Here is a 72,089-nt window from a genome sequence, read left to right as displayed (position 1 = left end):
TACCACAGATACCATCAGATGTCAAGATTGTGTTATTGGGCCCAAAGGCAACACATGCCGTACTGGAATAAAGACATGCAACGATGTGGGCTGCTTGACTATAAACTATATTACCCGTAAGAACCTTTGCCTTGATGTGCTTATTATAGGGCTCAATCTAGGATGACCAGATGCAAAGGAGAAGATGGCTCCTGTATCTCCAGGGATGGTACCTGAGAGAATATTTTGGCAGGAGCTTGTGTTATGGTCTATGAGTTAGTTCTAATAGTGTCACAGTTTTCTTTGTTCTTCTCCTACAGAAGACTCAATCCCCCCTTTATAACACCACTGAAGGATGAAGCACCAATCCTCCTTTGCATCTGGCCACCTCAGTGATGTCTCTCTTCTCTTTCTTTTTTACCACCCCATTTGGATTGTGTTGTCATCATTTCTGCTTTTAGAATGGAAGATTGGTATTAAGAACTGTGATGGACTTGCCATTTGGATCTCAGGTCTAGCATACAATAATGCTTTTAGTAATGGCGAAAATTCATCAGATCTTCCAATTCGTATTTGGACGCAAGACTTGTGGTCCATGTCCAAACATAACTTGGCTGAGCAAGCAACACAGCAGTTGTAGATATGCACCACACAGAACTAGAACATTGTTTAGAAGTCATTATCAAAGCAACAATGAGCATTGCAGAAAGGCATTTCAAGGAGAAGCAGCCTAATTTACTAGATGGGCCAAGTCCAAACCCTGAGGAGGCTTCTCTGCCAGAATGTAGCCATAAAACCCCTTCATGGTTCCCTTTGGTTTCCCCACTCCTACACATGAAGGCAGCTGGGTGACCTTGGGCTAGTCACAACTCTGTTAGAGCTCTCTCAGCCCCACCTACTTCACAGGGTGTCTGTTGTGGGGAGGGGAAGGGAAGGAGATTGTAAGTCGATTTGATTCTCCCTTAAACGGTAGAGAAAGTCGGCATATAAAAACCAACTCTTCTTTTTCTTCTTCGAGAACCGCCACATATCGAGTAGGAGCATAATGCAGAACAGGTGCTTTCAGATCTCAAGGGTGTCCTTTCCTGTTTCATTTGCATTGATGGCCCTGCATGTTCCACTGGAAACCAGAAATGTCAAGGCAGTTTTAGTCAGTCCGCGCCATTTCGGGCTCAGTTTTATTGGACACTGCAGGCCTTTATCTTTATTGGAGATGAGCAGTGGCCCTGCTGAAAGCCGCACAGAAAACAAGCTTCCACACTGCTTCCAACACCCCATACAACTTGTGTCTGTTTATCTGAAGTTATCTGGTCACTAACAGTTGCATCCTAGGCAGAGTTACACTCTTCTAAGCCCATTAACTTCAAATGACTTCGACAAACATAACTCTGCTTAAAAAGGCACTCTTAGGCTAGTATCATTCTGTGCATGTAAGCCTCGTATGTGTGTTCCTAATTCTGGACAAGGCATTTTGCTATCTCTGTGTCTCAAAGTGATGAACATCCAGGACTGAAGGGTGCAGTAGGCCTTGCAGTTTGCAGTGACTCTTCTAAACAAGACAGACGCCTCAATTCAAATGTGCTATACATGTGACCGCTCTATGTACAGGCCAGCTTTCAACACCCTGTCACACACTCATCCCCAAGAGTTTAAACCCCTAATGGGACTAGGCAGTGAATACGAATGGGCTTGATAGTCAATTGCTGGAGTGACTTGGGCTAGAAAACATGTTTACAGCCCATTCCTGAGAATGGGGCTGAAAGTCTTTAGGAGGCGGCGTGACCTCACCACCGACAGCCGAGCTTCACAGGACTGCACCTCCCCCCTCCGCCGGCACAGCCTCTTCGTGGCGCTGGCCATGACGTGGAGAGGCTGAGCCGGTGCAGGGTGGCATTCTGGGGGTGGGCCAGGGAGAGGAGCCTCCGCTTAGGCGGCTTCCTACCCACTTTTGGCCATTTGCACCGGCAGCCGGAATAGCGTTGCTGTGCCTGTTATTTAGCCTCGCTGTTTTCAATGGGGCGAAAAGCCCCAATTAAACAAAAAAAGCCGCGAAATGGGTTTTTTTTTTTTTTTGGTTTAACGGTGTCAGGGAAATGGCTTAGGAAGAGGCGCCACTGCACCTCTTCCCTGTTGTCCCTGTACGCCTCACCTCAGAAATGGGCTGTTAGCCTGCCATCCAAATGATATCATTTTTCTCCCAGATTGCTTCCTTATGAGGGATAGCATAACATGGGTCCTAAATTGTCTTACTGAGGATCTTCCCTTCTTAAACTGGGTGGCCCATCCCTTGCTGATCAGGATCCTACATTTCCTTCCTCTGCCATATGCTTTTTGCTTAATATAAATTCAAAGATGTCTTCTTCTCTCTCTACTCACAGCATCAGGTGTGATGAAAGTCAGGACGTGCTACACTAAGGAACCAAGATGTGGGACTGTACTTAGAGATCCAATGACTGGAGTACGATTGCAATACAAATGTTGTTCTAACAAAGACTTCTGTAATAATAATATGTAGTCCAATTGAAAGTGTGTGAGAAGGCAAAAGTAATACTAAGAGAACTATCACCCCTGAAATTTAAGTATATATCTGACTTTTTCACTTTGTCATAATTCAAATGATAGATGGACATGCAGAATGTCAAAAACTGGCTCAGCCTTTCACTTGACCCCTTCCCCCATGCTTCTGTGTCTACTTTTCATTTTATTTACTCTTTTTACTTTATAAGAATGCCCTCTGGAACTATTCCATTGTACACATCCTGTGGAATCTCTGACCTTCTCGGGCAGGCCATTCCACAAAGTGGGAGCCACAGCAGAGAATGCTCAAGTGTGGACAGATGTTGATCTTACCCAATTGTGAGGTAGGACCTTCAGTAGACTTTGTTAAGCTGAGCACAGCTGTCCTGATGCAGCCTATTGGGAGAGGAAGTCATTTATACTTGCGAGTCCTAGATCATGAAGGGCTTTGCAGGTGATAGTCAATACCCTGAATTGGACCTGGGAACTAATTGGTCACCAAGGGAGTAGCTGCAGAGCAGATGGAATATGCCTACTTTGTCTTGTTCCCCACAAGAATCAAGCTGCAGTGTTCTGTAGCAGTTGGAGTTACTGGGTTACCTTTGAGGGAAGACATATGCAAAATGCATTGTGAATTTGTAGCCTCAAGGTTCAAGGCTGGATCTACATTTTTTTGAAGGAGAGCAAAAGTACAAAATGATGTCCCCCGTATATTATATACATGTTTTCTTTATATATACATATATAATCACTGTATACAATCAACAACTCTTTCAAATGATAGAATAAATTAAGTTGACCTCTATGAACACTGCGAAATAACATAATACTATTGTTGGTTTTTTAAAAAACATTTTTGAAAGCATTTTTGTTTTCCAACGTTGCACAGTGGGGGAAGAGAGGGAGTTGGAGGGTGGCAGAGAGGGATGGGAAGGCGGGGCTTGTCGGACGTACAGGTCAACCTCAAAAATGGGAGGCACCAAAAAGCCACAAATGGAAAAAACAATTCCCCACTAACAATGCTGCAAAGGTCTTTCGCCAAAACATAAATTTTGTGGGGAAAGAGCAGCCAGAAAAAGCGGAGAAATAAATCAAAATTGCCAGACCTGCAGCGAAAACAGCCAAGATGCGTGGATAACCGAAGAAACCCCAAAGTTTAAAAGAACTGGACTCGACAGAAATAGCTTGTGGGGAAAAGCTATGGGTGTGTGTTGTTTGACCAACATGAAACACTCCATGCAAACCTCTCTAAGAACCCCATTTGCCTCGTGTCTCATCCAGAGAATGGACACTACTCTACTAGGTTGATACCTGCACACATAGTATATGAGAGACGTGTGTGTGTGTGTGTGTGTGTGTGTGTGTGTGTTAAGTGCCGTCAAGTCGCTTCCTACTCATGGCGACCCTATGAATGAAAGTCCTCCAAAATGTCCTATCTTTGACAGCCTTGCTCAGATCTTGCAAATTGAAGGCTGTGGCTTCCTTTATGGAGTCAATCCATCTCTTGTTGGGTCTTCCTCTTTTCCTGCTGCCCTCCACTTTTCCTAGCATGATTGTCTTTTCCAGTGACTCTTGTCTCATGACGTGACCAAACTACAACAGCCTCAGTTTAGTCATTTTAGCTTCCAGGGTCAGTTCAGGCTTGATTTGATCCATATCCCACTGATTTGTTTTTTTGGCAGTTCACGGAATCCGTAACACTCTCCTCCAACACCACATTTCAAAGGAATCTATTTTCTTCCTATCAGCTTTCTTCACGGTCCAGCTTTCACACCCATACATAGTAATAGGGAACACGATGGCATGAATTAATCTAGTCTTGGTGGCCAGTGACACATCCTTACACTTCAAAATATTTTCTAGCTCCTTCATGGCTGCCCTTCCCAGTCTCAATCTCCTTCTGATTTCTTGGCTGCAGCCTCCCTTTTGGTTGATGGTGGAGGCAAGGAATAGAAAGTCTTGAACAATTTAAATTTCCTCATTGTCAACCTTAAAGTTGTGTAATTCCCCTGTAGTCATTCCTTCTGTTTTGTTGATGTTCAGCTGTAGTCCTGCTTTGGCACTTTCTCTTTTAACTTTTAGCAGTAGTCGTTTCAAATCTTCACTATTTTCTGCCAATAAAGGGCAGCCCGAGCCTCTCCAGCGGAGCCCGCTGAAGGGGGGCGGGCTGCCCTTTAAACTGATCTGCGCCTCCCAGCTGGGAGGCTCAGATCAGTTTAAAGGGCCCCCGCGCGCCTTCAGGGAATCCCTCTGAAGGCGTGCTGGGGCCGAATTTTCCCCCGAACTCCGGATCCCCCCGAATTACCGGGGATCCGAAGCGGGGGAGTTCGGACTTCGGCACGTACCGAACCCACAAGGGTCAAATTCGGCCGAATCCGAACTGTACCGAATTTTTTTTTTGACAGCCCTACTGTCAATCTCGATGTAGTTTTGGTTTTTCATGGGAACAAAGCACGCTGTATTTGACAATGGTTTAGTCTGTCCCTTTTGCAGGAGGCCTCCCCTTCCAACAGGCTCATTGTTTATGCCTGCCCCCAGCTCCACCCCAACTCCACCCAGCAGATTACTTCGTGCAGTTCACCAGCCCCAGCGCAAAAAACAAGCACCAGTCCCTCTGGTCTCCTCCATTTTTCTTCCACCCTCGCTCTGTTCTGCTTTTGGAACAGTCAGATTCCAAATTGTGGGGGGGGGGGAAGGCAGCGCTTTCCTCAAAGCTTCCCTCTATTTTCTATAGGTGTGGAACCCATTGCCCTTTAAAGATAGACAGGATTGGGGGGTAGGAATCCATGTGCCCAGAGAAGTGTTTAGCTGAAAGTGGGAAGAGCGGGGGGGGGGGGAAGAGGAAAGAAGGCCCCTGGATTGTGCGCCGGCCATGATCCGGCCACAGTGCATCGAGAGAGAGGAGGGAGATAAGATCAGGCTGGCCGCCCCTCTTCAGAAGAGTGATAGGAGGGAGTTTTGCCTTGGGTTTTCCGCTCTCAGGATGCACATTTTTCCCATCCGAATTCTCAAAAATCCCCCCTCCCCTCTGGGGTAGAGGGGCCAACAGTCCCTTCCCTTGAACATTCCCCCCCCACTGGTCCAGCTGTCCTAGACCGAGCTGCCACCACCACCACCCCCAGCGCGCGAGGAGCACATGGCATGGCCCTGCCGGTCTCCCCCTGGAGCCGTCCGTCCGACGTCCCCCTGGGCTTGGAGGTGTGGGCCCAGCTCCAAGGCCCATCCCGGGCGAGGGGCGGGGAAGGCATTTTTAGCAGCGTTGGACTTCCAACAGATATCCGGGTTATTAAAATCTCCCATGACCACCATGTCCTGTCCCTTTGAGAACTTTGTGATCTGGTCTTCTTAAGTAGGAAGTAATCATCATGTTACTGTATGATCAGAACTTACTGGATCAAACCACAGTTTCCAGGTCCCATCATGAGAATACCCTAAACCCAACTGTACTTTTGGTAAGATAGTTATCAAGAATGCTTATTCTCTCTTAAACTGAGCTATTACAACTTGAGACACTTATTTTCCACTTTAAGGGATTCAAATTGTTTTAAAGAAATTCATTGTGTTCTTTTTGTTCTTTTGTGAAATTATCTTACAGCTATTTAAACAGTCACTGTGTCTACTTGTAATTGTCATAAATATTATTGGTTTGTATTCTTTGAAAGTTAAAAGCCATCGACCTAGGGTTCCCCCTCCCTTCAACCCAGCATCAGCTTATATCCTGCTCACCAATCATGATCAGAGAGCTGATTTTTTGGACTGTTCATCTGTTTGTCAACCTGTTTGCAGCTGTTCAACAGTCTACTTTTAATATTCCTTCCTATCAGTTCAGTGCAATCAGATTTTTGTTTGAAAACACCTGTATAGATAACCAGCAAGACCCTGAATCTATCAGTTCTAGTTCAGACCAACATGGATACCCTCTGAAACCATTCCTAAGTTACATGTGTGAGTGTAAAGTGCCATAAGTTGGCAGCAAACTTATGGCGACCCCTTATGGGGTTTTCAAGACAACAGACTAGAAGAGCTGGTTTGCCTTTGCCTTCTTCTGCATGGCAACCTTGGTATTCCTTGGTGGTCTCCCATCCAAATACTACCAGGGCTGACCCTGCTTAACTTCTGAGATCTGACAAGATTGGGCTAGACCATGCTGCCTTCCCTCACCCCTAGGTTAAATACAATGTTTGAAATCACAAAGGAATGAGATGCAGCAGTAGCACTAGGAAACAGCAGTGTTAAAATAAAAAATATTCACAAAACCCCAAAGAGTTGACCACCCATGCAGACATTTTCTCCCGGGAACTGATCTCTGTAATCTGGAGATCTGGTGTTGTAATGTCAGGGATCAGGAGGTTGGCAAACCTAAAGAGAGATCAGTGTTGGGACCAGGTGAACATGGCTGTAGACAGTGGTATTCCATAAACAGGCTGCCACTACAGAAGATGCCAGAAAGTTCAGGGTTATCACTCTTCACTCTTTCTACTTAAGAAGAGTGCATCCACCACCACATTCATCAGGATTCCAGGATGTTGGAAATGATAGGGGGGGGGAACCTCTTACCCCTATGCCTTTGCCAGTTCTGCAATGGAGAACTTTCATACAATAAAACAAAACCGTAAAATGGAAAAGATTTTAGCGGATGGAAAAGATTTTAGCAGACAGTCAAAATGCTTTTAACAGTAGTCAAATGAGATTTATAAAAAATGTCATAGGCTATTTATGCAAGTTCGGTTTTGATGCTCACTCAAAGCTGCTTTTTTAAATCAGCCCTTTAAAATGACTACTCACAGTCAGGATGCAAGAGGAGAAAGTCAAACAAATTCCACCCCCCCCATTTGTCTGCTCCTTCATTCCTTAGTTTGCATAGCTATTAGCAATGGTCGTTTGCATAGCTAAGCCGCCGCTGGGATTTCTCATGGTTCCTTCAGTAAATGCTTCAATGCGGGGGGTGGAGCAAACACAAAAGGGGCTCTTAAGAAATGTGAAGCAGGTATGCGCCAGCTTCGCAGTGACGGCTGGAGTGACGGTTCAGTGTGAAGAAATAAAAAATATATATGTGGGGTGCTTCAGCCTGAGGAGACTAGTCTGCACATCAGGAACAATGGCAGAGAAGTCAGAAGGGGAACCCCTGGGCGCTCACAGATGGTGCAATGAGTTTTTAAGGTCTCCTTGTGCTGTTTTCCACATGGTCAATTGGGCTCACGTTCTGCTTTGCTTGTCACAAGGAAGGAGCCAATATTTCAGTGGTCTTGAAGCCGGAGCTTAGTCAAAGCACATTTTACCTCCGAATTTTTTTGCTCCACATTTCCACTACTTTGGGGGGTGATAAACACTACTGCATTCCAAGGTTACGCCCAAGGCGTTTGTCCAATCCTTGAACTGACCTGCAGTAAAAGACAGGCCCTGATCCATGTGTGAAGTTTTTGGGATTGCAGTAGAGACAAAGGGGGTGAGTGCTTTGATGGTAGCTTAAATTGTTTGTGTCCTAGTGGGAAGTAACCAAGTAAACCCTGCACAACTGTCAACTAATACCAAAATATTAACCATTCCTTCTGAAAAGAAAGGTCCAATATAATCCATAAATATTTTTTCAAAAAGCTTACTAGGACTTTGTTCTATATAAGGGACTTGTATAGTATTACTACTACTAACCACTTCTTATTCAGCTTAATCACTCTAGGCAGAGACTCAACTTTAATTACCTATTAAAGGCTCTTTTTATTGAAAAGCTTCAGCAAAATAAATGAATAGTAAGAAAATATGTAGATTACCATATAAAACAATATAAAATAAGCTAGTTCTTATTACATGAAAAATTCTACGTTAAGATAGTACAGATCTGAATCAATATGCCTTTTACAAAAATACATACCACCCAAGAGCAATTGGAGCAATTGGAGCACTTCTCTCCAAGAAAGAAAGAAGCCTCCCATCTGTTTATCTTAGTATTTATAGGTATGGAAAGCCTAGCTTTCCATGGCAACATCAGATGATTCCTTAGGCTTTATCTGCAAGAGATGATCAAAAAATGCAAGAGGTGCAAGATGCAAGAGACGAGCACATCTCTTATCTACAAAAGGTGAACATCTCTTCCCCCCAAAGTGGATATTCTTGATACAAGATCTTTTGCATCCTTTACAAAAGATAAAGAGATTTCTTATGCAATGCTGTTTTATCTTCTTTCAGTGTTGGTTTGCTGTGTCGCTCTTATTAGGAGATTCTGTTATTTGAAAAATACAAAATACCAATTTCCTTAGCAACCATTAATTCATTTTTACATGGTAAGAAATCGTGTCTCTAAATATGTACTACGTCTTCTTTGAGAAAAAATTCATTTTTCACTTGTCTATTGTCCGTCTTCTTATAAGGAACATCTGACCAAGGCCTTTAACTAGGTTGACACAAAGAAGTGAAAACAGTCTGACTCTGGCTGTCTGCCCATATCCTTGGCAAAGCTACCAAAGCTACTGAAAAGATGTAGCTACTGAACATTGAAAGATGTAAACAATCAGTGACGAGGATTGCCAACCTCCAGGACAGGTTTAGCCTGAAGAAATGCTAAAGGTTGCAAATTGTAGCTTATTAAAGATATATAAGGAGCTTGATATGGCTGAGACCATAACAGTCTATTAGGCAGTTCACAAGTTGTTTGAACCTGTTTCTTGGGTCTATTCAAACAGTACAATTCAGTTCAATGCATACAACAGACCTTGAGTTTTGATCTGCTCTCTAAAACATATGAACAGTGGGATAGGCAAAATATTTGGAGAAATTTAGATGAAAAGTTTTCTCCAGACTGTTTTTTAATACTTATAGTCACATGATCTGTAGAGGGGTGACTCTGCCCATTGGCCTGTCTTTCTGACTTCCAGGTGTTGAGGAGAACATCTGCACATGCAGCCCTATTCATGAATGCGTGAAGGCATTTCCACACAATTAAGAATGTTGTTAAAAGCATGCACCTATGGGGCAGCCTCTGCACAGCTTTTCCCCTGCTTGTGAGGGAGCAGGACTGACAAAACATGATCCTGTCACCTTCTATGTGTGTTCCACCACATGGCTACAATTTGGGGATATCACCAGCCAAGAGATCAGCCACCAGGGTGGGAGAGAGGGCCACGAAGGCTTGGAAACCATGTCAGTCTTTTTTTCCCTTAGAGAGCTTAATGTGGTATGAATACAACTACAACTGGTCATGGTGTCCATAGTCAACCAACTGTGGGGAGGGGCTCTACTGAGATCCTTAATCCATAGAATGAATGATATCTGAACAAAGATTCCCAACCCCAGTTGTCTGAAAAGAGTTGAAAAGAGAAAATATTTTCATGCATTTTATTAACTAATATTGTGGTCCATAAGTTACATTCTTCGACCTCTTCCTATGGAGAAGGCTGTTTGTGAAAGGTCAGCGTCTTTTATGCCAGCAATACAAAATACCAGAAATCTTGAACAACAGATATCTGACTACAGCATATGAGTGTTTTTCTTTCTCTTTGCTCCAAGAGAGCAACCTGTAAGCAACCAAAACTGCCGATCTAATCTCTGTTACTGTATGCTCCACTTCAGCATATCGCCATGAGGTTCATGCAGCTTTCAAGGCCAAAAATACCATGTGACCCAAAGAACCAATAAGGTCTCACCTGGCCTGATATAAATGCTGTTGTTGGCGTCCTTCTGTTTGGGGGTCAGTTGTGCTGCTACAGGTTGCCAAGGAGATCTGATTTAGCCTACTGAACTTATAGTGTGTCTCTCAACAACCAGCCCTGAATAAGAATAGAAAGTAAATTTCCCACTGAAGACGGGTCAGGTTCTCTACATAACCAAACGGCATCCAATGGGGCAGGGAATCTTCCAGTGGAATCGAGGGCTTTGCATGGCACTTGCAGCCTGCCTTGTCCTCTGCCTTGGACCAGGAGGTAAGTCCCATTGTTGCCCTAAAGGGGCAGTCTCCACTATTGTTTGGGGGAATTAGCTGAGGAGGATGAGCTAGTGAAAGGGGATAACTGGAATCTACAATCTGTGTATACCAGGATCAATCCTTGGGAAAACTCTCAAATAAACAGGCAGTTGTACAATTTAAAAGCATTTTTATTAAAGAATAAAATAATAAAGAATATATTGTCGAAGGCTTTCACGGTCAGAGTTCATTGGTTCTTGTAGGTCCTGTGAAGGACAGGGATGGACAGTGTCCTTCAGTGTTACTCCTCTGAAGATGCCTGCCACAGCTGCTGGCGAAATGTCAGGAAAGAAAATACCAAGACCACAGTTACACAGCCCGGATAACCTACAAGAACCAATAAAGAATATGTTTTCAAGCAATGGATATACTCACAGAAATCATACAAGAGCTAAGAGGGAAAGGGTAGAAGTTGGGTAGGGTTTCAGGGATGGACAATATTTACCAGTCCAGGGCCGTGTCCGCACTTACCATTTGCGGCGCCAGCTTCCGCAGGCTTTCCTTGCATGTTCCCACTGCAACTCACCCGAAGGATTCCCAGGACGTCTCCAGAGCGCAGTTTCTCTGCGGTAAGGGGATCCGCTGATAAGGCGAGTTAATAAAATAAAACGTCCTCCACACTCGGTGCCTTAAAGTGGGAACATCCAATGCGTCCTCAATCCTGCTGCCAGCCAACCCCTGCACTCCCCTCGCCTCCCTTACTAAAGCTGAACCAATCGCTGTCCTTGCTTGGAGCGCCAACTGGGCATGCCTGGAAGCTTGCCGGTCTGGGGATTTTCAAGTGCAGCGGGGAAAGGAGGCGCGGTGGGAACAGGAATTTAAAAGCGGTCTGGATTCTTGTGTACTGGATGCGTGCAATTTGCGAGGTAAGTTGCTAGTGCGTCAACGGGCCAGGGAAAACAGTGCTAAAGAGGGAAATGGCCAGCTCTCTGGGAGAAAAGAGAAGAACTCACATGCAAGTGAGTGTTTATGCATGAATCCAAGACACACACACACCCACTATGAATGGCCAAAGAACCAATATTTATAGCCTCAAATGGGTCCTAAGGCGATATGAAGTAAGCTGTCAGGAAAGCCAGAGACAAAGAATTTATTGCTCTCTGGGGAGTAAGTGAAACATAGGTTTGATGAGTCGACAGGATCCAAGAGAATGCCTGGAGTATTTTCCTTAATACTGGTTGACTGCCCAGGAAGGGTTCAACTAGGATAATTCATGGTTATCTCATACTGCTGATTAAACCATTCAGGGTGATTCAGTGGAGACTAGCCAGCCACATTGTCCAGCCAGGCACACCTTTGGGCAGTGGGTAAAAGCACAGCTGCCTACCCCCTTCCTGCCCAAGTTATACACATAAGATGGATCCCAAAACTCTCTGAGAGGCATCTATTTTGTGAAGAGCAGTGTCTTGCTTTGCTGTCAGTCCTTGGTCCCCATGCCATCATGGTGCCTCTTAGAGGTAGGAAGGGTCTGACAACTTACACCATATTAGTCCTTAGGTAAAAGAGTCTACTGATGCACAGATGCAGATCACTAATGCTTATCGAACTGGTAAAAAGAAGTGGCTCTTTGGAAGGGAGTTCTGCTGGGATGTCTTCTGAAAGACAAAGGCAAAGAATTTGTTTGGTTCATAAATTCACGTATGTACACACAAATACAAATGCTCATACAGAATTCAGTATTGTGGCCACTTTTATGAAGGTCCGGTCTCATCGCCAGTCCGATATCCCTTCCAGCTTCAGCCTCATCCCTCCCCCAAGTTTATTTGCCAAGAATAGTCGGAATGCACAATGCTTGTCTTTTACAGGAGAAGCCATAAAATGCAGACTGTGCAGTGCTAAAAACAATGGGATAATATGCCGTGCACGTAAAAAGACCTGTGAAGACCCGCGTCGTAATGCAGTATGCCTGGTGCAGAGGAAATACATGAGTACGGAATCTGTTTGAAGTGCATAATTTCCTTTTCTTCCACACCCTCATCAAGGTCATGTAAAGGACCAGAAACCAAGGAGTGGTCTAGTTATAATTAATTCCGCACAGACTTGCTTATAACTCTGTTAGATTATCATTTATTTGGGGGCAAAAAATATTGTTGTTTCCTTGGGAGGAGTAAAGTTGTTACCAATCAATTTCATCTTGGGACATAATGTCCCTCCTAATGGCAAAATATCCAGCAAGGGTTTTCCAATGGTGCTGAAAGGAATGTTGCAGATGAGTCATAGTTCAGCGGGGCCAGATCTACATCTTGCTTCCTGAAGCAAGTCTTGTTCCTTCCAATGGGATTGAAGTCCTAGGACAGGGATGGGGAATGTCTGGCCCGGGGGCCGCATACATTTTCAGTGGCCCTGGGGAGCTCCAGGGCCCAGCCGCAGAGGAGCAGCACAGCGCGTCCCTCCCCAAGGGTGTTCCTGGGGCCACGGCGCCCTTGGGACCTCCTCTCTTCGACTGTTGGTCAGTGAGAGGAAGGGGGAGGGGGAGGGACGCTTCCCCCAAGGCTGCCCCCTGCACCCGCGGCATGCAGGAACGCCACAGCACACTCTAAGCCCCTCTCACCGCCTGTCAAGCGGCGAGGGGTGGGGGAGAGGCCGGTGGCTCCTGGTGGCGGAACATGAGCGCGGGAGCCGATCGGGCTTGGAGGACCTTTTGTGGACTCGGGGTGGGAGAGCGTAGAGGCTGGGGCCTGGTCGCATGGGACTGTGTGCGCTGCCATGTGTGTGTGTGTCTTGGGGGAGGTGGGAGCCTGGGGCCCGGTTGCATGGGGCTGGCGTATGCGTGTGTGTGTGTGTGGGGGGGGGAAGGCTTTTCTCTCTTCCTCTTTTTCTGTCACTCTTTCTCCTTTCTCCCCCTCTCTCCCTCGTCTCTTTCTTTCTCTGTCTCCTTCCGTCCTTTTCTCCCCCTCCATTTCTCTGTTTTCCTTCCTTCCTCCCTTCCTTCCCTGAGGATTGGCTGCGGGCTGTGCCCCTCTGGCGCCTCGTTTGCTCAGGGCCGACTGTTGGCTGCCCTCCTGCCTGGGAGGGGGAGGGAGGGGGGAGCAGGGGTGCCCTCCAGGCCTTCTCTGCGTGGCCTCCCCTGTGGTTGCCAACCTCCAGGTGGTCCTGGAGAAAGAAAGGCTCAGTGCTGTATGGATAATGGAAAGAATCCAGACAGCACTCACACAATATATATTAAAGTACTAATTTATAAAGGTAAAGGAAGGTGCAAAAGTGAACAATATATACAACAAGGTAATAACCAAATACACATATAGATATCAATAGCAGTCCAGCAGAAAAAAAGTTCAATGTATAAATATCCTGGGAGTCAGGTAAGTCAATGTCAATTCCTGAGTGTCCTGAGTAACAGGTAAGAAAATCTTTATACTTAAATATAGACTTCTTTAGGTGTTGTAAATTGCTGGAAAGCGGAGTCCCAGGCAGGAGCCACGGAGGGAAGCTGTCAGGATGTGTTGTCTAGATCCAAATCACGTTTCGCTCATGGCTTCATCAGCTATCTGTATCTGTGTATCGAAATACACCGGTCCTTGGCCATTATCCTTGTGGCTCTTGTGCAGTTTGTAATTTATGCCTTACAGCCAAAGAAATTGTTTCTCCAGTTACTGGATTTAAGTTTACTCTTAGGCATTTTTTCAACTGTGCCTCCAAACAGATCGTATATTTTATCACATGTAAATGTGGATTTTCCTACATTGGAAGCACAATTAGACCTGTAAGGACTAGAATTGCTGAGCATCAGTCCAGAATTCGTGCCAAGACTTTGGAATCCCCACTCACACCGCACTTTTTAGAAAAAGGACATGGGGACAATGATTTTACATTCTGTGTTTTATGGCAGTACCATGGCCGCCCTTATGATTCCCAGAATAACCAAAAAATACTACACCAAATGGAGACCAAACTGATTTTTCTTATGGGAACGTTATCCCCTAATGGCTTGAACAATGAATTGGACTATTCATGTTTTTTATAGGACCCTTTTCCTTTAAGAGATCTGCTGCTTCTGCTTCTTCATACCTTACAGCTGTTTTCTATCATCTGCTAATTATATCTGAGGCTCCACTTGCTAGCTTTTCTTATGCACTTGTCCACTTTGAGACCTACATGAATTTCTTCTGGTCCTATGAGACTGTGTTTTTTCCTTGCACTTTATTGGTAAGCTATAAATATATATTTTTATTATTTTATATGATGGCTCCATATTTCTATATATATTTTCCTCTCTATAGATATTTCCTTCCTGATCATTTTTAACACTATGATAATAAATAATGAATTTTTATGAGTATTGTATTTTTTGTGAAAATCATGTTTTATTAGTTGGATATTTGATTATTTCGATACACAGATACAGATAGCTGATGAGGCCATGAGCGAAACGTGATTTGGATCTAGACAACACATCCTGACAGCTTCCCTCCGTGGCTCCTGCCTGGGACTCTGCTTTCCAGCAATTTACAACACCTAAAGAAGTCTATATTTGAGTATAAAGATTTTCTTACCTGTTACTCAGGACACTCAGGAATTGACATTGACTTACCTGACTCCCAGGATATTTATACATTGAACTTTTTTTCTGCTGGACTGCTATTGATATCTATATGTGTATTTGGTTATTACCTTGTTGTATATATTGTTCACTTTTGCACCTTCCTTCACCTTTATAAATTAGTACTTTAATATATATTGTGTGAGTGCTGTCTGGATTCTTTCCAACCTCCAGGTGGTGGCTGGAGACCTGGCAACACTAGCCTCTCCCCCCCGTGCCGGGAGATCTACACCTGGTTATGGCCCCTGAATGATGTTATAAATGAGCAAATGGCCCTTGGCAGGGAAAAGGTTCCCCATCCCTGTCCTAGGAGGACACATGCCTTGGTTGAGTAAGCTACATCTTGTCTATCTAAAGCAGTTTTACCCTGACCTTTCTCCAGGAAGCTAAAGGTGGCAAACATGGTTATCTGTTCCCCATTTTATCCTGAGATAGAAACAAAAAAGGAGCTATGTAGGTTGACCAAAAGTCCTTATCAGGTGCTGAATAATGAAGCAGCCCAATGTGCTTAGCTTAGTCTAGACCAGTAGTTCCCAAACCTTTCGGCCCACCGCCCCCTTGGTTCCACAAATTCAACCCCAGTGCCCCCTACCCTATCCAACAACACAGTTGAAGGGGCCAACCTCTAGCACCCCCCTGCTGCCCCCTTGCCTCTTAGTGCCCCCCTAGGTAATCCCACTGCCCCCCAGGGGATGGTACTGCCCACTTTGGGAACCACTGGTCTAGATCCTGACTAGGCCCTTGTGCCTTCCAGAAGAAAGTATCTATATAACTCTACCACAACAGAGAGAGAATAATATGGCTTGAAAAGAATGCTGACTTCCAGCTTCTCTTTGAAAGTTGCTATGTGTGAGGAAGGAGGAGGACCAAACTGCAGAATTGAGGAACAAGAACCAAGGGTAGAGGTATGCATCAGAGAACAGCTCAGTCATTAGGAGCATTAGACAGTTATACCCCCTTCCAGTAGATCCCCTGCCACTCACTCTTTTCTCCGATAGAAATATATATTTGTCATTCCTTCTTTTGAAAGGGGAAAATCAGTGCTGCACTTTGAGCCTCTGTGCATGGAAGCGAAACCTGCCCTGACACAGGATACTTTGTTGTTGGTGATTCTGTATTTCCTCTCTCGAGTATACGTTCCCTGTGTCACAGATGGGCCCTCCCTGTAGCTGCAATGAAGGCTAACATAAAGATTCCTTTTGTCTTCTTGATCCCAGATGATCGTTTAATAGAAATGCTCATGAAGTGTACTGCAAACAAATGGACCTGTGGAGCTGAAGTGACGATTCCAGATGAGGGATTCCAACAACGAACCGAGTGCTGTTCAGATAGAGATTATTGCAGTGATGATTTATAATTTGCTTGAATGGAGATGAAGACAGACATGAGAAACTGTCTCTGGGCTCCACCGTGTGCCTACTCCTTCCCACCTTGGCTACAACAAATCAAATGCTGGCTCAGCTACCAGTCTGACCCTCCCTCAAATGCTCACAACACTCTAGAATCAAACACCTCCTACGTACATGTTGATTGTAGTGATAGAACATGCAGTTTGGAAGCATTCCTTTATATTTTTGATTCTTAAGGGATAAATTCAGGTCTTACCCTAACATCTCATTGTGACCTTAGTACTAAAATAAGGCTTAGAGGATGCAGTACATGATGTTTTATTGGCTGAAAATTATTAAACTTTCTTCAAGACATTCCTCGATTGGTAGCCTTATTTGGGGACCCAGCAATATTTGACGGTGTCAGGATTTGTGCACTATATTTTGTGTGTATGTCTGCCTGAATATCTGGCACTCACCAATCTGTAGGAAGCCAGCCAGTAGCCCCTCCTGGTGTATGTTTAGCCCTTACCTGATTGGTGGAACAAGTCATTTTCTCAGCCTTCCTGGTCAGTTTAGGAGGCTAGGAAATTTTTTTCCATCAGCCTCAGAAGCAAGCCAGGAAGGGGAAAATTGGGATGAATAATTCACAGGGAAGACAGACCACAGTCAGAACCTAGCTTCTGTTTAAAATGCCATTCCCAAGGCATGTTACCTCCTCCCCACCAGTTCACCTCCTCTCTATCCAAATTAGGGAACTGGCAAGGATAGTGTTAGACATGGAGTCAAACTGTGTGTGTGTGTCTATGTGTTTGCATCCGCATGCCTGCACGCAACCACACACACACACACACTGTGCCAGCACTACAAACACTTGTCCAACGTTTTCAATATTCATCAAGAATGTCACAAAAAGTGCTTTTGGATCTACATGGGGGTGTTTGCCTACCATCAATTTAATTACAATAATACATTCATACATTGTCTTACACCTCTTCTGGCATGGTGTGGGGAGCACGGATGATGTAATGGTTAGGAGTGGTAGACTCTACTCTGGAAAACTGGGTTGGATTCCCCAATCCTCCACATGAGCGGCAGATTCTAATCTGAGGAACTGGGTCTGATTCCTCGCTCCTCCATATGAAGTCAGCTGGGTGATTTTGGGCTAGTCACAATTTTCTCAGAACTCTCTCAGCCCCACCTACCTCACAAGATGCCTGTTGTGGGGAGGGGGAAGAGAAGGTGATTGTAAGCAGCTTTGAGACTTCTTAAGGGAAGAGAAAAATGGGGTATAAAAACCAACTCTGCTTCTTCCATTTTCCCCTTCAAAATGTCAGATTTTATCCTGGGATTGCAAGTGAGATTTTTGAGGGACCGTATAGGCACACCAGTGCTGTCCATGATAGGCTTTCCAAACAAATTTGCATACTTTTTTTACATGGATCTTGACCTCTCCAGCCTTTCAACAAAGCACACTTGGGGCACTAGGAGTGACAGAATAACAGAAAATGTATGGATCCGTGTATCTATGCATCACAGGATCCAAAGTCACAGGAGACTTTCTGGGTTTTGCTTGTAGAGAGTTCTACTATCCCCCACCATTTTTGCTTCAACATTAAACCAAAACAAGCCAGTCTTCATTTGTATCTGTTCTTAGGGTGGCCAGCCTTGTGGCTGCAATCTTAAGGATCTATTGGGGGGCGGAGCCTGGGGAGGGGGGATGCCGCAAATGCTGTGATGTAATTTCCGGTTATCATCCAGAAGTAATAGCATTGTGTCCATGATGCTCTAAAAATGTCTGCAATCTCTACAGTAAAGCCATGAAGAATGGGGGACTTTCTAGAGTGACACAGGCATGGTGACATCACTTCTGGGTGATAACCAAGAAGTGATGTTATGGCATTTTGGATACTGTGCCCCCTCCACACTTTTCTCCCTCTGCCAAATACATTGAGCTCAAGCAATGGGAGGGGAAGGGGGAACAGGAGGTTCACACCAGCCATGCTTCAAACCTCCTTCCTTATTACTTCATTATGTAAGTCTTTACGCTTCGTAATTAAGTATAAGATAATTCAGTACGAGCACAAGGGATCACTTTTAGAGATTGTTCCATAGTGGCCAAACAGAATGCCAAGCCGAGATTAGTTAGATATTACAAAATGTTTATACCACTTCTCAGCAAGTCAAATATAAAATGTATTGAGAGGGCTAAAATTTCCAAGGATAATATTGTCGGTAATCAGGTGGCAATCACCTACCAAAGGTCTTTTGAAACAAATAAGTCAATATCAATCTATGGAAAGTTGGCAAGGATGGCACTGCAGTGACAGAGAGAAATGCAAGGTTTATGGGGCAGCAACTGAGAAGCCTCTGCTTGTAGCAGAGGTCTGTTTTCCCCACCTTGTGTCTTCTTGGTATGATTTAACAGAGTATTCAGGATAGTTTGGGCTCTTTCCCATTTACATCCCCCAGATGACTTTTTGCAACTTTTCGTGATGTCGTGTGTGTACAGCATTTTGTGGCTCAAATTTCTTGCAACCAACATTATTAATTTTCAGATGAAGTATTAGTGTTTAAAATGAATAATAATATTTTTGATCTTTGAGAATATAATGTGGTTACAGCCTGCTCACCACTGGGCTAGGATTATTATTAGATCTGCACCTCTAAATCTTTGAGACTGTATTAATCTGAATTGCTGCCATTAATCAAGTGGTCAGTTGACTGCCATATGGAATACTCCCGGCCAATTTATTTATTTATTAAAACATTTATACCCTTGTACCCTGTACAAGTTGGAAGCCCAACACCTGCCTCCAGAACTGACTTTTCTTTGCATTTAAAGGTAAGGGATCTGGGCAAAATGTGTGTGTGTGTGTGAAGTGCTGTCAAGTCGCAGTCAACTTATGGCGACCCCTTTTTGGGGGGTTTTCATGGCAAGAGACTATCAGAGGTGGTTTGCCAGGGCCTTCCTCTGCACAGCAACTCTGGTATTCCTTGGTGGTCTCCCATCCAAATACTAACCAGGGCTGACCCCTGCTTAGCTTCCGAGATCTGATGAGATCAGGCTAGCCTGGGCCATCCAGATCAGGGCCTGGGCAAAATGCACAAGTGTTTTTTGTGCCAGTCTCTGATGCCTAATCTAAGAGAGGCATGGCTCCTTTACCTTCAGCCCCTGACCAAGAGACAGAACACTGACAGGGGCATTATTCCTCTGCTCCCCACCCCCATCAAATTAAAAATATGTCACCATAAATATCTTATCGGGGGTTTCTTAGTCACATTTGATTGGATGACTGCCAGATGTCCAGATGTAACTTCAAATAGAGGAGGGTCAACAAGTGAGCTGAGTGTAAGTGGGGGAGATACCTCTGCCTCAAAGGAGATGAGCTGTGAGTCTGCTTCTGACATGGCCCCTGACATGGCCCCCTTCAGCCAATCAGCCTGTCATTCATCTCCCCTTCAAGTACTTGGTGGCTGGTTGAAATAGATCATCTACCCCTACACTTGAGTCTGGTTTCTGGCTCAGTTTTGTACCAAAAGCCTCAGTCAGTCTGACACAGGACCTTTTCTGAGAGGAGATGAGGAGAATGAAACCATGTTGATTCTCTGGGAACGCTCAGGCTCCAGCAACACATTATGAAGACCTTGTGTTTGTTGGAGAACATCTTCGGGACTTTGCATCACATGTGCAATGGGAGTTTTGTGCCTTCCAGAAGCACACTGGCTCTTTTTTGTTTGCAATGTGAGCAGGCAAGGAGAAGTGACTTTAGCTTTCCCTTCCCTGATGCTTTTATGCCCACAAACTGTCCCATTGAGCTGCTACTGTCTCTACTCTAAAAATCACATGATTATCATGGCTACACAAACGTTTCACAAATGCAAAATTAGGGCAATATGAGGGCAAAACATGTCCTCTACCCTGATGCTGGATTGGCTATTTCTAAGACATTTTCCGTTTGTCAGAATTACAGGGTTTTCCCTACTTAAGGTTAACCTAAAAATCCTTTTCTCTCTGATTCTAGGCGGTCATGTGATGAGAAGATACAGATACTGTGTGGTTAAGGAATCCCCCCATTGTGGAATAAGAATAAAATCTAATTGGGATGAAGAGTCGTTTGTGTACACTTGCTGTAATCATACTGATATGTGCAATGATGGCATATAGTTTATGGCAAAGGGTGGGTGAGGTCAGCTGGGAGAGGACTGGCATCTCTGATCTGAAATACCAGCCTGACTTGGGCCTGGGTTCATCATCTGCAACAGACTGAATATCAACCATTTGAACCTTGACTCAGCTGTTGATTTTTACCTGCTTCACACTCCTGCTTGCAATAACAATGTTCAAAAATCCAGTTCACCCTGATTTCAGCAACTGTTGACTCTCATGCTGAACACTTGGTTGCATTACTTTGAAAGTTTCTTTTTGATTTTTACTTTAAATTTAAAAAAATTGGCATTATTTAGTGTCTCCCCAGGGCATACTAGGTAACAGCTAGCATGAATAATGTATGCCCCAGGGTCAGAATATGGGCCATCTATGCATCACTTAAAATCAGCTACATTTGAAGAGTATGTGCTGCTCTAGCACCAGCACTGTTACCCCGCCAGCCAGGGCAGCCTAGGCTACCAGCTATGCCCAATGAGGTGTACAGGACTGGAGTGAACACACAAGGAGAGGACACTGTTGTGTAGCCAGAGACAAAATGGAACCTTTCTGGCATCCACCTTTGTGACAGACTCCAGAGCTGACCGGTAAGCCCAGGCTTGTCTGCCTGCCTCCCTGCAAGCTTATGCCAGCTACAAGAAGGAGACAGAAACACACCTTCTTCAGCATATGATTAGCTTTCTCCTGCAGCTGATAAAGAAACCCTGGTAATCTTCTCAAATCATTAAACCCCATTCAGGGAACCTGGAATCTTTACTCAACATAGCCAGATCTCCAGAAAACTAACCTATCAAGTTGCAAAATAATCAGGAACCAAAACGCTCTGAATCATCCCCTCCTTCTGGAGAAACATCTCCCTTCATCTTATGTGATGAAAGAAGAACCATTTCGTTCTTTGCTATAACCTTTCCTTTATCCCTTAGAAGCTCCTTGATCCATTGATCTTGAGCAGCATGTATCTAATGTTTGAGGGATATAAGGACTGAAACAAATCTTGCCACTGACAATGTAGCCTTGGGATCCCTGTCACTTAGTAAAAAAGGCATTATTTCTGACACAGAGGCATTAGATTTATATGTTAAAAGGGGAGAGATATAATGTGATTGAAGTTCCTCATAAAAGCTGCATTCCAAGAGGGCATGAGCTAATGAATCAATAGAGCTAGAAGAGCCTGTCTGGGTATGGTATATTCAAAATTCTGCCCTGCATAACCATAGAGGGGCTAGCATTCAGTCTAGCTAAACAGAAGGCTCTATAAAGATGAGGAGTTGTCTAATAATAAGTATAAGCAGGCAAACCACATGGTTGTGGTATTCCGAAGAACTGGGATGAACAAACGCGGCGAACACAAAAAGTAGTGCTGTTATAATCAAGCTCTTTAATGTGCTTTTTAATTTTGGTGAAAGCTTCAGTTTTCCCAAGATCTAATAACATACCCTGTGAGAAGCCCAGCAATGACAATTTCTCATTTAAGATTTTTTGCAATGAGCATTTAAAAGGTTCATGCTTCACAGAAGCTAGGAGCCCCTAGTGCTAAAGCACAGCTTAAGTTGTAGCTTAAAGGCAGCCAACCATGCCCCAGCTTCCAGCGACATTTCGCCAAACTCGGAGCGAAGCGTAATGCCAGCAACACATCGAGGGGTATTTAAGAGTTTTCGTAAAAACTGAAGCAATGGACGATCTATAGATTCATTGGCAACAGTTATCCAAATGACAATACCAAAAAGAACAATTGGAATATTTTTTAGATTGAAAACCTGAACAGCCCCTGGAATATATTTGCCACTTTTGGTATGGAAAAAGTTGACAATAGCACCAACCCCAGGTTTAATTTTGTTAGACTTCTTTTTGATGGGCATTCCAATTTAGGTTATGGGGGAAAAGAATGCCAAGATAAACAAACTCCTTGACTTGGTCAACCTCAAAGCCTTCTAATACCCAGCAAAAAACATTATAACATTATTCTCCATTTTGTGTTTCTAAGATTCACCACTCAGTAATTTTCCATAGGCCTAGTTCATTCTGTTCTCACAAACAACACCTGTAACTTGTTACGCTAATGGGCCGGGTTATCAAGGTCAGTAGCTCATACCATCTTAATTAGTTGAACCAGTACATCTATGGGAAGTTGGGAAGGGTAAGATCATTCTCTTTTCCTTGGAGAATATCATTCCAGCTTAGACCCATTTGAACCATCAGAGACTTCTCCCAAGAGTCCACCTTGATTGGGAGTTGTGGGTCATCTGACCTGGGTCCATTTTTTCATACGTTTGGCTAAGCTTTACAGTAGCCATCTTCTTTCTCTGTACTTCAGTTTCAGCACATCATTCTGTTGCTTGAAACAACATCTGTATCACTTTTTAAGCTTTTTACTTTTGAGTTTACTGACCTAACCCAGTGATTTCGGTTACTCTACTGGTACATGACAGGGTCTCTGTCATTATATCTAGAAATCTATAGCAGGACTTCATCAAGAAGAACGTAGGTATTGTTCTCATCTCCTGCATTTTCTAACTAAAACCCCTAACCTAATCAGAGAGCAATCAAGCCTTTGTCCACCAGTCATGTTTGGTTACTGGTGACTTCACAGTGCCCCAGGACATATTTCAGGTATAAATATCTCCCATTCTGCAATGGCAAAGTGTGACTGTTTCCTTGGATCCAAAACTTGCACCTTGTACTTGCGTGTACAGTTCCTATCACTTTCCTTGGGAGAGATGCTGGTCATTCCTCCCTCCACACAGCTGCCTCTCTGGACAGCATACCTCTAATGGGGAACTGTAATTTCCACTGGGAACCTCTCATCCTAGTGTCTACTCCCTCTCACCTTTTATTTCCTAGTTCTTGAATGTATCAGAATTGGCGTGTGTTGCTGTGTGTATACACATTTAATTATTGTAATAACCCCTTAAATTAATAAAAAGCTTAAAATCATAAAAAGTTTCGTTGTTGGGAACATTTCCACTAATGTGCTCATCCCCATAAAAATGGGTCTGAAAGATTCCCAACGCCAACCTCCCGCAAAGTTTTACCATTCTCCAGCTAATTTCCCCAATAAAAGGAGACCCCTCTATTTGGAGTAACAGCACAGTATGAAGCATTCTTAAGTAGGAAGTAATCATCACATTACTGTACGATCAGAACTTACAGGATCAAACCACAGTTTCCAGGGCCCATCATGAGAATACCCTAAACCCAACTGTACTTTTGGTAAGATAGTTATCAACAATGCTTATTCTCTCTTAAAATAAGATTACAACTTGAGACACTAATTTTCCACTTGAAGGGATTCAAATTGTTTTAAAGAAATTCATTGTGTTCTTTGTGTTCCTTTGTGAAATTATCTTAAAGCTATTTAAACAGTCACTGTGTCCACTTTTAATTGTCATAAATATTATTGGTTTGTATTCTTTGAAAGTTAAATGCCATCGACCTAGGGTTCCCCCACCCTTCATGATTTTTTGGACTGATCATCTGTTTGTCAATATGTTTGCAGCTGTTCAACAGTCTACTTTAAATATTCCTTCCTATCAGTTCAGTGCAATCAGCTTTTTGTGTGAAAACACCTGTATAGATGACCAGCAAGACCCTGAATCTAGCAGTTCTAGTTCAGACCAACATGGATACCCTCTGAGACCATTCCTAAGTTACATGTGTGAGTGTAAAGTGCCATACATTGGCAGCCAACTTATGGTGACCCCTTATGGGGTTTTCAAGACAATAGACTAGAAGAGCTGGTTTGCCGTTGCCTTCTTCTGCATGGCAACCTTGGTATTCCTTGGTGGTCTCCCATCCAAATACTAACCAAGGCTGACCCTGCTTAGCTTCTGAGATCTGACAAGATCTGGCTAGACCACACTGCCTTCCCTCTCCCCTAGGTTAAATACAATATTTGAAATCAAAAAGGAATGAGATGCAGCAGTAGCACTAGCAAACAGCAGTGTTAAAATAAAGAATATTAACAAAATCTCAAAGAGTTGACCACCCATGCAGCCATTTTCTCCCGGGAACTGATCTCTGTAATCTGGAGATCTGTTGTAATGTCAGGGATCAGGAGGTTGGCAAACCTAAAGAGAAATCAGTGTTGGGACCAGGTGAACATGGCTGTAGACAGTGGTATTCCATAAACAGGCTGCCACTACAGAAGATGCCAGAAAGTTCAGGGTTATCACTCTTCACTCTTTCTACTTAAGAAGAGTCCATCCGCCACCACATTCATCAGGATTCCAGGATGTTGGAAATGATAGGGGTGGGGAAAACCTCTTACCCCTATGCCTTTGCCAGTTCTGCAATGGAGAACTTTCATATAATAAAATGAAACCGTAAAATGGAAAAAAATTTGCCTCTTGGTTCTGCAGTTTACAAGGAAGAATCCCTTGTTGATTATTACAGACCCCTACAGTGATGGTATTACACTTATTAAAATCAGTGCATGGTCCTACAGAAATGCCCAAAGGGATCATCTCATCTTTGCCATCTCCTTTCTCTTTCAAATGCTGACTCGAGCCTGAAGCTCTCATATATTTGGAAGTCAAATGTGAGCCAATGCGATGTGGTTCCTAATGTATGCAGCAGACCTTGAGTTTTGCTCTTTTCTCTAGAAAAGGTATCTAAAACATGTGAACAGTGGGATAGGCAAAATGTTTGGATGAATTTAGATTAGAATTTCTCTTCAGACTGTTTTTTAATTCCTACAGGCACATGATCTGTAGAGGGGAGGGTGACTCTTCCCACCAGCCTGTCATTCTGACTTCCAGGTATTGACAGAAGATCTGCACACGCAACCCTATTCATGTGTGAAGGCTTTTCCACACAAATCAGAACGCTGTAAAAATCATGCACCTACGGGGCAGGCTCTGTACAGCTTTCCCCGCATTTGTGAGGGGGCAGGACTGACAAGACAAAATCCTGCCAGCCTCTATGTGTGTGTATTGTATATTGTAGCCACATGGCTACAATTTGGGGATATCACCAGCCAAGAGATCAGCAACCAGGGAGGGGAATAAAGGCTTAGAAACCATGTCAGTATTTTTTTTCCTTAGAGAGCTTAGTGTGGTATGAATAGAACTACAACTGGTCATAGTGTCCACAGTTAACCAACAATGTTAGGTTTGGGGGATCTCTACTGAGATCCTTAATCCATAGAATGAATGATATCTGAACAAGGATTCCCAACCCCACTTGTGTGAAAACAGTTGAACAGAGAACATTTTTTCATGCATTTTATGAACTAATCTTGTGGTCCATACATTATATTCTTCATCCTCTTCCTATGGAGAAGGCTGTTTCTGAAAGGTCAGCATCTTTTATGCCAGTAATACAAAATACCAGAAATCTTGAACAACAGATATTTGAACACAGCACATGAGTGTTTTTCTTTCTCTTTGCTCAAACAGAGCAGTTTGTAAGCAGCCAAAACTGCTGAACTAATCTCTGCTACTGTATGCTCCACTTCAGCATATCACCATGGGGTTCATGCAGCTTTCAAGGACAAAAATATCATGTGACCTGAAGACCCAATAAGGTCTCACCTGGCCTGATATAAATGCTGTTGTTGGCTTCCTTCAGTCTGAGGGCCAGTTGTGCTGTTACAGGTTGCCAAGGAGTTCTGGTTTAGCCTACTGATTTTATGGTGTGTCTCTCAACAACCAGCCCTGAATAAGAATAGAGAGTAAATTTCCCACTGAAGATGGGTCAGGTCCTCTACATAACCAAACGGCATCCAATGGGGCAGGGAATCTTCCAGTGGAATTGGGAGCTTTGTATGGCACTTGCAGCCTGCCTTGTCCTATGCCTTGGACCAGGAGGTAAGTCCCATTGTTGCCCTAAAGGGGCAGTCTCCACTATTATTTGGGGGAATTAGTTGAAAAGGCAGAGCTAGCGAGAGGGGGTAACTGGGACCAATAATCTATGTGTACCATGATCAATCTTGGGAAAAACTCTCAAATAAACAGGCAGTTGTACAAAATATTGTCGAAGGCTTTCACGGTCAGAGTTCATTGGTTCTTGTAGGTTATCCGGGCTGTGTAACCGTGGTCTTGGAAAGAAAATTCCAAGACCACGGTTACACAGCCCGGATAACCTACAAGAACCAAACAGGCAGTTGTACAATTTAAAAGGGTTTTTATTAAAGAATAAAATAATAAAGAATGTGAACACAGAAATCAAAGAAGAGCTAAGAGGGAAAGGGTGGAAGTTGGATAGGATTTCAGGGATGGGCAATATTTGCCAGTCCAGGGAAAGCAGCTCTAAAGAGGAAAATGGCTACCGTTTCTGGGAGAAAAGAGCCCACAACCAAGTGGAGTGTATGCACAGATCCAAGACACACACACAGTATTAATGACCAAAGGACCAATATTTATACCATCAAATGGGTCCTGAGGCAATATGAGGTAAGCTGTCAGGAAAGTCAGAGACAAATAATGGATTGTGCTTCTGGGGTCCTGTCAGGCCTGCTCTCCTCTCTCAGTGTTTTGTCTTCTTGCAGATGTTTTGCTCAAGGATTGTTTATCTAACTGTTGCATTCCACTCCAGCCTTTGATGCCCGTGGGAGCCTGGCACCGTTAGCCTGGGGGTTGCCATGTCAACCTGTACTATCTGATATGGCCTGTATGACCACTATTCCTCCATATATTCTGCTGTATATCCCTGCCCCCCCATTCCTGCCTTTTTACTTCTACAAGCTCTGAATACCTGTATGTTTTCTAATAAAGTCAACCCTTTCTGGACTACCTGTCTGGCTACCTGTTGCTTAAAGGAGTACTACGGGGACAAGTGCTTACAGGTCCAAACAGAAGACACGAGAGGCTTGATGAGTTGTCAGGATCTGAGAGAACACTTGGGCTTGGTTGATTGCCCAGGAAGGGTACAACTAGGATAATTCATGGTAGGCTCAGTCTGCTGAGTAAATCACTTAGGGTGACACAATGGAGTCTAAGCAGCCCCACAGTCCAGCTGGGCACACCTTTGGGTAGTGGGAAAAAGCCCAACTGCCTACACCCTTCCTGCCCAAGTTAGACACACAAGATGGATCCCAAAACTCTCTGAGAGGCATCTATTTTGTGGAGAGCAGTGTCTTGATTTGCTGTTTGTCCTTGGTCCCCATGCCATCATGGCGCCTCTTAGAGGGAGGAAGGGTCCGACAACTTATACCACATCAGTCCTTAGGTAAAAGAGTCTAGTGATGCACAGATGCAGATCACTAATGCTAATCGAACTAGTAAAAATAAGTGCTTGTTTGCATGGGAGTTCTGCTGGGGCATCTTCTGAAAGACCAAGGCTAAAAATTTGTTCGGTTCATAAATTCACATATGCACACAAACATACAAATTCACATACAGATTTCAGTATTGTGGCCACTATAATGAAAGTCCAGTCTCATTGCCAGTTGGATATCCCTTCTAGCTTCAGCCTCATCCCTCTCCCAAGTTTAGGACTGTATCTGCCAAGAGTTGTCGGAATTAGGGCTGTCGATTTGGTTCCATTCGATAAGAAAAACAGTCGAATTTTCCCCGATTCGGCGGTTTGTAGTTTGGATGGAACCAAATTCAAAAAAGGCGGGAAAACGACGAGCCAAACTTGGCGAGTTCGGGCGGATGCCAGATAAATTCATACAAGTTCGGCATCCCCAAGCAGCATTCTCCCACAGCCAATCGGTGGCCAAGCTGGGACTTCTTCTGGCCAATCAGTTGTGGATTAGTGCATGAGCCCAGCTGCTGCATGGCCCGGGGAGAGAAAGAGAGAGTGTTTGTGTGAGAGAGAGATCCCGGGGGGGGGGGTGCATGTGCACATTTGTGACTTTCCGTGGCTCCGGGGGGGCATGTTTGGAGGTAGAGGTCCCAAACCTTCAGTGTAGCTTGAAGGGACCCTTCTTGCAAGAACCCCCAAGTTTTGTAAAGATTGGGTCAGGGGGTCCCGAATTATGGGGCCCGGAAGGGGTCCCCCCATCTGCCCATTGGAATAAAGCCATTAAAAACACATTCACTGCATTCCGCGGCTCCGGGGGGGAGGATTTTGGAGGTAGAGGCCCCAAACTTTCAGTGTAGCTTGAGGGGAATCTTCTTGCAAGAAGTGTGATTGTTGCTGTTTTCACTGGTTGCCACCTTCGCCTGGAGGTGAGTCGGTGAGTCTCTCTCTGGCTGCCCCAGAAACAATGGGAGGTTTTGCTTTGGATTTGCCACTCTCTAGATGCACAGTAAGGATTGCCTGCTCCCAATCATTCCAATGGGTGGATGGGGGGACCGCATAACTCGGGGGGGGGGGGGCTGGCCCAATCTTCACAAAACTTGGGGGTTCTTGCAAGTAGGGTCCCTCCAAGATACCCTGAAGGTTTGGGACCTCTACCTCCAAAAATGCCGAACCTGGAGCCGTGGAAAGCAGTGAATGTGTTTTTAATGGCTTTATTCCAATTGGGGGGGGGACCCCATAACTCTGACAGAATATGCAAGTCTGTTCATACTAGCTATGACAGGTGGATTTAGATTCAGGGGATCTAAGTGTCAAGCTAAGCTGATGTAATAACCTGGAAAGCCCCTAGAAGGCCTGAGACTGAGTTAATGAGTTGCACCTGTAGGGTGACTCAGCCTGAAGGTAATGAGTTGCACCTGGAGGGTGACTCAGCCTGTAACACTAATTGCTGCCCGGAGATGGCATCTGTATATAAGTATTTGTCTCCATGAGTCTAATGTCGGGAGATAGTGGTGGAAGAGTGTGTATATAGCACTGTGAATAAACAACTGCATTTTCTACAAGCTCTACTGGTACTGGTGGTTATTCCTGGGCATTGGCACAATCCTCCAGCTCCCGCAACAAACTCGGGGCCTCTTGACCCTGTTACAGGCTTTGACATAGTAGAGCACATGAACATAATATTAAAGTTGTACATATGCAGAATCATTCAGACAATAACACAACTACACACACATTGCATACATGAAGAACTTTATATTCCCTTTAACAGAGGGGGAAGAATGCTAAAAGCAAAAGGCTTCTGTCTCTAACACTCTAACAGAGGCTGCAGTAACATTCAAATGACATGTCCTTGCCAAGGACCTTCTCAGAGAGAGTGCCCTCTAGACTGTATGTCATCTAGAGTGTCCTCTAGACTGAGATACTGTCATTGTCCTTTAGCTGACTTCTAAAACAGGGAAGCCTTTTACAGTCCTTCACAGCTACAGACTTCACTGGCAAAGCTTCAAGGGCTACTGCAGATATGCTGCAGATCTACTCCTGTGATACTAAAGTTGAAATGTAAACAATAATTGTATTTTATGATTTAAATATGAATGCTAGGTCCTAGAACATAATGAATGGTATCAAATGAAAGGTCGTTTTCTGTAGATAAGATTGATACTAATATTGAATATATAGAATAAGGTTAAAGCTGAAAACTGATTGTTTATAATTAGCAGCAAAGACTCCTGTAAGGAGAAAGCCATACAAGGTTATGGAAAAGGGGACTTGATTGAGAGATAGTCAATTCTTCACCTACCTTTAGCTTCTTGATACAAGGACAGTGAAACCTACCTTGAGAAAGGGTATCATATGCCTTGACATAACCCAACAGCCACAAGGTGACTGAAATAGTATAAATACAGTCACAGAAAGGCTAGTACTTCAGACCTCTTTCAGAGGGTCTCAAGAAGAGGCTGCTGGTATGCATGGCTTTACAAATATATTATTCTAGAGTGTGAATTAGATATTTTAAACTAAATCATAGTTATTTGACTGTTATATTTAAATTGTTGGATTATGATTCTGAATAGTATGTAGATTTTGCTTGCTTTACAGTATACATTGTTACATACATTGTTACTGAACATAAATGCATTGTTACATACATTGTTATTGAACATAGAGACTTTGTAACTTGCATTTACACATATTTACTGGAAGTATATCAATAAAAAGACTTGCTTTTTTAAGTGAGTAAAGTCGTTGAGTCCTGCTTAGTAGATGACTGGCTGAATAAGATAGCATATCACTTCTCAGGAAGTTGTCCATTCTAAGAGTCTAGTCATCAGAACAGGACGACCCGCTTCAGTTGGGAGGCCAGCCGGGAGCCCAGACGTGGGTACGAATCCTGGTTTCCCTTTCCCTTTCATTTTACACAAAAATTTCACCCTTGGTCATTAAATCCTATAGGTTCCTAAAGCACTGCTTGGGAGATGGCTCAACAAATACAATTCGCTCTGCTAAATGATTTAGCTAATCAAGCAGGGGTTCAGCTTGTGCATGGTCAACAATTGGTCTTTAGAATGACAAGTGGTCCACAGAGGCTTGGAGATTGTTATATGAGTGGTGTTTTGGCATTACAGAACAGTGCACAGCCACCAGTTGCCTTGGCAAACCCAACTTTGACTTTGAATCAAGGTCCAATGGATCCCCAGGATATAGTCCTGAGTCTTAGTCACTTTCAAGCTGAAGGCATAATGGGTCAAAATAATGCAATAGCCATGGAAGACACCGCTAGACATGGGCCTTTTCACATAGACTGGCAACCTGAGCATCCATTTGCAGCCGGATTTTTACCCATCACTGCAGAGGAAAATGCTGCATTACAAGAAGCTGAAAGGGAAGCTGAATTGACATTTTTGAGCAGAGTAACTGCTAGAATCATTCAACATAGAGCATTGGGATTGGGAGCACCTGTCCCAATAGCACCTCATGGTGTTGTAGCTATACCAGTGAGTCAGCTTCATGGAGTGGTTGGAGCCACTCCTACCGACATAAAGAAAGTTGCAATATGGCTGTCAAAGAAGACAAGAGCCCTAGATGGGACAATGCCTATTAATACTCCTGAATTAAGGGCAAGGGTTTACCCTTTAAGGGAATGGGTCTTCACAACATTGGGGGTTCTTGCAAGTAGGGTACCTCCAAGCTACCCTGAAGGTTTGGGACCTCTACCTTCAAAAATGCCCCCCCGGAGCCGCAGAAAACCGAGAATGTGCTTTAAATGGCTTTATTCCAATTGGGGGGGGGCATAACCTGGAGCCCCCGACCCAATCTACACAAAACATGGGGGTTCTTGCAAGTAGGGTCCCTCCAAGCAACACTGAAGGTTTGGGACCTCTACCTCCAAAAATGCCCTCCCCGGAGCTGTGGAAAGCAGCAAATGTGTTTTTAATGGCTTTATTCCAATTGGGAGGGGACATAACTCGAGGGGCCCTGACCCAATCTTAACAAAACGTGGGGGTTCTTTCAGAAAAGGTCCCCTCAAGCTACACTGAAAGTTTGGGACCTCTACCTCCAAAAATGCTCCCCCCAGAGCCGCGGAAAGTCGCAAATGTGTTTTAATGGCTTTATTCCAATGGGCAGTTTGAAGGGACCCCTTCTGGGCCCCATAATCCGGGGGGCCCTGACCCAATCTTCACAAAACATGGGGGTTCTTTCAAAAAAGGTCCCCTAAAGCTACCCTGAAAGTTTGGGACCTCTACCTCCAAAAATGCCCCCCTGGAGCCGCAGAAAGCCCCAAATCCATTTTTAATGGCTTTATTCCAATGGGCAGATTGGGGGGGGGACCCCTTCTGGGCCCCATAATTCAGGACCCCCAACCCAATCTTTAGAAAACTTGGGGGTTCTTGCAAGAAGGGTCCCCTAAATCTACACCGAAAGTTTGGGACCTCTACCTCCAAACATGCCCCCCCGGAGCCACAGAAAGGCTCAAATGTGTTTTTAATGGCTTTTAACGGACGAATTTATTTGCAAACTCCGAATTACCTGGAAGGCAGATCTGTTTCCCTCCCTCCCTTTAAATAGATCTGCGCCTCCCGGCCGAGAGGCACAGATCTATTTGAAGCCTCCCCCCAGCCCTGCCGGGACTTGACAACCCCCCCACTCCCTTCCCCAGAGTCCCGATGGACGAGGTGGGGGGTCTGGAAACCCCTGTGCCCAGCCAGCTTTGGCTGGGCACAGGGGTTTCCAGACCCCCCGCCCCGTCCGCCAGGACTCTGGGGAAGGGGGTGGGGGGTTGCCAAGAAGGCGTGCGGGGGCCAAATTTTCCACCGAACTCTGGATCCCCCCGAATTTCCAGGGATCCGAAGCGGGGGAGTTCGGACTTTGGCACGGCCCAAATAAAAACGGGCCGAATTTTGCCGAAGCTGAACTATACCGAATTTTTTTTTTCAACAGCCGTAGTTCCTTTCAATGGGTTTAGTGTCTGAGGACAAGTGCCTTGGATGAGTAAACTACATCATGTCTATCTAAAGCATTATAATCCCGCCCTTTCTCCAGGAAGCTTAGGGTGGCAAACATGGTTATCTCTTCCCCATTTTATCCTGAGATAGAAACAAAAAAGGAGCTACGTAGGTTGACCCAAAGTCCTGGATATTGAAACAGGCCAATGCACTTAGCTTAGTCTAGACCCGTGTTGGCGAACCTATGGCACGTGTGGTGGAGTCGGCACGCCGAGCCCTCTCTGTGGTCACGTGTGGGCAAGTGGCTCGCTGCGGTTGCGTGAAAGGGCCGGGCACCCAGCAGTAGCATCTGCCCCCTCCCAAGCCTTCTTATCAGGTGCTGAATACTGAAACAGCCCAATGCGCTTAGCTTAGTCTAGACCTTGACTGGGCCCTTTTGCCTTCCAGATGAAAAAAAGGTATAACTCTGTCACAACAGAGAGGGAACAAAATGGCTTGTAGTGAATGCTGTCTTCCAGCTTCCCTTTGAATGTTGCTATGTGTGAGGAAGGAGGAGGACCAAACTGCAAAACAGAGAGCAAGAACCAAGGACAGAGGCGAACAGCAGAGGACAGCCCAGTCATCAGGAGCATGAGGCAGTTATACCCCCCTTCCAGTACATCCCCTCTTCTCTCCCTTATAAACATACATTTGTCATCTTGTTAAGGTAGGGGGAAATAAATGCTGCACTTTGAGCTTCTGTGCATGGGAAAGAAAACCTGCCCTGGAGATTCTGTATTTCCTCTCTCGAGTATACATTCCCTGTGTCACAGATGGGCCTCCCTGTAGCTGCAATGAAGGCTAACATAAAGATTCCTTTTGTCGCCCTGATCCCAGGTGGTCGTTTGACAGAAACACGTATGTGGTATGGTGTAGACACCGGGGACTGTAATACTAAATTCAGTTCAGCAGGAACTCCAGAAGGGGGATTCGATGCTGAAATCAAGTGCTCTTTATTTCCAGCTCAATAAACTCATCAGCGATCGTCTCCTGACCCTCCCGGAGTTGAGCAAGCCATAGGTTTTAGTTAGCCTGTCTAAATTGCCCCCAGTCACACCTTAGCAGCTGACCATTAAGGTTTCCTTTTGTTCACCATGGGAACCACAAGGGGATAATCCCATTATCCCCAACCCCAAAAAGAGTATAACTGGGGTCGCTCTCAGCCATAAGCTACCTTCCTTTTCCCCTCTCATACTCGCTGTCACTTTGCTGGTGTGGGTTTTGTGCAGCCCAGCCATGATACCCTCCTGTCTCGCTGGTCCAGCCCCGGGAATCCCTTGCCCCCACTTTTCTTGTATTCTAGCCACACGGAACCCCGGACGCCCGCTTCTGGATCAGGTGTAGTATTGTCTCTCTTCAAAGGGAAACTGCCACATTGGCGAACGTCTCTATTCTACTACCTTTATTTCCTAGGCTTTGATTGTGTGTTGAGTACGTGTTATTGGATTGCTTGTGCACATATTACCAAGTAAACTTTCTAAAAGAAACCATTGCTTCTGCCTTATTCCTTGAACCTCAGAACAGACTCCTGTAGACACAGGTTTAGATCCTGCGGTTATGCCCATTGCTGGTTATTGATTCACTAATTCCCCCATATAAATATTCATAACCGAGCAGTTTGGCTGTGCTTGTAGCAGAAGTCTGTTTTTCCCACCTTGTATCTTCTTGGTATGATCTCACAGAGTATTCAGGGTAGTCTGAGATCTTTCACATTTACATCCCACCAAATGGCTTTTTGGAACCTTTTGAGATCTCGTGTGTGTGTGCAGCATTTCGTGGCTAAAATTTCTTGCAATCAACATTATTAATTTTCAGATGAAGTATTAATGTTTAAAATAAATAAATTTTTGGTCTTTGAGAATAGGATGTGATTACAGCCGGCTCACAACTGTACTAGGATTATTATTAGACCTTTATCTCTAAAACTTTGAGACTGTATTAATCTGCCATTAATCAAGTGGACAGTTGAATGCCATGTGGAATTTTCCTGACCAATTTATTTATTTATCAAAACATTGGTACCCTTGTACCCTGTACAAGTTGGAAGCCCGACACCAGCCTCCAGAACGCACTATTTTCTATGTTCCTTCAAACACATACCACTACTACCTTATGTTATGATCCTTATAACTATAGTGGGGATAATTGTATCAGTTTTCAGATACAATTTTCTGCATTTCAGATGGCCAGCCAGGCTGTGGGGAAAAAAATTAAACAAGCTGCAATACATTTTCCAGAATAAGGTTTTGTGGACTAGAGCCCTCCATCAAAAGCATGTTGGGGCAGAGATTTATACATAAGGTTGTGAAGACAAACAATTATGACCAGACAAGTCACTGGGCCAGCCCTTAGCAGGCCCAATTTCTGCTGTTCTCAAGTGTCACCACTGGGGATGGAAGGGAGGTAATTACAATTTTAAGTCCCAGCAGAATCAGGTGAACTAAGGAGTAAATAAAGACCCTTCCGCTGTTACATAACTGGTATACCTAGCCTGGTTCCTCCCTTTGAACAGGGTATGTTTAGCTGACTGGGCAGAACTTGGAACAGCTTGGGTTACCTGGACTACGTTCCTCAATGACAATCTTCCCAGGAAATAAAAACCAAACTGCCAACTGACAAGACATCAACGGCCCTCTCTGTGCCAAAAGGCTACCCAATCATTGTGGATTCTTCCTCGGTACTCAGGTGACGCCAATGGCTCACGCTTGGCTACTTTCAGTCTATCTTCCTCTGGCTGAGTTCAGGAGGTAAGCCCCGTGTACAAGGGGTAAGCAGTGAGAAACCTCTCTTGCACGGGCACTACTCTTGTGGATTGTATATGGTGGTGGGGTGAAGTGTAGTCTTTTATGCATGGCAGTTTCACTTGCTGTCATCCCTGCAATGACACCCCATTCATGATACCCCATCTACTGCATTGTGTTCCTAATTTGATCTTTCCGCCTCCCCACAGCTATTTTTTTTTATACTGGGAGGGGAAAAAACGTGGCCCATGAAGAGGTTTCCCAACTTTACATCTGTCTCTGAGAGAATACTCTCAGGGGATACTCTGCTTCTTGCCTCTGGTTATCTGAGTGCTTTGCCTCCATCTAAATTTCCTCCCTGGCTTCCATCTGGGGGAAGGGATATACTACTAAGAACAGAGGTTAAGGGGTAGTGTAGCCCAGCACTAATTCATTATAGCAAATAGGATCCCACAGTCAATTCAAAAGGTTCGAGGGATCATTTTCACTGGGGGAAGTTTCACAGGGAATAGTTACACTAACAGATTCTCTCTCGTATAGTGGATGCCATAAAATGCCATCAGTGCTATGGTACAAAGCCCAACAAGCTATGTGATAATGAGCCAATGACATGTGAAATCGAAAATGGGATATGCACTATCTTCTTTGCATTTAAAGGTAAGGGATCTGGGCAAAATGCACAAGCATATTTTATGTGCAAGTCTCTGATGCCTAATCTAAGAAGATGAAAGGAAGGCATGGCTCCTTTACTTTCAGCCCCTGAGCAAGAGACAGAATATTGACAGGGACATTATTTCTCTGCTCCCCTCCCCATCAAATTAGGAATTTGTCACCATAAATATCTTATTGGGTTATTGTCGAAGGCTTTCACGGTCAGAGTTCATTGGTTCTTGTAGGTTATCCGGGCTGTGTGACCGTGGTCTTGGTATTTTCTTTCCTGACATTTCGCCAGCAGCTGAAGATGCCTGCCACAGCTGCTGGCGAAACGTCAGGAAAGAAAATACCAAGACCACTGTCACACAGCCCGGATAACCTACAAGAACCAATCTTATTGAGTGTTTCTTAATCACATTTGATTGGATGACTTCCAGATGTACAGTTGTAACTTCAACTTGAGGAGGGTTAACAACAGAGCTGCATGTAAGTGGGGGAGTTTCAGCTTCCTCAAAGGAGACCGGCTGTGATGTTATGGGCACCTGACAGCCCTAGCATACCCAGGTACAAGAGGCAGGGAGTTCAGGACTGTCCCAAGTGTGCAGGGATGGACCACTGCTGTAGATCCAGAGATAAAATGGGGTCTCCAGGCATCCATCCGGTGTGCCTAGCTACAGAGCCGACTGGACAAGTTCTGGCTTGTTTGTCTGTTTCCCCTTGGGAGGACACCAGGTGCTACTTGGAATCAAAAGGACAAAAGCAAGCTATCTTCAGCATTTGTTTAGTGCTCTCCTATAGCAGATAAGGTGCACCTCAGTAATCTCATCAGAGATAGAACTCCATTCTGAGAATTGGAATGGACACAAATAGACCCATCAAGTTTCCATACTGCCCAGAACCAAGCCCTCTGACACTGATCTTTCTCTGACCTATAGTTTCCCAGACCTCACCCTCATCTGGAAATCTATAGCCTATACTTATGGACACTCCGCCGAAATTACCTAGGCATTATTTTGGATCTACCGTATATACTCGGGTATAAGACGACCCGTGTATAAGCCGACCCCCCAAATTTGAGGCCAGAAAAGGGAATTTCTTATTGACCCGCGTATAAGCCGAGGGTCAATAAGAAATTCCCTTTACCGGCAATGCTGCGCTCTAAAATGGCGGCCGCCATTTTAGAGCGCAGGGCCCTGCCCCAGGTCGCCCTCACGCCGGCCTCCCAGGCCCTCCCGCCCCACCCCACCCCACCCCCAGTGCCATTCAAGGGGGGAGGGGGAAGAGCCCCTTAACTGGAAAGGCGGCGAAGCGGTGGCGGCGGTGGCGGCGCGCCTTCCTGGGCTGGCAGGAGGCCCCCACCAGCCGGAGGAAGGCGCCCAGGCGCGTGGGCGGCGGCGGCGCGGCCGGCGGGGGCCTCCTGCCTGGGCGGGAAGGCCCCCCCCGGCCGGAGGAACGCGCCCAGGCGGCGGCGGCGTCGCCGGCGGGGGCCTCCTGCCTGGGCGGGAAGGCCCCCCCCGGCCGGAGGAACGCGCCCAGGCGCGTGGGCGGCGGCGGCGCCGCCGGCGGGGGCCTCCTGCCTGGGCGGGAAGGCCCCCCCCGGCCGGAGGAACGCGCCCAGGCGCGTGGGCGGCGGCGGCGCCCGCGCGCCTGGGCGCGTTTCTCCGGCCGGGGGGGGGCCTTCCCGCCCAGGCAGGAGGCCCCCGCCGGCCGCGCCTGGGCGCGTTTCTCCCCCCCCGGCCGGAGAAACGCGCCCAGGCGCGTGGGCGGCGGCAGCGCGGCCGGCGGGGGCCTCCTGCCTGGGCGGGAAGGCCCCCCCCGGCCGGAGGAACGCGCCCAGGCGGCGGCGGCGCCGCCGGCGGGGGCCTCCTGCCTGGGCGGGAAGGCCCCCCCCCGGCCGGAGGAACGCGCCCAGGCACGTGGGCGGCGGCGCCGCCGCCGGCGGGGGCCTCCTGCCTGGGCGGGAAGGCCCCCCCCGGCCGGAGGAACGCGCCCAGGCGCGTGGGCGGCGGCGGCGCCCGCGCGCCTGGGCGCGTTTCTCCGGCCGGGGGGGGCCTTCCCGCCCAGGCAGGAGGCCCCCGCCGGCCGCGCCTGGGCGCGTTTCTCCCCCCCCGGCCGGAGAAACGCGCCCAGGCGCGTGGGCGGCGGCGGCGCGGCCGGCGGGGGCCTCCTGCCTGGGCGGGAAGGCCCCCCCCAACCAGAGGAACGCGCGCAGGCGCGTGGGCGGCGGCGGCGCAGCCGGCGGGGGCCTCCTGCCTGGGCGGGAAGGCCCCCCCCCCGGCCGGAGAAACGCGCCCAGGCGCGCGGGCGGCGGCGGCGCGGCCGGCGGGGGCCTCCTGCCTGGGCGGGAAGGCCCCCCCGGGCCGGAGGAACGCGCCCAGGCGCGCGGGCGGCGGTGGCGCGGCCGGCGGGGGCCTCTTGCCTGGGCGGGAAGGCCCCCCCCGGCCAGAGGAACGCGCCCAGGCACCCTTTTTTGGGGCTGAAAAACTCGGCTTATACGCGAGTATATACGGTATCTCATCTCCTATCCTTTGTTTAATCTAAACTCCTATACTCATCAAGATCAATCAGACCTTTTGTCCACTGGCAATGACGTGCTATTACCAGTCATTGCCAGGCGTAGTGAACCATACCTCCAACTCCTATTTGGGGTATAAATATCTCCCCATTTGCCGTGGCAAATTGCAAATTTTCCCTTGGATCCAAAACGTGAGCCCTGTACTTGTGTGTATAGTTTTCCTTCAATTTCCTTATGAGAAACGCTGGTCAGTACCCCCTCCATGCAGTTGTCTCTCTCTGAATCTCGCTCCCCAGATCGCTAAATATAATTTCCCCCTGGGAACTTCTAATCCTTGTGTCCACCCCTCATACCTTTATTTTCCTAGTTCTTGTATGTATCGGGATTTGTGTTTTTTCCTGTGAATGTGTATATAAATTTGATTATTTTTTAAAAAACCCTTAAAATTTACAAAAGCTTCTTTATTGGGAACCTTTTCCACTGATTCACTCCTCCGCAAAAATAGGTCTAAATATCCCAACACCAACCTCTTGCAAAGCTCTACCTGTCTTCTAGCTAATTTTCCACAACAAAAGGAGTCCCCTCTATTTGGTGTGACAGATTATCTGCTTCTTGCACAGCCCCTTTGGATCCAATAGTTCTTTCAGCCTGTCAGCCAGTCATTCATCTCCCCTTCAAGTACGTGTTAGCTGGCTGAAATAGGTGATCTACTCCTACACTTGAGTCTGATGTCTGACTCTGTTCTGTACCAAAAGCCTCAATCAGTCTGACACAGGACCTTTTCTGAGAAGAGATGAGGGGTATGAAACCATGTTGATTCTCTGGGATGTCTCAGACTCCAGCTACACATTATGAAGACCTCATGTTTGTTGTCAAACAACTTCAGGGCTTCACAACATAAGTGCAATGGGAGTTTTGTGTCTTCCAGAAGCACACTTGCTCTTTTTTGTTTGCAATGTGAGCAGGCAAGGAGGAGCGGCTGCCCCATTGAGCTGCTATTGGCTCTACTGTAAAAATCACATGATTAACATGGCTACACGTACATTTCACAAATGCAAAATTAGGACAATATGAGGGCAAAACATGTTCTTTACCCTGACACTGGATTGCCTCCTTCTAAGACTCTCTTTGTCAGAATTATGCAGTTTCCCCTACTTAAGGTTAACCTAAAAATCCTTTTCTCTCTGATTCCAGGCGGTTGTGTAATGAGAAGATACAGGTACTGTGTTGCAAAGAATTCTCCCATTGTGGAATCAGAATAAAATCTAACTGGGACAAAGACTCGTTTGTGTACACCTGCTGTAATCATGCTGATATGTGCAACAATGGCATATAGTTTATGTGAAAGGATGGGTGAGTTCAAACGGAAGAGGCTGGCATCTCTAATACGAAGTGCCAGCCTGGCTGAAAACCAATGGTTTGAACCTTAGCTGTTGATTTTTGCCCTTTCCTCCTGCTGCTGCTTGCAATAAAAATTCTCAAAACACAAGTTCAACCTGATTTCAGCAACTCTTGACTCTAACATTTGAACACTCTGTTGCATCCCGTTGATGATTTCTTTTTCTTTTCTTTTGTAATTTAAATTAAAAATTGTTTTGCATGGTTTAGTGTCTCCCCAGTGCTTACTAGGTAACAGCTTGCAGGGATAATGTATGCCCCAGGGTCAGAATATGGGCCTTCTAGGCATCAAAATCAGCTACATTTTAAGAGTATGTGCTGCTCTTGCACCAGCACTGTAACCCCACCAGCCAGGGCAGCCTAGGCTTCCAGGTATGCCCAATGAGGTGTACAGGACAGGAGTGAACACACAAGGAGAAGACACTGTTGTGTAGCCAGAGACAAAATGGAACCTTTCCGGCATCCACCTTTGTGACATTCTTCAGAGCCAACTGGTAAACCCAGGCTTGTCTGCCTGCCTCCCCGCAGGCTTATGCCAGCTGGAACAAGGAGACAATAAGACAGAAACACAACTTCTTCAGCATGTGTTCAGCTTTCTCCTGCAGCTGAGAAGGAAACCTTGGTAATCTTCTCAAATCATTAAAACCCATTCAGGGAACCTGTAATCTTTACTCAACATTACCAGATGTCCAGAAAACAAACCCATCAAGTTGCAAAATAACTAGGAACCAGAACCCTCTGAATTATCCCCTCCTTCCTGAGAAACATCTCTCTTCATCTCGTGTGATGACAGAAGAACCATTTCATTCTTTGCTACATCATTATTCTCCATTTTGTGAGTTTAAGATTCACTACTCAGTAATTTTCCTCAGGCCTAGTTCAGTCTGTTCTCAGAAATATCACCTGTACCTTATGACGCTAATGGGCCAAGCTTTCAAGGTCCGTGGTAGGGCTGTTGAAAAAAAAAGAATTCAGTAAAATTCGGATTTGCCAAAATTTGGCCTGTTTTGATTCGAAAAATGCTGAAGTCCAAACTCCCTCAATTCGGATCCGTGGAATTCGGCACGCAATTCAAAGTTCGGGGGAAAATTCGGCCATTTAAAGCCATTAAAAACACATACGCGCCTTTCTGCGGCTCTGGGGGGGCATATTTGGAGGTAGAGGTCCCAAAATTTCAGCGTAGCTTGAGGGAGCCCTTCTTGCAAGAACCCCCATGTTTTGTAAAGATTGGGTCAGGGGGTCCCAAGATATGGGGCCCGGAAGGGGTCCCCCCATCTGCCCTTTGGAATGAAGCCATTAAAAGGGATGTACTAAAACAAATGACAAGTCAGCCCATTGGAATCAATGGGAGAGGCTGCCCAGCCCATTGAAGATAATTGGAGAGGGGAATGTCGGTTGACTTGCATTGACTCCACTGAAATACATTACAGGGGATGTACTAAAACGAATGACAGGCTAGCCCGTTCAAAACAACAGGAGCGGCTGCACAGCCCATTGGAAACAATAGGAACCAGCCAGAGAGAGACTCACTGACCCACAGTTAACTCCACATCAAGTTGGCAACCAGTGATTACAGTAGAAAGCACAATCCCACACAGAGGCAATCAAGCCCACAGAACAGGTAAACCCACCCCCCTTTGGCTCCCCCCCCTCTCTCTCTCACACACACACACAGAATCCCCCCCACATACACACACACAAGAAAAAAATTATAGAGAATTATAGAGAAAAACCCCCAAATGGGTCTTACTGTGGATGTCTTCTTCTCTTCTATCAGGAGCAGGGACTGGGAGTCAGGATTCAGGAGTAATCCAGTATGATTCTAGCAGACTCTCACACACATACTCTCTGGCACGGGAGGTTTTGCCTTGGATTTGCCTCTCTCTAGATGCACATTAAGGATTGCCTGCTCCCATTCATTCCAATGGGTGGATGGTGAGAACCCCATAACTCGGGATTAATTGCCTTTTCGTCAGACCCCCAGGCCAGGTTAATGGTACAGCCCAACTGCCGAGGCAACCAAACTCCCAGTCTGGGGTAATGGTACGGCCCAACGTGAATGTGTTTTTAAAGGCTGTAATGGGCAGATGGGTCAGGGGACCCCTCCGGGGCCCCATAACTCAAGACCCCCTGCCCCAATCATCACCAAACTTGGGGGTTCTTGCAAGAAGGGTCACCTCAAGCTACTCTGAAAGTTTGAGGCCTCTACCTCTAAAAATGCCCCCCCCCCGGAGCCACGGAAAGGTGTGAATGTGTTTTTAATACCTTTACTCCAATTGGCGATTTGGGGGGGGGGCCTTCCAGGCCCCATATCTCGGGACCTCTTGACCCAATCTTTACAAAACCTGGGGGTTCTTGCAAGAAGGGTCCTCTCAAGCTATGCTGAAATTTTGGGACCTCTACCTCCAAACATGCCCCTCCCCCCAGAGCCATGGAAAGGCGCAAATGTGTTTTTAATGCCTTTATTCCAATTGGCGATTTTGGGGGGGACCCCTTCCGAGCCCCATATCTCGAGACCCCTGACCCAATCTTTACAAAACATGGGGGTCCTTGCAAGAAGGGTCCCCTCAAGCTACGCTGAAATTTTGGGACCTCTAACTCCAAAAATGCCCCCCCCCTGGAGCCACGGAATGGCATGAATGTGTTTTTAATGGCTTTAAACGGCTGAATGCTGCTAGTTGCTTACTAACTGACGGTTATGCTGCTGATTCGGAGCCCCCAAATTTGCTGAATTTATTCAGCGATTGCCCTGAAATCGCCGAATTCAGCTCGTTGTTTTCCCGCCTTTTTTGAATTCTGTTCCATCTAAACTAGAAAACGCCCATTTGGGGAAAATTCAGCTGTTTTTTCGTAGCTCATACCATCTAATTAGTTGAACCACTACATCTAGGAGGAGAAGAGAGGGGTGAGATCGCTCTCTTCTCCGCTGAGAACATCATTCCATCTTAGACCCATTTGAGCCATCAGAGACTTCTCCCAAGAATCCACCTTGATTGGGAGTTGTGGGTCATCTGACCTGGGTCCATTTTTCCATACGTTTGGCTAAGCCTTACAGTAGCCATCTTCTTTCTCTGTACTGCAAGTTGAGCATGTCATTCTGTTGCTTGAAACAACATCTGTACAGCTTTTAAGATCAGCAACTATGTAACATCTTAGTAAGTATTAAGTAGCCAGTTAGAATTATTGTTTTATGTGCCGTTTGCCTATTTGACGAGGCAACTTGTATTTTAATCTCTCTTTTTTAAAACTTTTCAATTAATAAAGCTTTTTTAAGCTTTATACTTTTGAGTTACTCACCCAACCCATTGATTTTTGTTGCTCTACTCATACATGGCAGGATCTCTGTCATTATATCTGGAAATCTATAGTAGAACTTCATCAAGAAGAACTTAGGTATTGTTCCCATCTTCTGTCTTTTCTAACTAAAACTCCAAACCTAATCAGAGAGCAATCAAGTCTTTGTCCACCAGTCATATTTGGTTACTGGTGACTTCACAGTGCCCCAGGACACATTTCAGGTATACATATCTCCCCTTATGCAATACAAAGTGTGAGCATTTCCTTGGATCCAAAACTTGCACCCTGTACTTGCATGTATGTTTCCTATCGCTTTCCTTGACAGGGATGCTGGTCATTTCTCCCTCCACACAGCTGCCTCTCTGGACATTGTACCTCTGATCGGGAACTGTAATTTCCCCTGGGAACCCCTCATTCTAGTGTCCATGCCCTCTCACCTTTTACTTCTTAGTTTTTTAATGTATCAGAATTGGTGTGTTTTGCTGTGAGTGGGTATACACATTTGAATATTTTAAATAAACCCTTAAAGTCATAAAAAGCTTTAATTCATAAAAAGCTTTGTTATGGGGAACATTTCCATTGATGTGTTCATCCCTGTAAAAATAGGTCTGAAAGATTCCTGACGCTAACCTCTCGCAAAGTTTTACCATTCTCCAGCTTATTTCCCCCAATAAAAGAAGACCCCTCTATTTGGCGTAATAGCACAGTATGAAGCATTCTTAAGCAGGAAGCAATAATCACGTTACCGTACGATCAGAACTTACTGGATCAAACTACAGTTTCCAGGGCCCAGTGTGAAAATAACCCTAACCCCAACTGTACTTTTGGTAAGATAGTTATAAACAATGCTTATTCTCTCTTAAATTGAGATATTACAACTTGACCATTTTGAGACACTAATGTTCCACTTCAAGGGATTCAAATTGTTTTAAAGAATTCATTGTGTTCTTTGTGTTCCTTTGTGAAATTATCTTAAAGCTATTTAAACAGTCACTGTGTCCACTTTTAATTGTCATAAATATTTTTGGTGAGTATTCTTTGAGAGGTAAAATGCCAACATGGATACCCTCTGAAACCATTCCTAAGTTACACTATATGCATGTGTGTAAAGTGCCGTCAAGTGTCAGCCAAGTTATGGTGATCCCTTATGGGGTTTTCAAGACTAATAGAGCTGGTTTGCCGTTGCCTTCTTCTGCATGGCAACCTTGGTATTCCTTGGTGGTCTCCCATCCAAATACTAAACAGGGTTGACCTTCTGAGATCTGATGACATCAAGCTAGCCCATGCTATTTTCCCTCTCCCCTAGGTTAAATACATTTTACCTCCTGTCTCTATAGTTTACAAGGAAAGATCCTTTGTTGAGAATTACAGCCCCCAACAGTGATGATATTAAAGGTAATGATAGTCCCCTATGCAAGCACTGGGTCATTCCTGACCAATGGGGTGACGTCACATTCAGACGTTTACTAGGTTTACAGAGTGGTTTGCCATTGCCTTTACTTGAAATCGGTGCACAGTCCTGAATCATTCCGAAAAGTCCAGGGTTCATCTTATCTTTGCCATCTCCTTTATCTTTCAAATGCTGCTGGAAGCACTCTAGCCTGAAGCTCTCGACCATTTTGAAGCCAAAAGTGTGCTGATGTGGCTCCCAATATATGCAGCAGGCCTTGAGTTTTGATCTGCTCTCTTCAAAAGCTGTCTAAAACATGTGAATAGGGGGATAGGCAAAATATCTGGAGGAATTTAGATGAGAAGTTCTCTTCAGACTGTTTTTTAATGCCTACAGGCACATGATCTGTAGAGGGGAGGGTGACTCTGCCCATTAGCCTGTCTTTCTGACTTCCAGGTATTGAGCAGAAGATCTGCATACCAAGCCCTATTCATGAATGTGTGGAGGCTTTTCCACACAATTCAGAATGCTGTGAAAAGCATGCAGTTATGGGGCAGGCTTTGTACAGTTTCTCCCCTGCTTGTGAGGGGGCAGGACTGTCAAGACATGATCCTGCCACCTTCTATGTGTGTTCCTCCACATGGCTACAATTTGGGGATATCACCAGCCAAGAGATCAGCCACCAGAGTTAAAGGGAGAGACATGAAGGCTTACAAAACATGTCAGTCTTTTTTTTCCATAGAGAGCTTAATGTGGTATGAACAGAACTACAACTGGTCATGGTGTCCATAGTCAGCCAACTCAGTTAGGTGCGGGGGGCGGGGGTTGTACGGAGATCCTTAATCCATGGAATGAATGATATCTGAACAAAGATTCCCAACCCCAGTTGTCTGAAAAGAGTTGAGCAGAGAAAATGTTTTCATGCATTTTATTAACTAATCTTGTGGTCCATAAGTTACATTCTTCGTCCTCTTCCTATGCCAGAAATGTTGAACAACAGATATCTGGCTACAGCACATGAGTGCTTTCTTTCTCTTTGCTCCAAGAGAGCAGCCTGTAAGCAGCCAAAACTGCTGACCTAATCTCTGCTACTGTATGCTCCACCTCAGCACATAGCCATAAGGTTCATGCAGCTTTCAAGTCCAAAAATACCATGTGACCCAAAGAACCATTAAGGTCTCACCTGGCCTGATAAGGACGCTGTTGTTGGCTTCCTTCCTTTTGAGGGTCAGTTGTGCTGCTACAGGTTGCCAAGAAGTTCTGGTTTAGCCTACTGATCTTATGGTGTGTCTCTCAACAACCAGCCCTGACAAAGAATAGAAAGTAAATTTCCCACCGAAGACGGGTCAGGTCCTCTACATAACCGAAGAGTATCCAATGGGGCACGGAATCTTCCAGTGGAATCGGGGGCTTTGCATGGCACTTGCAGCCTGCCTTGTCCTCTGCCTTGGACCAGGAGGTAAGTCCCATTGTTGCCCTAAAGGAGCAGTCTCCACTATTATTTGGGGGAATTAGCTGAGGAGGCAGAGCTAGCAAGAGGGGGCAACTGGGATCTATAATCTATGTATACCAGGATCACTCCGGAGGAAAACTCTCAAATAAGTAGGCAGTTGTACAATTTAAGAGGGTTTTTTTTATTAAAGAATAAAATAGTAAAAAATATGCTTTCAAGCAATGGACATACCCAAATCATACAAGAGCTAAGAGGGAAAGGTCAGAAATTGGATAGGATTTCAGGGATGGGCAATATTTACTAGTCCAGGAAAAACAGCGCTCAAGAGGGAAATGGCCACACACAAGTGGGGGTGTATGCACAGATCCAAGACAAACACGCTATGAATGTCCAAAGGACCAATATTTATACATCCAAATGGCTCCTGAGGCAGTATGAGGGAAGCTGTCAGGAAAGCCAGAGACAAAGAATGGATTGCACTTCCGGGGTCCCAACTAAAAATAGGAGAGGTTTGATGAGTTGTCAGGATCCGAGGGAATGCCTGGCCTGTTTTCATGAATACTGGTTGATTGCCCAGGAAGGGTTGGCTCAGACTGCTGATTAAATCACAAATGCACATACAGAATTCAGTATTGTGGCCACTATTATGAAGATCCAGTCTCATCACCAGTTCAATATCCCTTCTAGTTTCAGACTCATCACTCCCCCATGTTTACAATTGTTTTTGCCAAGAATAGTCAGAATCCACAATGCTTGTCTTTTACAGCAGGAGCCATAAAGTGCAGAAAGTGCAGTGCTAACAATGATGGGAAATGCCGTCTTCATAGAAAGACTTGTGAAAACACTCATCCTGATGCAGCATGCTTAGAGCAGAGGAAATACGTAGGTATGAATTTTGTCTGAACTGCATGAATTCCTCTTCTCCCACTCCCTCATCATGGTCATGCGAGGGACCAGATGGTTATGGTCTACCTATAACTCTAACCTCATTCCCCATAGCCTTGCTTATACAAGACTCTGTTCAGTTATCATTTATTTGGGGGCAAAAAATATTGTTTTCTTGAGAGCAGTAAAGCTGTTATCAGCGAAGCTCGTCTTTGTAGCCCCATTCTAGTCACTTGGGCATAATGTCCCTCTTAATGGCAGCATGTTCATCAAGGGTTATCCAAGGTTGCTGAAAGGAATGTTCCAGATGTGTCATGGTTCAGCGGGGCCAGATCTACATCTTGCTTCCTGAAGCAAGTCCTGTTCCTTTCAATGGGTTTAGTGTCCGAGGACAAGTGCCTTGAATGAGTAAGGTACATCCTGTCAATCTAAAGCATTTTAATTCCGCCCTTCCTCCAGGAAGCTCAGGGTGGCAAACATGGTTATCTCTTCCCCCTTTTTATCCTGAGATAGAAACAAAAAAGGAGCTACGTAGGTTGACCCAAAGTCCTGGATATTGAAACAGGCCAATGCGCTTAGCTTAGTCTAGACCCGTGTTGGCGAACCTATGGCACGTGTGGCGGAGTTGGCACGTCGAGCCCTCTCTGTGGTCATGCGTGGGCAAGTGGCTCGATGCAGTTGTGTGAAAGGGCCGGGCAGCAGCGTCTGCCCCCTCCCAAGCCTCCCGTCCTTCACTTCCAGGGCTCCAAAAGGCCTCCCGGGTCTGCGTCTGGGCCCCTCCCTCTCTTGGCTGAGCTGCAGCCGCGGCTCAGCTGTTCCTCTCTGGCTCTGCCCCGCTCTTCCAGGGATCCAAAAGGCCTCCCAGGTCTGGGCCCCTCCCTCTCTCAACTGAGCTGCGGCTGCGGCTCAGCTGTTCCTCGGCGTCCGCTGGCCTCTCTGGCTCTGCCCCATCCGTCTCCACCTCGGACGAGTGAGGCTGTGGCAGTTCGCCTCTGTTGGCGGCTGGGTCGGGAGCGGAGCGGACGAGCTGCGGGGGCGAGCGGCGGCGGGCCCGGCTTCAAGCCCCTCCACTGCCGGCCTGAGCGGTGCGCTTTGGGGGATGGCATGGAGCCCTCTTTCTTCTCAGATCCCCCCCTTCCTGGACGGGTTGGTGTGGGAGAGGCGCCTTCATCTTCCTCTGGCTTCCCTCTGGGCTGGGGGAAGTGGCCAGGCCGGCCCCTTCCAGTCCAGCACTCTCTTTGCAAGCTCTCCTCCCTCAGTGGGGAAGGGTTGTCCTTAGCTAGTTCTCCGCCGTCCACTCTTTCCCCCTAAAGTTCGGGCTGATCGGTGTGAGATCCGCCTCCTAGTTCAACTTGGATCCCCACAGCAAGATGGTACAGGGGACCCCCACACACACATTTTCTTGCTTCAGGCCCCTGGAGTAGTAAATTCTCACTATGGCCATTTATGCATAGGAGGTTTTGCCGCTCTCTAGATGCACATTTCCCCCATCCGAATTCTCAAAACTCTGCATGGGGCTTATTGTTGCGTTTTAAGAACCTGAGTGAGAAAAATGTGCATCTAAAGAGTGGCAAATCCAAGGCAAAACCTCCCATGCATAAAAGCTTTCAAGCTATGACTGTCTTAAGAAAACTTCACATTACTAGTTCAGCTAGTAACTAGTGGATGGCCTCTGTATTTCTCCTGATTAGATTTGAGCTTTGCAGAGTTGCATTTCGCTCTGTATGCCAGGGGCCCCTCTTGGCTGAGCTAAGTGAGTACATGTTTTCTCCAAACCGTATACATACAATGCAAGCAGAGTGAAGATCTATCTGCTTGGTGCATCTAAGAAGCGGAGTTTTAGCCACAGGGGTTTCTACTGAAATAAAATTTTGCTAGCCTGCAACGTGTTGAGCAGGGAGCAATGTTTGCTTTTGCTGGAATAGACGGATAGGACGACCCTTCTTATAGTTCTTCCTTTTCCATGTTTTTTTATTTAACAGTACCCTCCAAGATGGATTTAAAGTGTGGTCTTGCTCCTTGCCTTTAAAAGCCTTTAAAAAAGGTTTTCTGCTACCAAACTTCTGCTTCTTCCCATAGATTCCAGGTTAAATTTCCGTGTTGGCACTTTGCGATAAATAAGTGGGTTTTGGGTTGCAGTTTGGGCACTCGGTCTCTAAAAGGTTCGCCATCACTGGTCTACACCTTGACTAGGCCTTTGTGCCTTCCAGAAGACAAAAAAAAGTACAACTCTGTCACAACAGAGAGAGACCAAAATGGCTTGTAGTGAATGCTGACTTCCAGCTTCCCTTTGAATGTTGCTATGTGTGAGGAAGGAGGAGGACCAAACTGCAAAACAGAGAGCAAGAACCAAGGACAGAGGCATACAGCAGAGGAAAGCCCAGTCATCAGGGGCATGAGGCAGATATACCCCCCCTCCAGTAGATTCCCTGGCACCCCCTCTTCTCTCCCTTACAAAAAAATATTTGTCATCTTGTTTCGATAGGGGAAAAGCAGTGAGCCTCCATGCATAGAAGAGAAAACACAGAGTGCTTTGTTGTCTGTGATTTTGTATTCCCTCCCTCTAATATACATTCCCTGTGTCACAGATGGGCCTTCCTGTAGCTGCAATGAAGGCTTACATAAAATTCCTTTTTTATCCCTGGTCCCAGATGATCATTTGACAGAAATGCTTATGAAGTGTACTGTAGACAAAAAGACCTGTGGAGCTGAAGTGACAATTCCAGGCGAGCGATACCGACAAGTCACCGACTGCTGTTCAAATAAAGATTTTTGTAGCAGTGATTTGCCTAATCGGAGATGAAGACAGCCATGAGAAACTGTCTCTGGGCTCCACAGTGTGCCTACTCCTTCGCACCTTGCCTACAACAAATCAAATGCTGGCTCAGCTACCAGTCTGACCCTCCCTCAAATGCTCACAACGCTCTAGAATCAAACACCTCCTGCGCATGTGTGGATCGGAGTGTTAGAACATGCAGTTCGGAAGCTTTCCTTTATATTTTTGATTCTTAAGGGATAAATTCAGGCCTTACCCTAATATCTCATTGTTACCGTAGTACTAAAATAAGGCTTTGATGATGCAATACATGATGTATTATTGGCCACAAATTATTAAACTTGCTTCAAGACATTCCTCAATCTGGTAGTCTTATTTGAAGGCCCAGCAATATTCGGCGGTGTCAAGGTTTGTGTGCAATTGGAAACATGCAGTATTTTGTGTGTATGTCTACCTGAATAGTTGGCACTCACCATTCTGTAGGAAGCCAGCCAGTAGCCCTTGTTGATGTATGTTTAGCCTTTATATGATTGGTGGAACGAGTCATTTGCTCAGCCTTCCAGTTTAGGAGGCTAGGAAATTTTTTTCATCAGCCTCAGAAGCCAGCTAGGGTGGAGAAGACTGGGAAGACTAATCCAAAGGGAAAAATAATCTACAGGAAAGACAGACCGCAGTCAGAACCTAGCCTCTGTTTAAAATGTAATTCCCAAGGCAGGTTACCCCTCCCCACCAGTTCACTTCCTCTCTAAATTAATAAATCTTATCTATCCAAATTAGGAAACCAGCAAGGATAGTGTTAGACGTGGAGTCACACTTTGTGTGTGCCTATGTGTTTGCATACGCATGCGCGCGCGCACACACACACACACACACACACTGTTCCAGCACTGTAAATGCTTATTAAACATTTTCAAGTTTTCTTCATGGATGTCACAAAAAGTGCTTTTAGATCGACATGTTTGCTGAGCACCAATTTAATTACAATAATACATTCATACATAGTTTTACTCCTCTTCCATCCCCTCCCCCAAACAGTCAGATTTTATCCAGGGATTGCAAGTCAGATTTTTGGGGGGACCTTAAAGGGCCACCAGTGCTACCCAAGGTGGGCACTGCAAACAAATGTGCATACTTTTTTTGCATCAATCTTGACCTCTCCAGCCTTTCAACAAAGCACACTTGGGGCACTACTCTAGCTAGGAGTGAGAGACACACAGAAAATGTATGGATCTTTGCATCTGTGCATCACAGGATCGAAAGTCACAGGTTTGTGGCTTCCTAGAGGCACCTGGTTGGCCACTGTGTGAACAGACTGCTGGACTCGACGGGCCTTGGTCTGATCCAGTAGGGCCTTTCTTATGTTCTTATGAGACTTTCTGGATTTTGCTTGACAAGCTAAAAAGGCCACCATCCCACACCATTTTTGCTTCTACATTAAAGCAAATGAAGCCAGTCTTCGTTTGTATCCATTCTTAGGGTTGCCAGCCCTGTGGTTGCAACCCTAAGGAGTTTTTGGAAGGGGGAGCCTGGGGGGGCGATTGCTGCAAACCCTGTGATGTCATTTCTGGTTATTATCCAGAAGTAATGGCACTGTGTCCATGATTCTCTCAGAATTCCTCCAATCTCTACAATATGACCATAGAGAATGGGGGAATTTCTAGAGTGACACAGACATGGTAACATCACTTCTGGGTGATAACCAGGAAGTGGTGTTATGGCATTTGTGATGCTGGGCTCCCTCCGCATTTTTCTCCCGCTGCCAAAGACATGGAGCTCAAGCAATGGGGTGGGGCGGACAGGAGGTTCACACCAGCTATGTTCCTTACTTCCTTCCTTGCTACTTCATTATGCAAGACTTTATGCTTTGAAATTAAGTATAATAAAATTCAGTGGAAGCACAAGGGCTCATTTTTAGAGATTGTTCCTTGGTGGCCAAACGGAGTGCCAAGCAGAGATTTGTTAGATAGTCACAAAAAAGTTTATACTACTTCTCAGCAGGTCAACTATAAAATTTATTGAGATTTCTAAAAATTTCCAAGGGTAATATTGTCAGTAATCAGATAGCAATCACCCACCAAAGGTCATTTGAAACAAATAAGTCAATATTTATATCAGTCTATGGAAAGTGGGCAAGCATGGCACTGTAGTGAAAGAGAGGAATGCAAGGTTTGAGGGCTGCAACTGAGAAGACTGCTTCTAGAAGAGGTCTGTTTTTCCTACCTTGTGTCTTCTTGGTCTGATCTAGCAGAGTAAAGGCAAAGGTAGTCCTCTGTGCAAGCACTGAGTCATTCCTGACCCATGGGGTGATGTCACATCCTGACGTTTACTAGGCAGACTTTGTTTACGGGGTGCTTTGTCAGTGCTTTCCCCAGTCACCTTCCCTTTACCCCCAGCAACCCGGGTACTCATTTGATCGACCTCGGAAGGATGGAAGGCTGAGTCAACCTTGAGCCGGCTACCTGAAACCAACCTCTGTTGGGATCGAACTCAGGTTGTGAGCAGAACTTGGACTGCAGTACTGCAACTTACCACTCTGTGCCACGGGGCTCCTATCTAGTAGAGTACTCAGGGTAATTTGGGATCTTCCACATTTTCATCACCCAAATGGCTTATTGGAACCTTTCATAGCCTGGTATGTGTGCAGCATTTTGTGGATAAAATTATTAATTTTCAGGTGAAGTAATAGTGTTTAAAATAAATATGTAATATTTTTTGTCTTTTGAGAATAGAATGTGGTTACAGCCTACTCACAACTGTACTAGGATTATTGTTAGGCCTTCACTTCTAAATCTGAATTTTTCTGTATTAATCTGAATTGCTGCCATTAATCAAGTGGACAGTTGACTGCCATATGGAATTTTCCCGGACCAATTTATTTATTTATCAAAACATTTATACCCTGTACAAGTCGAAAGCCCAACACCAGCCTCCAGAACTGACTTCGTTTTCTAAACTCTTTCAAATGCATACCAGTACTACCATATGTTATGACTCTTATAATTATATTGCGGATAATTGAATCAATTTACCCTGCATTTCGGATGGCCAGCCAGGCTGTGGAAAAGAAAAAAACAGGCTGCAATACATTTTCCAGAATAAGGTTTTGTGGACTAGAGCCCTCCATCACTGGCATGTTGGGGCAGAGATTTATACATATGGTTATGAAGACAAACAATTATGACCAGACAAGTCACTGGGCCAGCCCTTCGCAGGCCCAATTTCTACTGTTCTCAAGTGTCACCCCTGGGGATGGAAGGGAGGTAATTACAATATGAAGTCCCAGAAGTATCAGGTGACATAAGGAGTAAATAAGGACCCTTCCACTGTTACATGACTGGTATACCTAGCCTGGTTCCTCCCTTTGAACAGGGTAAGTTTAGCTGACTGGGCAGAACTTGGAACAGCTTGGGTTACCTGGACTACATTCCTCAATGACAACATTCCCAGGAATTAAAAAACAAACTGCCCACTGACAAGACATCAATGGCACTCTCTGTGCCAAAAGACTACCCAATGCATTGTGGATTCTTCCTCGATACTCAGGTGACGCCAATGGCTCATGCTTGGCTACTTGACTGCCCCCTCCTTGCATTCAAAGAAGTGAGGGGAGGGGCGCATTTGGCTGCGGTAGTGCGAAAAGAGAGCCAGTCCTCTTGCATCTTTTGGCCTGATGTGGGGAAGAGGGCGGGCCTGGGGAAAAGGGCTTAATAGCGCCGGGGTGGAGATTTCCTCCCTCTTTTGAAGCGGACGGAGCAGACAGGCGGACGGAGGAATGGAGGAACTCACACTCGGACACATGGCTGAGTATCTGGGAAGAGGGAGACGGGCAGGGGGCAATCCATTTGGTACAGTCCTTCCAAGGGTGGGGGGGCAAGCATCTGCTTATGCGCAGAGGGTATCGGCATCTCCCACTTTCTGTCTCTCCGGACACAGTCCTCTTTCATTCCCTGTCACGTGCGTGCGCTGTTTCGCTTCTTTTGTTTCCTCTGCTTTCAGGAGTCATATCCTTTGTTCCGTTAGCGTGAGTTTAGGGAGCCAGGTTGTGAACTGGCTGCCTGGCGTCAGGGTCCTACTGCCTCCATTGTTCAGTGGCTTGTGGTTTAGCTTTTGTTTCTTTCTCACGCACGTTTTGGAACAGAAACGTTTCTTGTCTGCAGCATCTGCCTCCTGCTTCACGCATGTTTCTGAATCGGAAGCCCCCTTCATTTCTTTTCTGAACCCTCTACCTCTTGCTTCTACCAGCCATGGGACCAAGAAAAAGCTCACAGCCCTCACAGGCCAAAAGGCCCAGCAGGGCACAGAGGCCCACCCCAAAAGTACTGGAGGGGCAGGCTGCTGGCCACGAGGCCCGGCACATCCAAGCCACAAGCACGACCACCCGGAAAGGGAAGCGAGGCGGTGCTTTTCAAGCAGCGGGTGGGATCCAAGGAATCATGGGGCAGGGGAGGCCGCCTGCTCAGGGTGGGGCCTCACCGCAGGGGGCTCATGATTTGGAATCCATTGATCAGATTGTGTCCATGATTGCAGGATGTATGGATGTGATTGCAGGGCGTATGGATACGCTGGAGCAGGGGAATGCCAGGGAACCCAGGGAGGACAGTGAGTCTGCCCCTGCACCGACAAGGGAGAGCTGCTCACTGACCAGGCTCAGTGCACACACAGTCATGGGCCACAACATCTACTGGGGAGTCTTTAGTTAACGATCAGGCAATGGACTTGCCACCCCCTTACCAGTCAAATGAGGCACTGCCTGCCTTGGGGGCCCCGCAGCTCTCCGGGCAGGGGTGGCAGCCTTCCAGGCTCAGGCGGAGGCCTTCTCGTCAGCCTGTGGCCACTGCCCAAGATCCAATGTCAGTGATCAATCAGGTGTGGCAAGGACAGCAAGCCACTGACCCCCGGGGGACGCTGGATGGGGGAGCCACAGGGCCCACTTGGTGGCTGTGCAGCCTACTGCTGCAGCTACGCTTGGCCAGGGCCCTCAGCCTCAGTTGATAGCACATGGGAAGATGGGGCTGCCCTTAGGATCCCACCTTCCCCAGGCTCTCACAGACAAAATACTTAGAGGGGAGTATGTGGATATCTTTTCACTGCTGAACGGGGATGAGGAGCCAAAAGGGAGAGACAAGGAAGGGCATAGGGATGACGATAAGTGGCGAAGGAAGTAAGTGGACCACACTTGGCCCAACTGGTTGGAAGGTTACCTTATCTCTCAGGGGGTGATTGTGCGTGAACAGCCATCCAGGGCCTTGGCCTTGGTCAAGTATCTGGACATCATTAATCATGCTAATAACGAGTTCATTGGTCAGGCTTAGCTCCAATACGAAGAGAATTTCAGACTGCAAGGGGCTCGTAACCCGGCACTTGCTTGGGACGTCCCTGCATGATGCCTGCAAGGGCAGTGCAGGGTGAGAGGTCCCACAGTGGACACCTCATCAATCATGCCCCAAGCTTCAGGCCCCCGGTTCAACCCCGCTTGCTTTGCTGGGATTTCCGTTCCACCGGTCGCTGTGATCATCACCCCTGCAGATTCAGGCACTGTCAGAGGCTGCCTGACAACAGATTCAGACTCTGACGAAGACCAGATCCAGGGACAGAGTCCTCCTTCCCCACCCACACTGACAGAGAAAACAGCTGATGACGATGTATTGCCAAGACAAACCTTAAAGTCACCGGCTAAAGAGCAGCCTAAGGAAAACCAGACACCGGCCAACCCGGGAACATCAAGGAAGCTGCCCAGGGAGCCGGGAGACCATGAGGAATAGATGTCTCCTGGGACTCATCAAAGGAAAATGGGCCGGGTCCTGGCAGAACAACGCCGGTGTTCAGCCAGGTTGGAACAACAAAGAAGGAACTGGGACAGCCATGAAGATAGTGAGTGAGTCATTACAGACAGCTGCAAGTATTTAGGAGGGCTGAGTCAGCAGAAGCTGTGGAAGCAATGCATGACGAACCTGTGGCACTCCACTCTGGCTGACAGTGTATCGACTCGGACTGCTTTCTCAATCCTGAATTCTTCTGAACTCCCTGCCTGACCTTGGACCGACCAGACCTTGACTCTGCCTTTTGCTCTGACAGATTGCCTTTCACCCTGACTGACCTTTGGACTGTTACTGTACTGCGTCTACTACTCCCATTCCCAATTAGTACAGCTGCCAGCTGTAGAAGCCTCGGCTTCAGAAACCCCAGCCTGTTGCCCCGCCTGCTGCAGGCCTCTTCATAGCATCGTGCTGCTACAGGAGCACCCCGCCCTGATGTGCCATCACAGGCACGAATGCCCCATCTGTAGGGAACCCCACCCAGTCACTTCCTGCCCCAAGGGTCGACCCCATAGGCGGGGTCGAGGGGACCAGGGCTGGGGGCAGAAAGGAGGTGGGGGAGCTGCCACAGGCACTGCTCCAAAAGGCGCCCAGTCCAATTAAAGTCCCCGAACTTAGGTGCCTTTTAAATGCCTACCCGAAGGATTTGGATGAGTGGTATTTGATTGACGGTTTTACATATGGTTTTTGTATCCCAGTGGTGGGCTCTAGAGTGCATAGCATGGCCAGGAATCTGAAGTCAATAACTGGGATGGAGGGTGTAGTTAAAACAAAAATTGATAAAGAAGTCAAGGAAGGCAGAGTAGCAGGCCGTTAAGTGACTTGCCCCTAAAAATCTGCGTATTTCACCACTGGGTATAGTCCCAAAGAAGGCTCCTGGGGAGTTTAGGCTGATACATCATCTATCATTCCCGAAGGGCGGATTGGTGAATGACGCCATTCCCCAGGAGCTTTGTTCGGTTAAATATTCATCCTTTGATAATGCAGCCCATTTGATACACACTTTTGGAGAGGGTGCGCTGTTGGGGAAGTGCGACATTTAGTCTGCATTCCGCCTCCTCCCCGTCCATCCACTTGACTTTGATCTCCTGGGTTTCTCATTTCAAGGCAAATTCTATTTTGACAAGGCATTACCTATTGGGTGTTCCATATCTTGGGCGACATTTGAGAAATTCAGTTCCATGCTAGAGTGGGCAGTTAAGGTGCTTTCTGGTCTACCCAGTGTAACACATTATCTAGATGATTTCCTTTTTGCAGGCCCCCCAGAGTCGCATAAGTGTTTGGAGCTCATGCAGCGATTTCATGCATTGTGTGGGGAGCTGGGAGTGCCCCTGGCCCACGAAAAGACAGAGGGCCCATCCACCAAGCTGACCTATCTAGGAATTGAACTGGATACCGTGGGGCAACTTTCGAGGCTGCCAGTCCAAAAGCTTGCTGAGCTCCGGGACCTCGTGCTTGGTGCTATGCGGGCAAGGAAAGTCACGCTGCATGAGCTCCAATCATTGGTGGGACATTTGAATTTTGCATGCAGGGTAGTCATGCCGGGGAGTGCCTTTGTGCATCGCCTCTGCTGGGCCATGGCCGGCGTGCGGGCCACCCACCACAGGATACGGGTCACTAGCGCCATGAGGCAGGACCTTTGCATGTGGGCCTGTTTTTTGGAAAGTTACAATGGGGTATCTTTCTGGAGGGAAGACCTTTTGCTCAAGGCAGAACTTCAGGTGCACTCTGATGCAGCTGGGGCCCATGGGTTTGGCTTTTACTTCCGGGCCAGGTGGTGTGCTGAGCCATGTTCCTGGAATAACAAATAATTGCGCTGATGCACTATCCCGTTTTCAGATAGAGCGCTTCAGGAGCCTGGCCCCTCTAGCCCAGGAATCACCAGAGGAGATGCCAGTGGCACTGTGGAGTCTTGGAGGGGTGAGGCCTGGCGTGCCATAAACAACTCTTTGGCCCCGCATACTCAGAATGGCTATGCCAGGAGTTTCCGGGCTTTTGAGGATTTTTTGAGGATTTTAGGGGGAAGGAGCAGCTGCAGCCGGTTTGGCTTATACCAGTGGACCACCTCATGCAGTACTGCATCCAGCTACACAACACAGGGTACACAGTTTCCACTGTATCTGGCCACCTGCCAGCTTTGGCATTCTATGCAAAGGCCGCCGGGAGGGCAGACACGACAGGCGACTTTAGGGTGAGGAGGATGCTGGAGGGGTGGGCCAGAGCAGAGCCAAGGAAGCCAGATGCCGGGGCCCCGGTGACCCCCGAGTTGCTAGCAGGTTTGTCTCTGACCTTAGAAGTGCACTGCACCTCAGCTTTTGAGGTCAAACTGTATTGTGCTGCTGCCCTCCTGGCCTTCTTTGGGGCCCTGCGGATAAGTGAATTGTTAGTGCGATCCAAATGGGATCAATCAGGCAGAGCACTGCATATGCGGGATGTTTCCGTAACGGCCATGGGTTTAGTGGTCAGGCTCCGAGCATCTAAGACTGATCAGAAGGGTAAGGGAGAGGTATTTCAATTGTACCCCTGTGCATCAGTGGCCGTTTGCCCCGTGCAAGCTGTGCAGAGCTATGTTGCAACACTGGGACAGGGAACTGGGCCTTTTTTCCAGCATGCCGATGGCAAGCCACTTACTAGGTATCAGTTCTGGGTGGTGGTGAAGAGAGTTTTAGCTAGTCTGGGAGCCCCCCCCCTCACCTTTTTGGTACTCACTCCTTTCGCATTGGGGCTGCCTCCACAGCGGCCACTTTGGGACATGGGGATGAAATGGTTAAGTCAGTCGGCAGGTGGCATTCAGCAGCCTTCAGGTCTTATGTCAGGCCTTTGGTTGTGGTGGCACAGCTGCAAGGAGTGGGGAAGGGATCCTCTGCGGTGGCACACTGACATTTTGTCTTTACAGGCTGCCAGTGCAGGAGGAGGCGGGTTCTCATCTGTGGCCACAGCATTATCTTTTGGGCTAGCCGCAGGGCAGCCCCAGGGGGTTTCGGCACGCAGCTGGGTTTAAGCAAAACGATGCTGATTGCATGGCTGGGCAGAAGGGGCATGCGGTGGGAACAGTTATTGCCAACCCTCCACGACCACCTGAAACCCTCACCCACCTCAAGTAATCGTCATCCACTTGGGCAAGAATGACATGGGAAAGCGGCCTGGAAAGTCTATTGTTTTGCAAGCCCTGGAGGACTTTGAGCACTTGAGGGCCCTGGTGCCCAGCGTATGGTTGGTTTGGTCAGACATGCTCCAGAGACGGGTCTGGAAGGGCGCATTGGCCCCAGGGCACCTCAGGCAAAGGTGAATGGTGAAATACGGCATGTGGTAGTCTCAGAGGATGGCTTGCATATTGCGCATCCGGAAATCAAGCATTGCTTTCCACACCTATACAGACCTGATGGTGTCCACCTTTCAGATGCAGGCTATAACATCTTCTTGGGGGATCTGCAGCGGGGCCTCCTGGCAACCTAGAGGGCAAGTGGGGGCTGGGGGCGGACCAAGCATTAGGCTGATCCGCCCCCCGTGGCGGGAGCAGTGCAGGAAAAAGGTGGCTTCATGGTTCATGTTACAACTCCGATGAGCACCCTGAGGCATCACTTGGGAAGATGAAGGAGTAACCCTCAAACCAGGACTGGGGCCTCGGTGCCTGGCAGGGACCTGGGACAGGAACTCCTTGAAGGGTGTCGCTATCCTTTACCTATAGACCTCGTGGCTAGGGTGGATTGGAAGCGGCACACCTCCCTCGAGCACTAAAAAGGCTTGGCAAGAAAGAGCAGGAGCCATACCACATGTGACAGCTCAGAGCTCAGAGCCAGGGTGGGTCTCGCCCTTAGAACAGGAGAAGCAAAAGCAAGAGGAGGCCTGACTCTTCAGCATCCCCGCAATGGCCCGCACTGCAGTCAGTTATTGGGGATGTTTTGGTTTTGTGCGCTGCAGATCCCTCTTGAACGATTAAATAAAGTTGGCCCTTTTATTATCCCAGCTCTCATTATTTACGCATCCGCAGACAATCCGTTTTTATCTTCCTCTGGCTAAGTTCAGGAGGTAAGCCCCGTGTATATGCGGTAAGCAGTGAGAAACCTCTCTTGCACTGACACTACTCTTGTGGATTGTATATGGTGGTGGAGTGTAGCCTTTTATGCCTGGCAGTTTCACTTAAAAGTCATCCCTCCGACGAACTTCAGGTGTTTGTGTTGATTATGCATGCTGTTTCCAACCATCAGAGGTTGCCTCGCTCTCCCCCTGCATTTCCCCGCATTTTGCCTGCTCATACCATCTTAATTAGTTGAACCAGTACATCTGTGGGAAGATGGTTCCATATTAACATACCACACCCTCATTAGCACATTATCTTGATACTTACAGAACAATGATTAGCACATTACCTTTGATACTTTTTGCAGAACAATAATTCAGCTCAACCCAACCCCTTTCTGACTATATATTACTCTTCCTACACACTTGACACTGAGAGACACTGTCCTTCAGTGTTACTCCTCTGAAGATGCCTGCCACAGCTGCTGGCGAAACGTCAGGAAAGAAAATACCAAGACCACGGTTACACAACCCGGACAACCCACAAGAACCAATGAACTCTGACCGTGAAAGCCTTCGACAATGCTTATTCTCTCTTAAAATGAGATATTACTACTTGACCATTTTGAGACACTAATGTTCCACTTCAAGGGATTCAAACTGTTTTAAAGAATTCATTGTGTTCTTTTTCTCCTTTGTGAAATTATCTTAAAACTGTTTAAACAGTCACGGTGTCCACTTTTAATCGTCATAAATCTTTTCGGTGTGTATTCTTTGAAAGGTATAATGCCATTGACCTAGGGTTCCCCCTCCTCTCAACCCAGCATCAGCTCAAATCCTGACCACCAGTCATGATCACAGAGCTGATTTTTTGGACTGTTCATCTGTTTGTCAACCTGTTTGTGGCTAATAAACAGTCTAGTTTAAATATTCAGTACAATCATTTTTGTGTGTGAAAACACCTGTATAGATGACCAGCAAGAGCCTTAATCTAGTTGTTCTAATTCAGACCAATACAGACACCCTCTGAAACCATTCCTAAGTTAAATGTGTGTGTGTAAAGTGCCGTCATGTGGCAGTCAACTTATGGTGACCCCTTATGGGGTTTTCAAGGCAAGAGACTAATAGAGCTGGTTTGCCATTGCCTTCCTCTGCATTGCAACCTTGGGATTCCTTGGTGGTCTCCCATCCAAATACTAACCAGAGCTGACCCTGCTTAGCTTCAGAGATCTGACGAGATCAGGCAAGACCATGCTATTCCACCCCCCACCCCCAGGTTAAATACAATATTTGAAATCACAAAGGAATGACATGCAGCAGTAGCACTAGCAAACAGCAGTGTTAAAATAAAGAATATTCACAAAACCCCAACTAGTTGACCACCCAAGCAACCATTTTCTCCAGGGCAACTGATCTCCATAATATGGAGGTCTGTTGTACTATCAGGGACCTCCAAGCTACATCTGGAGTTCGGAAAACCTAAAAGGAGATCACACTGCTCACTCATGTTCAGTGTTTGGTCTACTAAGTCCTTAAGATCCTTTTCACACACACTACTGCTAAGACAAGTCTCCCCCATCCTATAATTATGCATTTGATTTTTCCTATCCTAAATGAAGAGCTTTACAATTTTCTTTGTTGAAGTGCATTTTATTAGTTTTAGTCCTATTCTCCAGCCTGTCAAGATCATCCTGAATCCTGGCTCTGTTTGCTACTGTATTTGCTATCCCTCCCAATTTAGTATCATCTGCAAATTTAATAAGCATCCCCTCTATGCTTTCATCCAAATCATTTATAAAGGTGTTGAACAACATGAGGCCCAGGACAGATCCATGGGGCACTCCAGTAGTCACGCCTCTCCAAGTGGATGAGGAAACATTAACAGGCACTCTTTGGGAGCGATCTGTCAACCGGTTACAGATCCATCTTACAGAAATAGGATCTAAATGACATTTTCCCAATTTGTCAATGAGAATACTGTGTAGAACCTTATAAAAAGCCTTACTGAAATCAAGATAAACTATGTCTACAGCAAAATATTGTCGAAGGCTTTCATGGTCAGAGTTCATAGGTTCTTTTAGGTTATCCAGGCTGTGTGACCGTGGTCTTAGTATTTTCTTTCCTGACATTTTACCAGCAGCTGTGGCAGGCATCTTCAGAGAAGTAACATGATGCCTGCCACAGTTGCTGGTGAAACATCAGGAAAGAAAATACCAAGACCACGGTCACACAGCCCGGATAACCTACAAGAACCTATGTCTACAGAATTCCCCTGATCCAGCAATGTAGTAACTTTGTCAAAAAGGGAGATAAGATTAGTCTAACGTGTCTTGTTCTTGAGAAACCCGTCCTGGCTCTTCGTAATCAGATCCATCCTTTCTAAATGCTCAACGACTGACTGCTTGATGATTTGTTAAAAAACTTTTCCAGGTATAGAAGTCAAGCTGATGGGTTGGTAGTTACCCGAATCCTGCCTTTTCCCCTTCTTGAAGATGGGGACAACATTTGCCCACCTCCAATCTTCTGGCACCTCACCTGTTTTCCAAGACTTCTCAAAAATAATTGACAGAGTTTCAGAAATTGCATCTGCAAGTTATTTGAGTGCCCTTGGATGCAATTCATCTGGCCCTGAGGACTTTCTTTCATTTAAAGAATCTAGGTATTTGTGCACTACCCCAATGCCAATCCTAGGCTGCAAATCCCTTCCCTCATCATGTGTTCTGATCATGCCATGTCGAACACCGCTTCCCTTGCAAGAAAAGACCGAGGAAAAGTAGGAATTGAGCAGTTCTGCTTTCTCTTCATCTCCTGTTACAATTTCACTTTCTGGTCCCCACAATGGGCTTATCTTGTCCTTGTTTTATTTTTACTCTGTACATAGGAAAAGAACCCTTTTTTGTTGTGTTTAGCATCTCTTGCTGGCCAAACCCATTCTGAGCTTTAGCTTTCCTAACACTCTTCCTACAAGCACTAGTTATTTGTTTATATTCCTCTTTGGTTATAAGGCCCTTCTTCCACTTTCTAAATGAGTCTTTTTTATTTCTCAACTCTTTAAAAAGCTGTTTATGGAGCCACCCTGGCCTTGTTAGGCTCCTCCCACTTTCCTTCTCATAGGAATGGTTTGTGATTGCGCCTTTAGTATTACATTTTTAAGAAACTCTCACCCTTCTTGAACTCCCTTCTCCTTAAGTATTTCTGCCCATGGGATTCTATCCTGCATGAGTTTTAGTTTGATAAAATTAGCTCTCCTAAAGTCCAATCTATATGTCTGAATATGTACAGTTTTTCCCTTTCCCAAATATTTTAAATTCCAACATTCCATGGTCACTACCACCCAGAGGGCATGCTACTTTAACCTCATCAAACAGTTCTTCCCTGTTGATGAGAATCAGATCTAAGATAGCATATCCCCTTGTTTCCTTGTCCACTTCCCGGAATATCAGGAATTTATTGCATCTTGTATTTTTAGCAGAGTTAGACTTCCAACAGATAGCCGGGTAATTAAAATATCCCATGACCACCGTATCCCGTCTCTTTGTAATCTGGTATAGGAGTGTATAGGAGTTTTACCCGTAGACTCTCGACTGAACTACCGTGCTCAGATTCATGTACTTCGTCACAAGTGTACACATCTTTTACATACAATCCTACTCCTCCCCCCCCCCACCAACTGTTAGGTTGGGGGGATTTCTACTGAGATCCTTAAGCCAAAGAAGGAATGATATCTGAACAAAGATTCCCATCCCCAGTTGTCTGAAAGGAGATGAGCAGAGAAAATGTTTTCATGCATTTTATTTACAAATCTTGTGGTCGATAAGTTACATTCTTCATCCTCTTCCTATGGAGGGCTGTTTCTGAAAGGTCAGCATCTTTGATGCCAGTAATCCAAAATACCAGAAATTTTGACAACAGATATCTGACTACACCACATGATTGTTCTTCTTTCTCTTTGCTCCAAGAGAGCAGCCTGTAAGCAGCCGAAACTGCTGATCTAATCTCTGCTACTGTGTGCTCCACCTCAGCATACAGCCATGAGGTTCATGCAGCTTTCAAATCCAAAAATACCATGTGACCTGAAGAACCAATAAGGTCTCACCTGGCCTGATATAATAGCTGTTGTTGGCTTCCTTCCGTTTGAGAGTCAGTTGTGCTGCTACAGGTTGCCAAGAAGTTCTGGTTTAGCCTACTGATCTTATGCTGTGTCTCTCAACAGCCAGCCCTGACTAAGAATAGAAAGTAAATTTCCCACTGAAGACGGGTCAGGTGGTCTACATAACCAAACGGTATCCAATGGGGCACAGAATCTTCCAGTGGAATCGGGGGCTTCGCATGGCACTTGCACCCTGCCTTGTCTGCCTTGTCTTCCTTGGACCAGGAGGTAAGTCCCATTGTTGTCGTAAAGGGGCAGTTTCCACTATTACTTGGGGAAATTAGCTGAGGAGACAGAGCTAGAGAGAGGGGGTAACTGGTATCTACAATCTATGTATACCAGGATCTATCCTGGGAAAACTCTCAAATAAGCAAGCAGTTGTACAATTTAGAAGGGTTTTTTTAATTAATAATAAAGAAGGTGCTTTCAAACATTAGACATACACACAGAAATCAAACAAGAGCTAAGAGGGAAAGGGTGGAAGTTGGATTGGGTTTCAGGGATGGGCAAGCAGCACTAAAGAGGGAAATGGCCAGCATTGCTGGGAGAAAAGAGAAAAGCCCACCCGCAAATGGGGGTATATGCACAGATCCAAGACACACACACACAGTATGAATGGCCAAAGAACCAATATTTATACCCTCAAATGGGTTCCAAGGCAATATGAGGCAAGCTGTCAGGAAAGCCAGAGATAAAGAATGGATTGCACTTCCGGGGTCCAAACAGAAGACACGAGAGGTTTGATGACTCATCAGGATCCGAGAGAATGCCTGGGCTATTTTTCTGAATACTGGTTGATTGCCCCGGAAGGGTGCAACTAGGATAATTCATGGTGGGCTCATACTGCTGATTAAATCACTGAGGGTGACACAACAGAGACTGAGCAGCCCCATTGTCCAGCCAGGCACACCTTTGGGTAGTGGGGAAAAGCCCAGGTGCATTCCTCCTTCCTGCCCGACACACCTGATGGATCCCAAAACTCTCTGAGAGGCATCTATTTTGTGGAGAGCAATGTCTTGCTTTGCCGTCAGTTCTTGGTCCCCATGCCATCAAGGCACCTCTTAGAGGGAGGAAGGGTCTGACAACATATTAGTCCTTAGGTAAAGAGTCTACTGATGTACAGATGCAGATCACTAATGCGTATTGAACTAGTAAAAATAAGTGCTTTGGACGAGAGTTCTGCTGGGACATCTTCTGAAAGACCAAGGCTAAGAATTCGTTCGGTTCATAAATTCATGTATGCATATACCCCTACTAATGCACATACAGAATTCAGTATTGTGGCCACTATTATGAAGGTCCCATCTCATCACCAGTTCAATATCCCTTCCAGGTTCATCCTCATCCCCCAAGTTTACAACTGTATTTGCCAAGAGTGCTCAGAATCAACAATGCTTGTCTTTTACAGTAGAAGCTCTACGATGCAAAGATTGCAGTTTTGGGTTTGGGCAATGCACTCCTGTTCCTCATCCGACTTGTCAAGATGCGCATCGTCTTGCAGTATGCATGTTCATCGTGAAACACAAAAGTACGGTCTTTCTGAGGTTCATAATTTGCTTTTCTCCCGTTCTCTCATGAAGGCCATGCGAGATGCTAGAAACCAAAGAGTGGTTACCCGTGAATCTCATCTTTGTACATCACTTGGCCATAATGTCCCTCCTAATGGCAACATATCCATCAAGGGTTTTCCAAGGGTGCTGAAGGGAAAGTTCCTGATGTGTCATGGTTCAGCAGGGCCAGATCTACATCTTGCTTCCTGAAGCAAGTCCTGTTCCTTTCAATGGGTTAAGTGTCCAAGGACAAATGCCTTGGATGAGTAAGCTACATCCGGTCTATATCTAAAGCATTTTAATCCCGCCCTTCCTCCAGGAAGCTCAGGGTGGAAAACATGGTTATCTCTTCCCCATTTTTCCTCAGACAGAAATAAAAAAGGAGCTATGTAGGTTAACCTAAAGTCCTTCTTATCAGGTGCTGGATATTGAAACAGCCCAATGTGCTTTGCTTAATCTAGACCTTGACTAGGCCCTTGTGCCTTCCAGAAGAAAAAAGGTATAACTCTGTCACAACAGAGAGAGAACAAATAGGCTTGTAGTGAATGCTGACTTCCAGCTTCCCTTTGAATATCGCTATGTGTGAGGAAGGAGGAGGACCAAACTGCAAAACAGAGAGCAAGAACCAAGGACAGAGGCATACAGCAGAGGGCAGTCCAGTCATCAGGGTCATGAGGCAGTTATACACCACCTTCCAGTACATCCCCTCTTCTCTCCCTTATAAACATATATTTGTCATCTTGTTAAGGCAGGGGGAAATAAATGCTGCACCTTGAGTCTCTGTGTATAGAAAAGAAAACCTGCCCTGACACGGGATACTCTATTTTCTCTCTCGAGTATACATTCCCTGTGCAATGAACACTAACATAAAGATTCCTTTTGTCTCCTTGATCCCAGATTTTTATATGACAGAAAAGGTTTTGACGTGTCAATATCGTTCCAAGAGCTGTAATACTACAGAAGGTTCCTATGGACCAGAGGGGTCATTCCAAATAAAAAGAATGTGCTGCTCGCACAAAGATTTCTGCAGCAATGAATTTGCTTGGCCGAAAAGAAAGCCATGAGGAACTGTCTCTGGCCTCCACCGTGTGCCTACTCCTTCCCACCTTGGCTACCACAAATTAAATGCTAGCTCAGCTGCCAGTCTGACTCTCCCTCAAATGCTCACAAAACTCTAGAATCAAACACCTCCTACGTACATGTTGATTATAGTGATAGAACATGCAATTTGGAAGCATTCCTTTATATTTTTGATTCATAATAAGTTGATGCCTTACCCTAACATCTCATTGTGACCTTCATTCTAAAATAAGGCTTAGACACTGCAATAGAAGGTGTTTTATTGTATGCAAATTATTAAACTTGATTCCGGACTTCCTCAGTCTTGTAGTCTTATTTGATAATCGAGCAATATTTGGCGGTGTCAGGATTTGTGTGCAAATGGAAACATGCAGTATTTTGTGTGACTGAATAGCTGGCCCCATTCTGTAGGAAGCCAGCCAGTAGCCCCTACTGATGTAAGTTTAGTCCTTACCTGATTGGTGGAACAAGTCATTTTCTCAGCCTTCCTGGTCAACCAGCTCAACACTTTTTTCTCACATAAACAAATTGTCGCTCATAAAAAGAAAGAAAACATTCGGGCATTATGGAGGAGTGTTATACAGGAAGCCAAAGAAAGGAATTCCTCCCATTTCTCAGAGGGTTATATCAAGACGTGCATCCAAGGAACGATCTCCCTTAGATTCGCACATTTCTCCAGCTATATGGGCAACTTACTTTCAGGATATGTATAAGGATTCCTCTCTGGCCCCCTCCTTAGAGAAGATAGAGGACCTCCCTGTATGGCCCCCTGTCTCATTAAGGGAGGCTAAATCCTTGATTGACCAACTTAGACTAGGGAAAGCCCCAGGTAGGGCTGTTGATTCGGTTCGGCCCGAACTGAAAATCAGCCGAATTTCCCCTGATTCGGTGGTTTTTAGTTCGGGAGGAACCGAACTCAAAACTGGCGGGCAACTGGGGGGGCCGAATTCAGCGAGTTCAGGAGTTCGCGAATAAATTCGGCAAATTCGACCGTCAGTAAGCAGCATAACCGTCAGTAAGCAGCATTCTCCTCCCCCAGCCAATCTGTGGCCAAGCTGGGTCTTCTTCTGGCCAATCAGTCAGGATTGAGTACTGGAGGAATCAGCTGATGTGCAGCCCCGCCGGGGAAAGAGAGAGAGAGGGAAATCCTTGTGTGTGTGTGTGCGGGAGTGCTTGTGCACATTCGCTCCTTTCTGTGGCTGCAGGGGGCGCATTTTTTGGGGTACAGACCCCAAACGTTGAGGGGATATTCAGACAAGCCTTCTTAAGAGACCACCCAAGTTTTGTAAACATTGGGTCAGCGGGTCTCGAGATATGGGCTCTCCCCCTTTTCCCTCCCCCTTTTTCCATTTATGTGGCTGCAGGGGGCACTTTTTTGGGGATATAGCCCCCAAACCTTTAGCATAGCTTCAGACAATTATTCTTAAGATACCACCCAAGTTTTGTAAAGATGGGTTCAGTGGGGGCAGAAATATCGCCTCCCCCCTTTTCTCTTTCCATGGCTGCAGGGGGCGCATTTTTGGGGGTGCAGATCCCAAACTTTGAGCGGAGTTTCAGACCAGTGTTCTTAAGAGACCACCCAAGTCTTGTGAACATTGGGTCAGGGGGTCCCGAGATATGGGCTTTCCCCTTTCCCCTTTTCCCTATTGGGATGAATGGATCAGCCGATCCTGTGTGTGCATCTTCTCCAGAGCAAAACGTCCCGTGCCTAATTGGAATCATCTTGGATTACAAGTCCTCCCCAGCCTGTCCTGATGGAACAGAAGACAGCCACAGTAAGACCCCTTTGGGGGCTTTAATCTATAATTTTTCTCCTGTGTATGTGTGTGTGTGTGTGTGGGGGGAAAGCAGAGTCTGTGTGTGTGTGGGGAGGGAGCAGTTTCTGTGGGTGGGGGGGAAGCCAAAGGGGGCTTTCGTCGGTTCTGCCTGGGGTGTGTGTTCCCCCTCGAGTCTCTCGCTCCCTGGTTTGAGGGGGGAGGTTTCAGTTGTGTCTTCTGGTTTTCCCTGTTGCAAAGGTATTGTTTTACAAGGTTGTGTTGCTTTGCAAACTGTTGTCGGGGCTGGGAGCTTTGTGCGTGGGCGGCAAGCTCTGCTGAGAGATTCACATTAAGGGTGGGGGGGACCCCTTTCAGGGCCCATATCTCAGCCCCCCTGACCCAATCTTTACAAAACTTGGGGAGTCTTTCAATAAACGTCCTTTGAAGCTCTGCTGGAAGTTTGGGACCTCTAACCCCAAAAAATGCCCCCCCCCAGAGCAGCGGAAAGGCGCAGTTGTGTTTTTAATGGCTTTATTTGGCCTAATTTTTTTTCCGAACTTTGAATTCCCGCCGAATTGAACGGATCCGAAGAGGGGGAGTTCAGACTTCGGCATATCCCGAATCTAAATGGGCTGAATTCGGCCGAATCTGAACTATACCGAATTTTTTTAAATTCAACAGCCCTAGCCCCAGGTGCTGATTGTATTCTACCTGAACTTCCAATGAACAACAAAGACAGGTGGGTTCCTTTCCTGGCCTCATTTTCCACCTATATAGATAGGACTGGACATATGCCAAAGGAGTGGGGCCGGGCAATTGTGGTGCCATTTTTTAAGAAAGGAAAGAGGGGCAACCAACTGTAGGCCTATTAGTCTCCTCAGCATTATTAGCAAATTGAATGCCAAGCACCTTCATGACAAATTGACCAACTGGCTAGATCAAGAGGACATAATTGTCGACGAACAAGCAAGCTTTAGAGAGGGAAGGTCTACTTTAGACCACTACCTGCCTTTCCAACATTTACTTGAAAAATATTCTTCTAAGAGTCCAACAGTTTTGTATGCAGCCTTCATAGAGCTTAAAGCAGCATTTGACTCTATTTCTAGAAACAGACTCTGGAAAAAGTTAGAATGCTCTTAGATTGAAGGCTTCTATACTTGATCCATACTCCCTATGATAACACCACCCTTTAGGTCAGATGCAGCAGACAAGGGCATCTTTCAAGAGTAGTAAACACCTACAAAGGAGTGAAGCAGGGCTGCATTTTGGCTCCTATGCTGTTTAATTACTACATCAAAAACTTACAGCGCATTCCTGAGGAAGAGGGCCGAATCCCCTTAGGAGACGGCGTGACCTTGCCGCCAGTGAAAGTGCGTCTAAACATGGATTTAGACGCACTTACGCTGCTGGCGAGGGCAGTTCCGCTAGCTGCCAAACACCGTGGAGCCGCGCTGCACTCCTCCACTGGTACGGCTTTGCCGTGGCGCAGGCCACGGTGTAGAATGGCCACAACGGCGCAGGGGGGCGTTCTTGGGGCAGGCCGGGGGGGAGGAGCTGCCGGTTAGGCGGCTTCCTATCACCATTAGGTCTATTACGCCAAGAATGGTGGTGTTGCACCTTCTTTTTTATATATAAATTTTTATTAAATTTTTATAACACAAAACAAAACAATACAATAATAAAAATACAATAAAAGAAAGAACAAAATAAAAAATACAAGAGTATCTTTATATACTAATTATTACTTTCAAATTTACCGAACGATTGAATTCATAAAGATACCCCTTCACCCTCCACCCACCTCAAAAGGTGACCCTTCACCCGACTTCCGAAGAAGTGTCTAAACAGTTTTTATAATAAACTTATTAACCATATTTTTTTTTATTCTTCCATGTCATTTCCATGTAGGAATTCCATTAATTTGGCCATCCTCATATACAACCATAATTTCTCTCTCCAGTCAACAATTGAAGGTTTATGTACCTGCTTCCAAACTTTAGCTATTACAATTCTTGCAGCAGCAGAACTGTATTGGCAAACAACCCTATCAGTATTAATCATATTTTTTGTGGAATTCCCAGTAAACAAAATACTGGCTTCCTTTTTACTCTACCATAAATCAAATTATTAGTTTCCCTAAGTACTTTTTTCCAATTTTTTTTAATTTTTTTACATCCCCACCATACACGCATATATGTACCTCTCTCCTTTCCACATTTCCAACATAAATCTGTACCTCCTCTATCCATTTTTTATATAATCACAGGGGTTAAATGCCATCTATAAAACATTTTATATAGGTTTTCTCTAACTTCATTAGTTAATGTGAATTTAAATTCTCTCTTCCATAAGTTTTCCCATGTTTCCAATTCAATATTAAACCCTAAATCCTTCATCCAATTTATCATAACTGGTTTAATTCTTTCTTGTTCTAAATTAGTTTCAATTAATAATTTATACATTCTTCCTATCAGTCCCTTATTTCCTTTTGTTAATATTTTTTTCTAATTCTGATTTATTTTTATTAAATCCAAGCTGATTGTCTTTATTAAATATATCATTTAGTCTATAATATAAAAACCAATCCTTTATATCAAGTTCTTCTCTACTTCTTAAAACCCATTTTCCCTCTTCCCATTCAATAAGGTTTCTATACATATCCATATCTAAATTTAAATGTATCCCTCTTCTCATATGTGCTTCTACTGGATTAACCCATCCCGGGGTCTTTTTTTCCAAAATCCTTATGTGTTTTTTCCAAATTTGAAATAATTCAGCTCTGACAATATGAATATTAAATTCTTTATTTACCCTTTCCTTGTCATACCATAAGTATGCATGCCATCCGAAATGTAAATTATAACCCTCTAATTCTAATATTTTAACATTTTCTAACATAATCCAAGTCTTTAAGCAAACAAAGCAAGATGCCTCATAATACATTTTTAAATCTGGTAACCCTAAACCTCCTGTTTCTCTTAGTTGGATCAAATTATTATATGCTATTCTGTGTTTTTCTTTGCCCCATAAAAAGTTTAAAATATCTTTTTTCCAAATTTTAAATATTTTAGTTCCTTTTATAATTGGCAAGTTTTGAAATAAAAAAAGCATCTTGGGTAAAACCATCATTTTAATTACCGAGATTCTACCCCACAATTAAAAAGGAATTTTTCCCCAATTTTTAAATCTACTGTAATTTGCTGCCATATCTTAGTATAATTATTTTAAAACAAATTAAAATTATTTGAAGTTATCCAGATACCCAAATATTTTATTTTATGTTCAATAGAAAAACCTATACATTTTGATAACTCTTGCTGCTGCAAAATTGTCATGTTCTTAATCAATATTTTAGTTTTATTTTTGTTAATTTTAAAACCTGCAAGTTTTCCATAAACCTCAACCATTTTGTTCCATTCTACAATTTGACTAATAGGGTTAATTAAAAAACAAACTAGATCATCCGCATATGCTTTAACCTTAAAATAATTTCTCCCTATCTTACAACCTATAATATCTATATTATTTCTAATCTTTCTCAGTAAAATGTCTAATGTTATAATAAACAATAACGGTGACAGAGGACAACCTTGTCTAGTCCCCTTTTGTATTTCAAATTGTGGTGTTAAATTCCCGTTGATCAACAACCTAGCAGTTTGATAAGTATAAATATTTCCAATAGCCAGTTGAAATTTTTTCACAAAATCCATATATTCTAACACTTCTTTCATAAATTTCCAGTTTACATTATCAAACGCTTTTTCTGCATCCAAAAATATGATTGCAAAAGGTGTAGTGTTAAATTCTGCATATTCTATAAGATCTAATACTACTCTAACATTTTGACTTATCAATCTTCCTGGAAGAAAACTTGCCTGATCTTAATGTATAACCTGATTTAATACCACTTTCAATCTGTTTGCTAAAATAGTTACAGAGTTTATAATC

Source organism: Euleptes europaea, chromosome 1, assembly GCF_029931775.1.
Source record: "Euleptes europaea isolate rEulEur1 chromosome 1, rEulEur1.hap1, whole genome shotgun sequence".
Classification (NCBI taxonomy): Eukaryota; Metazoa; Chordata; class Lepidosauria; order Squamata; family Sphaerodactylidae; genus Euleptes; species Euleptes europaea.
The sequence above is the reverse complement of the archived record's forward strand: the minus strand, read 5'-3'. Positions refer to the sequence as shown.